Below are 72,089 nucleotides of genomic sequence, written 5' to 3'. Positions count from 1 at the left end.
AACTGAGCACTTCTGCATCTTACAGTTCTCACTTACGTAATAACCCTTTTCCCGATGGTCTTAACCTTGAATGTGGCACATGAGTCCTACTGTATAGGACCGATTATCTGTGTCACAAACTTCAATGTCCCAGTGCACACTGTTACATATATCTAAAACCCTGACTGTCCCGTTCTTCACCCTAAAAATTCATTTTTCTAAGTTCCCACAATTGTATGTGGGCACTCCTTGTTGGTTTTCCTGCCTGTGCGTTCATGACACATATCCTTTCCTGTTATTCTTCAAATTGCATTATTAGGAAGTGTATGTTATGCTTACCAGGTATAGCTTTCCTTTAGATCATGAACAGTATTTGATCTTTATTTAATTGATGCCTACAAATGTCATAATAGGCACACAATAAATATTTATTAGGCAAATAAGAGACAATTGAAAAATAGATGGATGAGAAGTGTCATGTATCCCAGTCCTTACTATATGGGCTAGAAGAAATTGAAACATCATCAGTTTCCAATCACAAATGACTAATAATTCATTGTTCAGTATTTTTTAAAAAATATTTACTGTTACTCATATGTACTTTATTCAGAGTTTAGTGTCTATTCCTTCAATTCTTTGAAGTAAAATAAAATCTGGTCATTTCAGTTTAAATAGCTGTAAGTAATATATTTAAAATCATTGTTAAATAAGATAATCCACAAATCTAGCTCTAATGTACAACGAGCTCAAAGTATGTTCTTAGTGATGTCATGATATCAATTTCTTTAAACCAAAAAGTTAGATATTTTAATTTCTTAATGTGTTAACTAAACTTAGGTATTTTTCCTTAGGAATAAAATGTGAACATCCACCTTACTTTTAATATTCTATAAAACACACACCCACAGAACATTAAAAAACAAAGAGCATTGGTCTTCTCTTTGGCACCTCTTGAGTTACTCAAACAAAATATGCCAAAGCCTCGAAGAAAGTCCCTAATAGCTTCAAGAGTAATGCCTGGTTTATTGATTAAAACTAAACATGGTGAATTTAGACCATTAAAATAGATATATTATTTTACCATCAAATAACAGTTTCAAGTTTAATTTAAGAAAATGTATGTGTGCACATGTATCTTTAATTCCAGAAAATCAACTCCCTAAGTCTCATTCAAATGGCAATGTAGTAGGTAGTGTGTTTGCTATCTAATGAATACTGAATACTAAGTAAAATATTATCAACCCTTTTAAAGATGAAGCAAGATTTGTATTGATAGAACACAAAAGTAGAGTAAATGAATATTCAGTAGCCTTACAAAAATGATTGGTTTTCCAATTGCATTTAAAATGGCAATTGGAATCAATAGTCTGCCATTTTAGAGGACATGCTCTATTTCATAAATACAGAGCATAATAATTAAAAATGCTGTTGTCAATAGGCTAGAGGTTAATTGCAAGTACAGCCAGAAGGCCAGTGCTGACTGGGGAGTGTTTAAAATGAAGAGGGTGAGTATAGGAAACATTTCTGTGTCTGTGAGATGCTGTGGAATCAATCTGACACTGAGCTGGGGGCTGTAGGAACCACGTTCCACAAATGCTGAGAACAACCTCCAAAATGATATTTAGAAGCTATCAGCATCCAATCATTCAAAGCTCAAAATTTTCACAAAATGATGATTTATTTTTACTTCAGTTATGTGAATTTTCACTATCTGCCAATGCCTCCTGAAGTCAGATGACTTGAAGTTAGGCAGATACTTTGACATTCTTAAATAGTCATATTTCCATGTAAATATGTATATAAATTGGCTAAACTGAGTATCACCTAAAGTGATATTTTACTATCACATATTTTTTAAAGTTTGCAAAGGGAAACTGAAAATAAAAATAGTATTGATTTGTTATTACAAGATTGAACATATTGATTTTATTTTTATAAGTTCTTAATTATTTACACATACTTACTAATATTTGAAAACCAAGTAATAAATTCATATAAAATAGTGTAAGAATACAGAGGGAATAGTAAATTCTATTTCTCACCCTCCCAGTTTAAGTAGTATCAGTTTTTGATATATGTCCAGTACATTGCTCCTCATGCCTGTGAACATTTGAAAATATATGCACATATCTTCTTTGCCTAATATACATTGATTTTGACTTAATTCAAGTATGATTGGACTAGAGCTATGGCTTATCCAGGAAAGTCCAAGCTTAAAAATATCCTAGACATACATGATAGAAAAAGACTGCTGATCCCCTTTGCTCTTGCATACATGCTGCAACATGTACACACACACACACACACACACACACACACACACACACACACGCAAATAAATAGTTATAAAGTTAAAGAGAGAAAACAATACTTGTTTAATTAATTTTTCTTGATGACATTGAGGCAAATATAGATTTAAGAAATGGTCAGTATAAACATAACCATTACATTCAAAATTTCCTCCCCCTCATCTCTCTCTCTCTCCCTGCCCACCCCGTGAGTGTGTGTGTGTGTGTGTGTGTGTGTGTGTGTGTGTGCATTAGAACTATGAGCACATGATCTACTCACTTGTGGTGGAAAGATGACTTAGCAGGCAGGAGCACATGCTGGTCTTGCAGAGAATGAAGAACATTTCCAGTATCCACAGGGAAGCCCATAATTACCTGTATCTCGAGTTCTAAGTGACCTGAAATTTCTTACTGGTTTCTTGGGTACCAGAGATACATGGGTTACCAGTACCTACATGCAGATAATTTTTTTAAAAGATCTACCTACTTAAGAAATGTAATCTATATAAGCCACCATTTTAAATGTAAGCTCTATACAATGTTGTACATCCGTAGAACCTACTTCGTAGAATTTAACTTACATCTCTCTAATGCCATTGTCTTGAGCTCCTGGTATGTATCATTCCACTCTCAGTTCTCAAGTTCAGCTACTTTGTCTGCTGTGAGCTCAAGACACGGATGATATACTGGACCTAGTTGATTTCATGTTTTATACAATGTTCTCAAAGTTCTTCTACATCATGGCAAATACAGAATTTCTTTCATTAGGCTTGATTAATGTTCCATTTTATGTATATAATACATGTGCTTCATTCACTTACCTCTCAAACAATAAATGGATTTCTCATATCTTTACCCCTTTAAGTAATGTTTAACATCATTTCAAGTAATGTAATTAATGTAAGCATTAATAGTATTTACACTACATTTAAATAATGTGTACATGAGCATAATATAGCAAAGGCAGAAAAATTTCAACTCTTTTTGAATATCCCTGGATTGACACTTCTTGATTGCATCATAATTTCATTCTTAATTTTTGAAGAAACGAGTTAGATAATTAGAAGAATTAAAATTGCACAGAATAATTTTCTGACCAAAGGAAATTTAACATTTGTAAAAAACAAACAAACAAACAAACCTTCTAAGTCACACATTTATAAATTTTAGATGTCACTATGGAAATTGTTACAGGTTTTAGAAATAAATGATAATGGAAATACAATATATTAAAGTTGATGAAGTTGAATAAAGTAATTGTTCAGTGCCTTATATCTACCTATATCTATGTACCTATTAAAAGAAAAAGGCTTTATGTAATTATTTGATGTTGTTCTAAACACATACACAGAGATGGTGTTGTTTGTTCTTTTTTTTTTTTTTTTTGGAATGAATGCTGAATGCCTAGTCTTTTTTTTTTAATTTAAGGTTTGAATTTTATTTTGCAGCAGTCAACTTGAATAAAAAATGCTAATGACATACAGTTCATAGTGGATTTCTGATACTCAGCTCTACTAAAGTTAACATGGATCAAGCCTGAAGAGACCTAGAGCAGACAGTCAGTTGGATACATTGATACCCTTAACCTTTTTTAAGTTACAAGCATGAATAATTTATTTTATTTTATTTTATTTTATTTTATGTTTTTATTAGATATATTTCTTTCCTTACAATTCAAATGTTATTCCCTTTCCCGGTTTCCAGTCCATAAGCCCCCGTCTGCTCCCCCTCCCTCATACGGGTATTACCCCCATCTACACCCCCTTACCGCCCACCCCCGAAATTCCACTGCACTTGGGATCCAACCTTGGCAGGACCAAGGGCTTCCCCATCCACTGGTGCTCCAACAAGGCTATTCTCTGTTACATATGCAGTTGGAGCTCTGGGTTAGTCCATGTATGGTCTTTGGGTAGTGGTTTAGTCCTCCGAAACTCCGGTTGGTTGACATTGTTGTTTTTATGGGGTTACAAGCTCCTTCAGTTCTTTTAATCTTTCCTCCAATTCCCCCAAACATGGCCTGTTTTCAGTTTCGTGGTTTACTGCTAGCATTGACCTCTGTATTGGACATGCTCTGGATTTGTCTCTCAGGAGAGATCTATATCCGGTCCCTTTCAGCATGTATTTTCTAGCTGTTGTTCTTAATGTAAGAACAAATAATAGAAATACACTATTAACCCAAACATAATCAAGGACATTATTCTTATTTATGTAAAAGAACATTACAGATATAATTTTTAAATAAAATTTGAAATTATTAGAGTGTTTGTATTTGAAACTGTAATTAACTAGATGTGGGAAAGATATTATCTAAGTTTAATCTTTAAATATAATCATGTAGCTAAGAGAACATTTACATTACACTGCTATTTGTTCACAAAAAACAATAGCAGAACCAAAATCCATTGAAAGAAAACATAATGAACCAACTTAATCGAAATATAAAGTTAGGAATGACACAATGCATTAAAGCAAAAGAAGCTAAAGATTATAAAAAGTATATAACACTTGACAGCAGAACTGTAAATATTTGATATGCCTAGCAAGATTACAATTAATTTTAAAGCATTGAAATAATGTAATTTAAAAAAGCATTATTTAAAGAAGCAAATCAGAACACACAAAACCAGCTTTACTGTTAATTGGTAAATATCATTGAAAACAAGGCTTAAAAATATTTTCATCCATAATATTGGCAATGAATTGTGAGGATCAATATCATCTTGCCAACAATGCCTGGCTAAGGGTCTCTGTATACACTAGTCAAATGTTAATTGTGTCTACAAAATGGAAGCTCTCTCAAGGTTGGAAGTCCTGAGTCCCTGACTTCAAGAGGGTTGAGGACAAGCTTTCAGCCCTAAAGTCATGCAAGTTAGTCCCGACCCTCAAGAAATAGAAGCTAATTACTTCAGGCTTCAAAAACCACAGAATTATGGATCTAGTTACTCATGCCAGAGGGCCATTGTTCTGGGCTGTGGGTGCCAGTGGCCCTACCTGTTCTACTCGCCATTACAGTCCCTGACTTTAGGGGAAAGGGCCTTCAGATTCTAACAGCAGCTAGCAATAGACTCCTGAGCTTAAGACACTGGATCCCTCTGCTCTTCTCCTTTGAAAGGTTTCTGGGATTCTTCCAGTGATTGAGGGTGCGATGGCCAACTTACTTTCCAAGTTGACATGCCTTGGTAGAGGAAATCTCAATTGATGAATGGCCTCCATCAGGCTGACATGTATATATCTGTAGAGCATTTTTCTTGAATGATGATTGATGTCGAAAGGACTAGCCCATTGTGGGTAGGACCACTCCTGGGCAGATGGTCCTGAATATTATAAGAAAGTAGGCTGGGCAAGCCTGAGAATCGAGGCAGTAAGCAGTGTACCTCTATGTTCTCTGCTTCTGTTCCTCTCTCCAGGATCCTACCTTGAGTTTCAGATAATAGACTGTAAAGTGTACACCACCTTCGGTTAAGGTGTTTATCTCAACAATAAAAAGCAAACTAGGACAGAGGGTTAGTAGTCATTGTTGTTTGCAGTGGCTTGCTTTATCAGTACTTCATAATTTCTTTTCATCTTCTCTTCCCTAAGTAACTGTTCTGGGCTACTGGAAACTCATCAGCTACTCCTTGATGCTACTGCAGCCAGTGTTTTTGCTGCCTTTTCATTGCGTTAGCACCCTAGCCTGTTCTACCTATTCATGGGACACACCACATGTAGACAATAAGACTGTTCAAAGAAGTTCTACCAGGCCCTAACTTTGCAACACTAGAGATGATACAGATGAAAGATTTAATTAGTAACTCAAAAGGAATGAAAATACCTCTTCTATTCAGAAAAGGGTGTGTCCTCCTTATGCATAGCTTCTATCTCTACCAATCAAAGCTGACGTTTTGTACAGAGGATCTAATGTCTCACATATGCCTCAATTGTAATCCTTGAACATGGTCCAGGCTCTCATCTTAAAATAGGAGCAGTTTGTCGTACTCCATCGCTGGCCTGAGACTAGCTATAAGATGGGTGATACCGCCTAGAGCAACCATGGGAAGGGTAATTTAGAGTACACTAAGGCTCATCAAGGCCAGAGTTCCTCTGACACACTGCAAGTTGTGTAGAACCATCGAAATTGGGTTCAGTCTCCTTCCAGAGCGTACCTTGCTTCACTCATCCTTGTACATGGAATGGATCCATTTCCTTGAACATTTGTGAAATGTTCAAAGCAACTGGCCTTACACGATCGCAGTCTCCCCAGTAATTGAAGAAGGAGCCACCGGGTTGATAGCTTCCCATGAAGGGTAGCTGGCGACAAGAGAGAGATTCTGACATCTGTCAAAAAGGAAACAAATGGCCATCTCCCAACTTATTTGAGAAAGAAAAATATAGGGTAATTACAATAAACAGTTATAATAAATTAGCATTCTAAACAGCATCTAAAAGTGCTATTAATCCAAGTCAACTAGGCAGAGTAGGGCTGAGTCCCTATGGACTGGAATGTATTAGTGTTGGCAAATAGGATATGTATCTTTTTGAAGATATCCACCTAGAAAATAAACATTATAAATGTCATTTAGGGCAAAATAAAAAAAGGTTGCAAAAACAAAAAGAACCGGACTTTGAGTTCTTAGAAATTAAAACCTCTGATTTGTCAGACACAGCAGTCAAGAATGCGGCAGCCACAGAAAACACAGAGAAGGGGGAAAACAGCAAATCAAGAGTAGGTCAAACTTGACCTCGATAGGAGCTGTTTAGAAATAATGAAGCCTGGGGACCTAGCATGCAGGAGAAAATTGCTTCAACTTCCCCAGCAGGGCACTAAAACTGCTGGCTGCAGTGTAAAGGAATCTCATGGTATGCCAGGGCCTGTCGTTTACTGTTCCCACAGGGAAACCTCCATGAAGCATTTTCTTCGTATTACAAAAGGTAACGAATCCTGGAATCTGTCCTCTGAGTGGCGAGGCAGACTACATCACAATCTCTGCTTGCCATGTTATTTTGAAGTCTTGGTTTCACCTTTTAGAGAACTGGGATATTGTCTGTTATAAGAAGACCAAGAAAGCAGCAAATATGAACGGTGCAGTGCCTGAGATGATGGAAGCAGGCAGCAGAAGTTAGCCCGCATCTCCTCCCAATGCCTGGGGAAAAAATCACACTAAACATCGACGATGCTGCGAAGCTCCTGGTACAGAGTTCAGTAAGCCAATTAGTAAACCTTTGAACCTCACACCAGCTAATTAGAACTGTGTGATAAATTATCAGGAAAGAAATAGTTTCTTAAATTGCATAGAATTTATCAATCTAATCAAAGGAAGGGAGAAAACAGTTAAAAAAATAATATTGCTTTCTTGGCATTGATATTCATTCTCGCTGCAGCTGAAGGAGCCTCAGGAGATTTAATTCCTGTATTTTATCTGCAGATGCAGAGGCAACACAATGAGAGGACTTTGAAAAGCTTCTCTCATTCCAAATGCTTCCTAGACGTAACAGGTGGCATCTCTCACCCCTGACCCTTCTAATGAGAAGGGAGTAGAAAGAGCAGAGATGCTTCACTCTGGAGTCACGTGACTCAAAGCGAGAACTGTCTATAAAAGGCCATCTTTGAGGCTAGAGAGAAGGCTGAGTAAACAGCTGGCAGTGCAGGCATAAAGGTGTGCTTTCCAAACTGCAGCACCCACACAGAAAACTAGGTGTGGTAGCGACTTTGTAATTGTAGCACCCTGGAGACAGAGACAAGATGATCCCTGGGCCTCATTGACTTGCCAGTCTACAGAATAATTGAATGCAAGCTCAACTTTTAAGGTAGACTCAGAACTTAAAGTAGACTTAGTAGTCGAGCAGGATGGCTCAGTGGGTAAGGTACCTTGCCTAAAAGGCTCATAACTTGAATTATATCATTTGGTTCCACATGGTAGAAAGAGAGACAAATTTGACTGTGGTCCTATAATCTCTACACATGAATTGGTGCATGTGTGCGTTTTTTGTGAGTGCACACACAATGAATGAGTGAATGAATGAATAAATAAACAACTTTAATCAGTAATTTTTTAAAGTGGAAGAAGAGTTGAAAAAGTCACAAGACATCACTTCTGGCCCCAAAGATGCACACATGTTACCACACAACTGTACACGCATGAATAGATCGGCATGTATGCACTGTATTCTAAAAATAAATTGAATAAAATTCAAAGCCCTTCACTGGTGGGGAAATATCAAATTTTGCTTGTGTTCCCCCCACAGAAAAGGAGTTAGAGTCCATATTTTCTGGGTGACATAAATGTTAAACAGAGAACAGCACGAAGGGGAGGAGTAAAAGAGGAAGATGATACCAAACTGCGTTTTCTGAAGTTCAACCCTTGCTGAAGAGATAACGTGAAGAAATCATCATATGAATAATTCATGTAGGGAGATAGAACCCTTGAAATCTTTATTCTAGCCGAACCCATGCAGTTCTAGCAGCATGAACAAGACGAGCAGAATTAATTCAGACCTTCAACACCAACGCAATTAACTAAGCACCACGGAGCATCTCCAGCTCTTGGCAAATGCATCCAATCAAATGTGCATCTGGGTTCAGGCTGACACTGTGACTTTTCAAAGTTGTGATATGCAATAAAATGATTGCTGTTTGAAAGCGCTCATACAGAAATTCTTTAGACACTAGCAGATACTCCAAACATATCTTCAAACCACTAAAACGAGGTAACTGTCATTGACAAGATAAAGTTTAATCCCGTGGGAAAGTTCTGGAATGTACTGTTAAGCATACCATAGAGTTATTCTATATGAAGGATGAGATGGTTTATGGGTGTTAGCTTCTGAATGTGGAGTCAGAGCACAAGATAGAATCGGGCAGGCTACAGTAGACAACCTTATTGCAGCTGCTGTATACTTTTATACATGAATGTAGCAAAGTAATGATCCAAGCAATTTTGTTTGAGTTCAGAGAAATATGGTCAAGAAAAAACCATACCAACAAAATTTCCCAGAACATTCTTAGGACCGACTACTATGAACACAGTTGCTGGGCGGAGACAATAGAATGTAGTTGGGAAAGCACTAAAGCAAGATAGAAGGCCATACCCAGATTTAGAGTCCATGACCACATTGCGTTCTATAGCTATAACCTGATATCCAACCAAAAATAAGCATGTCTTATAAATGGAATATAAATGTTTGTCACAGGAGACATGAAATTATGTCCAAAAACAATCCAGGGAATGAAATTCACTTGATGCAAAAGGTCTTCTGCCTTTTTTTCCTGGACCTATTTCACAGTTCCCCAAGGCATTGTTTACCATGCTTCCTTTATTGACTGTGTTCAGACAATGGGTCGAGGCCTGCTGAGGGAGGTCTATTCTCCAGCTCATTTTAAACTAGTGAATCTTGAGAGGAACATGCCTGAAGGCTTTTTTCTCCCCTTGGCCCATGGTTCTTTCTCTTCCTGATTTTAGTTCCAATAAGTTTACCTACAATTATAATTAGATCGAGATATGGCAGTAAACACTATGAGGATCGTGTGATCTAGGAAAACCAGGGCTGTAGAGTGAGTTAGAGGTTAACATGGGCCACAAAGTAAAATCTTTGTCAAAATATAGAGTCCAAAAATCTTTCACAATAATTTTTGCATAGTTTTAAATTAAAAAATCTTGTTCTTCTAGCTTATTTTTAATAGGTTTTATAAATCATTAATAAAAATAGCAAAATCACCAGCCTTACCTAACTGGAAAGACTTTAATTTTGCACTAAACCTTTTGGCCCTGTTCTTACTACTTTGAATTAGGGAAGAATTAAAATCCAATTGTTGTATTTATAAACACCTATGACTTGAAACCAATTTAGTTTTTTCATCGTTTCTTTCTGTGTGGCTTCACTGTGTGCAGACTTGTGGAGGAGTGCAAAGGACACAGGGTTTTCTGAAGTTGGATTTCTGCTCAGACTCTCTCTGGTGCTGAGACGTCTGGAAACTCTGTTTTTAACACTTCAGCACTTCAGCGTCTTCCATCATCTTACAGAGAAGGAAAATAGCATTGTACTTACAGTGTTGGAATGAATATGAATACTATTGAATTGTTAAATATAAAGCACTTGCAATAGCATCTGATATATATATATCCTTAATAATGGATAAAACATTATTATTTTATATATTGTAGCATAAAATATACAGATGATACAAAGGTCTAAATTTGCCAAATGACTGTGAAGAGATCTCAGTATGTTAAAACTCCTGGCTGAGTATTCATACCAGCATAAAACTGTTTATGAAATCATATCTTCCTCATGGTGGAATATTCTCTGAACTTAATTGTGCTACAATTGGAGCATTGCTGTCATAAGCAAGAAGTATTGAACTGAGAGTGAACTGCATAGATTTAAAACTATAGATGATAAAAGCCTTCTACATCAGCATTTACTGCTCATGTAAATGTCATCTTCAGACTCCATCTAGGTCCAAGAACTATGTCCCCAAATTTCAATAAGTAATCTCCCTCATTTTTGATTGCTCAAGATCTTTATTTTAAACTCTAAGATTGAAGGCTGACACAGATACAAGCAGGCAAACAGGTTTACAGTTTAATGCATTTAAGCAAAAATCTTTTTAGAGCTCAGATTCTCTAATACAATTCCAAATTGCAATTCAAGTTTGAACAGAGAAGGGAAAAGGAGCTGTTTTAAAAACCAATTCCAAAACATTCAATGATAACATATGAAGACTCAGGAGCCAGATGCTGTGATGAAAGCCAGGTAGCTCAGAAAGGAAGAGAAATTACCAGCTGATATTCCCCCTCAACTCACGTCCCAAAAGGAAAAACCTCTTTTCCTTCTCCACATTGTTTTATAGACCCTTCCAAACTTAATTAATGCATTCCTTCCTACTTCCTGTATGTCTCTCTATCTATCCTCCTGAGTTCCTCTCTATGTTTTTTTCTTATGTTCACACCCTGTCAAATGGTTACTTGCTCCACCTCTTGACTTATGGTTGATTTTTATTAAATCTTGTTTCTTCTAAACAGAAAACTCTGAATTAAAGGTGGGTTAGAAACAAAAAGGACCATAGAAAGAATCAACAGAACCAAAGGTTCTTTGAGAAAATCAACAAGATAGATAAACCCTTAGCTAGACTAATGAGAGGACCCAAAGAGTGTGTCCAAATTAACAAAATCAGAAATGAAAAGGGAGACATAACTACAGATTCAGAGGAAATTCAAAAAATCATCAGATCTTACTATAAAAGCCTATATTCAACAAAACTTGAAAATCTGCAGGAAGAGGCCTACAGCAGAGTCAAGTCACTCTCAGAAACAGCAAGGCAAGCAAACACCAGAGACAACCCAATGGCTAGAGGCAAGCACAGGAACCTAAGCAACAGAAACCAAGACTACTTGACATCATCAGAGCCCAGTTCCCCCACCAAAGAAAATACTTGATATCCAAACACACCAGAAAGCAAGATTTAGATTTAAAAATCACATTTTTTGATAATGATGAGGACTTTAAGAAAGACATAAAGAACTCCCTTAGAGAAATGCAGGAAAACACAAGTAAACAAGTAGAAATCCTTAGAGAGGAAAGATATACAGGAAAATACATCCAAACAGATGAACGAATTGAAAATGGAAATAGAAACAATAAAGAAAGCACAAAAGGAGACGACCCTGAATAAAGAAAACTAAAGGAAAAGACAAGGAGCCATAAATACAAGCATCACCAACAGAATACAAGAGATAGAAGAGAGAATCTCAGGGGCAGAAGATACCATAGAAAACATTGACACAACTGTCAAAGGTAATGAAAAATGCAAAAAATTCCTAGTCAAAAACATACACAAAATCCAGGACACAATGGGAAGATCAAACTTAAGGATATCAGGTATAGAAGAAAGTGAAGACTCCCAACATAAAAGGTCAGTGAATATATTCATCAAAATTTTAGAAGAAACCTTCCCTAACCTAAAGAAAGAGATGCCCATAAACATACAAGAAGCCTACAGAACTCCAAATAGACTGGACCAGAAGAGAAATTCCTCCTGTCACATAGAAGTTAAAATAACAAATGCACAAAACAAAGAAAGAATATTAAAAACAGTAAGGGAAAAAGATCAAATGACATATAAAGGCAGACCTATAAGAATTACACCAGACTTCTCACCAGAGACTGTGAAAGCCAGAAGATCCTGGACATATGTCATACAAACCCTAAGAGAACACAAATGTCAGCCCAAGATACTGTATCAAGCAAAACTTTCAATTAACATATATGGAGAAACCAAGATATTCCATGACAAAACCAAATTTATGCAATATCTTTCTACAAATCCAGCCCTACAAAGGATAATATATTGAAAATTCCAACACAAGGAGAAAAACTACTCCGTACAGAAAACAAGAATATAATTTCCCTGCAATGAAACTAAAAGAGGGATGAACAAACATAATTCCACCTCTAACAAAGAAAATAACAGAAATCAACAATCACTATTCCTTAATATCTCTCAACATCAATGGACTCAATTCCCCAATAAAAAGACAAAGATTTACAGAATGGATGCGTAAAGAGGACCCAGCCTATTGCTACATTCAGGAAACACACCTCAGAGACAAAAACAGACAATAACTCAGAGTAAATGGCTGGAAAGCAATTTTCCAAGCAAACTGCCCAAAGAAATAAACTTGAGTTGTCATTCTAATATCAAATCAAAATGACTTTCAACCAAAAGTCATTAAAAAGATAAGGAGGGCCACTTCATATTCATCAAAGGAAAAATCCACCAAGATGAACTCTCAATCCTAAATATATATGCTCCAAATGCAAGGGCACCTACATTCATAAAAGAAACCTTACTAAAGCTCAAAGCACATATTGCACCTCACATGATAATAGTAGGAGATTTCAACAACCCACTCTCATCAATGGACAGATCATGGAAACTCAAATTAAACAGAGATGTAGAGAAACCAACAGAAGTTATGAAGCAAATGGGTTTAACAGATATTTGTAGAACATTTCCTCCTAAAACAAAAGAATATACCTTCTCAGCACCTCATGGAACCTTCTCCAAAATTGACCATATAATCGGTCATAAAACAGGCCTCAACAGATACAGGAAGATAAAAATTATCCCATGCATCTTATCAGATCACCACGCACTAAGACTGGTCTTCAATAACAATAATGAAAGCCCACATATACATGGAAGTTGAACAATGCTCTACTCAATGACAACTTAGTCAAGGAAGAAATAAAGAAAGAAATTAAAGACTTCTTAGAATTTAATGAAAATGAAGATGCAACATTCTCAAACTTCTGGGGCACAATGAAAGCTGTGCTAAGAGGAAAACTCATAGCTCTGAGTGCCTGCAAAAAGAAACAAGAGAGAACATATGTCAGCAGCTTGACAGCACACCTCAGAGCTCTAGAACAAAAAGAAATAAATAAACACAAGAAGAGTAGAAGGCAGGAAATAATCAAACTCAGAACTGAAATCAACCAAGTAGAAATGAAAAGAACTATAAAAATAATCAACAAAACCTGAAGCTGGTTCTTTGAGAAAACCAACAAGACAGATTAAACCCTCAGCCAAACTAACCACAGGTCACAGAGAGTGCATCCAAATTAACAAAATCAGAAATGAAAAGGGAGACATAACAACAGAATCTGAGGAAATTAAAAAAAAAATCAGATCCTCCTGCAAAAGCCTATATTCAACAAAACTGGAAAATCTGGAGGAAATGGACAATTTTCTAGACAGATACCAGGTACCAAAGTTAAATCAGGAACAAATAAACCATCTAAACAACCCCATAACTCCTAAAGAAATAGTAGCAGCCATTAAAAGTCGCCCAACCAAAAAGAGCCCAGGTCCAGACAGGTTTAGTGCAGAATTCTATCAGACCTTCATAGAAGACCTCATACCAATACTGGCCAAACTATTCCACAAAATTGAAACAGACGGAGTGCTACCGAATTTCTTCTATGAAGCCACAATTACTCTTATACCTAAACCACACAAAGACCCAACAAAGAAAGAGACCTTCAGACCAATTTCCCTTATGAATATCGACACAAAAATACTCAATAAAATACATGCAAATCGAATCCAAGAGCACATCAAAACAATCATCCATTATGATCGAGTAGGCTTCATCCCAGGTATGCAGGGATGGTTTAAATATATGGAAAATCATCAACATAATCCACTATATAAACAAACTCAAAGGTAAGAACCACATTGTCATTTCATTAGATGCTGAGAATGTATTTGACAAAATTCAACACCCCTTCATGACAAAAGTCCTGGAAAGATCAGGAATTCAAGGTCCATATCTAAACATAGTGAAAGCAATATACAGCAAACCAGTAGCTAACAGCAAACTAAATTGGAGAGAAACTTGAATTCCTTGAACTAAAATCAGGGAGTAGACAAGGCCGCCCACTCTCTCCCTACTTATTCAATATAGTTCTCGAAGTCCTAGCCAGAGCAATCAGACAACAAACGGAGATCAAAGGAATACAGATTGGAAAGGAAGAAGTCAAAATATCACTATTTGCAGATGATATGATAGTATACTTAAGTGACCCCAAAATTTCCACTACAGAACTACAAAAGCTGATAAACAATTTCAGAAAAGTGGCTGGGTATAAAATTAACTCAAATAAATCAGTAGCCTTCCTCTACTCAAAGGATAAATAGGTTGAGAAAGAAATTAAGGAAATGACATCCTTCACAATAGTTCCAAATAATATAAAATATCTTGGTGTGACTTTAACCAAGCAAGTGAAAGATCTGTATGACAAGAACTTCAATTGTATGAAAAAAGAAATTGAGGAAGATCTCAGAGATGGAAAGATCTTCCATGTTCATGGATTAGCAGTATTAAGATAGTAAACATGGCCATTTTGCTGAAAGCAATCTACAGATTCAATGCAATCCCCATCAAAATTCCTACTCAATTCTTTATTGAGATAGAAAGAGCAATTTGCAAATTTATTTGAAATAACAAAATACCTAGTATAGCGAAAACTATACTCAACAATAAAATAACTTCTTAGGGAATCACCATCTCTGACTTCATGCAGTGTTACAGAACAATAGTCATAAAAACTGTATGGTATTGGTACAGAGACAGGCACATAGATCAGTGGAACAGAATTGAAGACCCAGAAATGAACCCACACACCTATAGTCACTTGATCTTTGACAAAGGAGCTAAAACCATCCCATGGAAGAAAGATAGCATTTTTAACAAATGGTGCTGGTTCAACTAGAGGTCAGTATGTAAAAGAATGCAAATCAATCCATTCTTATCACCATGTACAAAGCTTAAGTCCAAGTGGATCAAGGACCTCCACATCAAACCAGATACCCTCACACTAAAAGAAGAAAAAGTGGGGAAGAGTCTCAAACACATGGGCACTGGAGAAAATTTCCTGAACAAAACACTAATGGCTTATGCTCTAAGATCAAGAATCGACAAATGGGACCTCATAAAACTGCAAAGCTTTTCATAAAGCAAAACACACTGTCATTAGGACAAAAGGGCAACCAACAGATTGGGAAAAGATCTTTACCAATCCTACATTAGATAGAGGGCTAATATCCAAAATATACAAAGAACTCTAGAAGTTAGACTTCAGGGAGACAAATAACCCTAATAAAAGTGGGGTACAGAGCTAAACAAAACATTCTCAGCTGATGATTATTGAATGGCCAAAAAACACCTAAAGAAATGTTCCACATCTTTAGTCATCAGGGAAATGCAAATCTAAACAACCCCGAGATTCCACCTCACACCAGTCAGAATGGCTAAGATAAAAAACTCAGGTGACTGCGGATGCTGGCGAGGATGTGGAGAAAGAAGAACACTTCTCCATTGTTGGTGGGATTGCAAACTCGTACAACCACTCTGGAAATCAGTCTGGAGGTTCCTCAGAAAATTGGACATTCCACTACCTGAGGACTCAGTTATACCTCTCCTGGGCATATACCCAAAAGATGCTCCAACATATAAGAAAGACACATGCTCCACTGTGTTCATAGCAGCCTTATTTATAATAGCCCAAAGCTGGAAAGAAGCCAGATGCCCTTTAACAGAGGAATGGATTCAAAAAATGTGGTACATCTACACAATGGAGTACTACTCAGCTACCAAAAACAATGACTTAAGGAAACTCATAGGCAAATGGATGGAACTAGAAAATACCATCCTGAGTGAGGTAACCCAATCACAGAAAAACACACATGGCATGCACTCATTGATAAGTGGATATTAGACAAAAAGCTCGATTTACCCAAGATGCAATCCACAAACCACAGGAAGCTCAAGAAGAAGGGTGACCAAAATGCGGATGCTCCCACTCCTTCTTAAAAGGGGGTAAAAAAATATCCATAGGAGGGGATATGGAAGCAAAGTTTAGATCAGCGATTCAAGGAATGGCCATTCAGAGCCTGACCCACATGTGGCCCATATATATACAGCCACCAAAACTAGATAAGATTGATGAAGCTAATAAATGCATGCTGAAAGGGACCGGATATAGATTTCTTCTGAGAAACACATCCAGAGCATGTCCAATACAGGGGTCATGGCTAGCAGCAAAACACCGAACTGAGAATAGGACCCCCTTAGGGGGAATTATGAGTATTGAAAGAGTTAAAGAGCTTGCAACCTGATAAAAAACAACAATGTCAACCAGCCAGAGCTTCTAGGGACTAAACCACTATCGAAAGACTATTGATGAACTGACCCAGGGCTCCAACTGCATATGTTGCTGAGGATGGCCATGTTGGGGCACCAGGGGAAGGGGAAGCCCTTGGTCATGCCAAGGTTGGACCACCAGTGCAGAGTAATATGGGGGGAGCAATAATGGGATATATAGGCGGAATACCTGTATGGGGGAGTAGGAGTCAAGGGAATGTGGGCTTATGGACAGGAAACTGGGAAGGAGAATAACATTTGAAATGTAAGTAAAGAAATATATCTAATAAAAAATTTAAAAAAAATGTGAAGGCAAAAAAAGAAATAAATAAAAACTAAAGGCGTGTTCCAAAGCTTAGCCACACCACAACTAGAAACAAGTTTTTCCAGCACACAAACTCACAGTGTGATCAAATATCCTGCAACATGTTTGGATTAAAGGTGTGTGGTATGGCCATGCCACCCCACAACTAGAGAAAAGATTTACTAGTTTATAATTTAGGGTTCACAGTGTGATCAAATATTCTGTAACAAAAAAGAAAACACTTGGAGAAGGTTAGAGATGCAAATATATAAAAATGACACCCTGACTTTCACTACAGGATTTGTTACATGTGATAATTAATCATGGTTTTCTTGGAGTTCCTGTAGAAATTTTTATCTCCTCTTTCCTATCTTTAAGTTTCATAGCCATTTGCATTTAAAAGGAGACAAAATAGTAACACAAGTAAAAAGATAGCAGTATGAATTAGGTCATTTAATACTAAATCATTAATTAATGAAAACAAAACAAAACACCAAATTTTTTTTCATAACACAGAAGACATGCTCTAAAAACCTAGTCAGTCTCTAGTCCTGTTTTGATCTTATCATTTCTCCTGTGTTCAAGAAAGTCTACAAAATGGATGAAAATATTGCTAGCAACTGTGCTTCTCATTAGCCTAATATGAATGGTCAAGAGGCAAACATTTGATTTTACATTTTCTGCTAAATACAATCATTTCTCCCAAATAACTTCTGTAGCCTTTAGTTGTCTTTCACTTGAAATAGCTTAAAGATGAAATAAATTGCGAATTTTAGATTTAATAGACCTTTTACTTAAATCAAGTTCTAAGGTTTTTTTTTTTGGCAAGTTTAAAACTTATTATTTATGACTAATTTGAGGATCAGACGGGAAAATATTTTTTTTCTTCTTCAATGTGCGCACTTATTAGCATTAGGAAAATCTGAGGTCTATTACCATGACTAAATCTTCCTGGGGTATGAGATCCGGTTTATGATTCTCAACCATGGTGAAAGGCAACAAAAACTAAACCCTGTAAAAAAAACAAGTTAGTCACACTTAAAAATAAATAAGTCCAGGAAAGAAAATGCTTCCCTGTAAGCAAGACACAGATGTTGGAGATTTGAAGTCATGGCTGCTATACTGACATACACTTGGACCAGCCACCATCACCACTATCTATAGTTGGTCACAGAAGGGAGAGAATCACATAGAGCCCTACCCTTTGCAACTAAACTATTGGGTACTGTCAGTTGTCTATCCACTGCTGAACTCTCCAGGATCTAACAGACAGCTCCAAAGCCATAAATATGCTGACGGCCTGTTTAAATTAACACACACACACACACCACTCACGCACACACAATTGATAGAAAGGTATTCTTAATAGACACAAGAATTAGTGAGGGTGAAAGAGAAATGAATGCGTTTGTCAAGGGCAGAATTAATTAATAATAATAATAATTTAAATTACCTCTTTTACTGAATCCCTGACTTGTCATTCTCTCTGATCACTGTTCTGCTCTTTCCCTCTTTAAGAATGATTTTCTTCAAAAATTTCTAGAAACAGGAGACAGAGCATGTTTGATTTTGTTATAGTTGTTCAAAGTCCTAGTATTGCTTGGAACATCGTGGAAGGTGTTGGAATCTTCATGAAGTGGGGCTTTGCAGAGAGCAAGTCCTTGAAAGATGTGCTAAAGCCTACTCCCCTCTATTGTTCTATACTTCTGAGGTGAGCTTGTGCCCCCACCATGCAGTTCCTTCACAGCTGAAAGGCAACAAAATCAATGTGAACATGAACTGAAATTTCTAAAACCCTGAGATGAAGTAAATCTTTTCCCTTATTAAGTTAGATATAACAAGTATTTCATCACCATTATGAGAACTGAATGTCCCAATTTTTCTGGATCATTTCCTTTAACACAACAGTTTTCAAGCATCTTTGAAAACAAATGACAAGAGGAATGTTAATTAAGAGACTCCAAAATACAATCACACGTTCAAGGAGATGACTCAGTGGGTAGAAATAAGTAGTGCACACTAATGAAAACCTAAGTTCAGATCTCCTGCATTCAAACAAAAGGCCACATATGGTTATGTGTGCTTTTATAGTCTAACACTGTAAGTGAGAAAAGGACATCCCTGGGGGTTGCTGGCCAGCAGACTAGCTCCAGGTTCAACAAGAGGTCCTGTCACCAGGGAATGTGGCAATGGGTGATAGGGCAGAGCACCTAACACATTGATTTGTTTTTTTTGTGTGTGCACACATGGTGCACACATCACATGTGCTCATCCTATAAATAGGAATAATTACTTCTGATATTCTATAACATGGTACAGTAATAACAATTTACAATAGTGTATGATACTTTACAAAACAACTGGAAGATTCCAAAGATTTGCAGCACACAGAAGTGACTGGTTTTGAGACAATGGAAGTGTTCATACTCAATGGTTCCTTGCACATTTTATATATGTATATAATATAATAATACTTACCTATAAATACATATAAAATATTAATTAAAATGTGTTTAAACTCAATAATAAGCTTGGGTTTCTGTCTTATCTTCTTGTTTTGTCTTATTTTGTTTTTCTTTCTTCCTTCTCCATGCCTTTATTTAACATCTTTTGAAAAACCAAAGTTTTGGATATGATAGAGACACATTTTACAGGAGACTTTTATTCTATAATTAACTAATCTGAAACTTGCCTCTACAGTGTTCATTTATCCATAAAAACTGAAATCTTCTGACTGTTCAGATTTAGAATATTCATCTATACAACCTTTAGAGTCCCATTAAAAGTCTCCTATTAAAAGAAACTGGAAAAATATATATAATTATCAAATACAACAGTCATCAACTGTGCCAGAATATATACTCATTAGGATGTAAGGCATCATGTTAAATTCTTTTCTTGTAACTTTCTATAATATTCTATATATGCAAGTCAAGCCAGAGATTTGCATCCTCAAGTGATTCTTCTATTCAAATTTCTCTTAGTTGCTAATAAGATTTGTCAAACAACTTTAAGTACTGTGAGGTTTGAATAAGAATGGCCCCCATAGACTCATGTATTTAAATGTTTAGTCGTCAGGGTGTGGCACTACTTGAGAAGGATTAGGAGGTGTGGCAACCTTGCTGGAAGAAGGATGTCACTAGGAGTTGGCTTTGAGGTTGCAAAAGTCTAAGGCCCAGCATCTTTCTCTTCCTACTTCCTGTGGATCTAGATTCAGAACTCCCAGGTACTTTTCTCCTGCACCATATCTGACTGTGTGACACCATGTTCTCTGCCCTGGTGATAATGAACTAAATTTCTGAAATTGTATGTAAGCCCCATAAAAAATTATATTTTTCAGTCATCTTTTGATAGATGAAGTCAGTCTTTGGAGGCTCTTAGCAATTGCAAAATGAGGTGTTGACAATAAAGATCACGAAAATAGTTTTAGCCAAAGATTAATGTAATGTTATTTTTCTTTCTCGACATTTCTTCATTGATTTAAGCAACTAGGTATAAAAAAGTGGGTGTTGGCAAAAATTTATAAGAATTAAAAGAAAGAGACTTAAAATGCACACACACACACACACACACACACACACACACACACACACACACACACATCAATAGTGTTGTTTCTTTTCCAAGCCAGAAGCCACTGAAATGCCTCTCATTTTTGTCAAAAGTTATTAAAACCAATTTAAAAAGTCATCTATGATTCTTTCCACATGTGAATAAATGGATAAAACCCTAAACTATCAATAGTAACTTCTTTCTTGGAGTTATAGGTTTTGGAAAACTTTTGAAAGACTAGAGAATGAGTAGATATGTTAACATATTTTAACTGATTTTTCACAATCAGAAAAATATAATCAATCTTGGAATTCTTGAAATAGTCATTTAATGAAATCTCCTAAAATATATATTCTCATGTAAGGCCCAATTCCCGCACATAAAGTATTCAGCTTCCTGAATTTAACATGAGTTATTTACACTGCTATTTATTTTATTTAACTTTTAGTTCCCCCACATAAATGTCAAAGCTTCACCTTTTCCTGTCTAAACCAAATGTACCACTAAAATCCAGATCACTGGTGTCTATGGATATATTCTTCACAGTCTTATCAGAAATGCTTTGATATCCTCACTGAAAAATCAAGATGTATTATTTTCATTTACTCCAATAAATGATAAAAAATGTTTAGACAGTTATTTTTACCAGTTGTTTTAAAAGCAAGTTAATGAATAAATGTGTTGTATTAGATCATTTATCATACAAATTAATATATCTTACTAGTAAAAATTCTAATGACTAGAAATGCCCCAAATCAATAGTCAAAATTGAATCATATTTGACTTTAAACACATTGCATTATTTATTAAATTATTTCCTAAATATAGCCTTATACTAGTGAGGAAAATTAATTGTTTCAACTACTTATTCCATTTCTTTCTGAGATGGTGGACACTTTTCCACATTGCAATGTGCTATTAGCAACACTTCGTGAAAATACTTTCCCTCCAAAGTCAGGTTTGTGATCTGTCACATCTATGGCCTGAAGGCATGCATTACACATCAGGTCTGAGAAGAGGCTCACTACTTCCATCCCCTTACCTGATTCCTAGAGAGAGATGGACAACAAATAAACTGGGATAATTTCAATGTGTGTGCACATCATTCAAATTAGGTGTCATGTTATTGCAACTACTCGATGAATACAAGAAGTTATATGAACATCAAAAAGAATATTTATTATTATTTTTAATGGTGTGATATAAAATCAGATCAACATAGAATATTGTTTCCCATTATCAAGACAAACTTCAAACACAGACAGCTTCTTAATTTCACCAATCAATCAATGCATCTTGGGAGCTTTTAATCCACAGCCATCCTTAAGGATAGATAGCTAAAAGTGAAGGAATGATGGATATGAGTAGTCTTATTGAGACACTATTCCAAATAGAAACTATAATCTTCCAAATATTTTCCTATTGTGGGGAAAAAAACACTGGGTTAGTACAAGTCACCATACATAGATTTCTATTATTCATGACCAAAGGCAATATTGATTATAGCAAGACATCATTATAACTGTCTAAAATGTTCATATCCTTAATATATTTTCATTGAAATGTGAACGATTTTATAACAGAAAATCTCATGGACAGAAAAAAGGAAGGTGAAGAAAAGTAAAAAGAGAATAGAATCAAAGAGGAAAAAGACAGAAGAGAGAAAGGAGATTTTTAAAAAAGAATTAGGTAGGGAATACCAAGAAATGCAATTCCTGGATGACAGGCAAATTGTTTTATTTAGATAAAGAATCTACCACACTGTTTTCTCACAGACAAAAAAAGCAGGCCATGTAAGCATCCATTTAAAAGGGAAGGTTTTTAAATAATTCAATAGGGGTGATACTAGATCATCTGTCTGAGCCTACAATTCTTTCTCCTAGAGGAGCTTTTTCTATGACCAACATACTTTGCTAGTGACAATCATGCCTGCTTTTTCCTAAAGATTTTATCTATTTTCTCTAGCTATACACAAAAGTATTTTTAGTCTTTTCTTTATATCCAAAAATCTCTCAAATACCATCTTATTAATTTCCTTCAACAGTTCTATTTCTCTTGTTCCCCCCTTTTCCCCTCGCCTCTATGAAAATGCTCTCTCACCCACCCACTCACTCCTACCTCAGCAGCCTTGTATTCCCCTATCCTGGATCATCAAGACTCCACAGGACAAAGGGGCTCCCCTCCAAGTGATGCCAGATAAAACAGTCCTCTGTTACATATTCAGTAGGAACCATGGGTACCCAGGGTATTCTTTGGTTGGTGGTTTAGTCCCTGGGGGTCTGATTGGTTGACATTGTTGTTCTTCCTAGGAGATTGCAAACTGCTTCAGCTCCTACAGTTCTTGCCCTAACTTCTCCATTTGGGTCCCCACACTTAGTCCAATACATCCCCATCTGTATTGGTTCAGCTCTGGCAGAGCCTCTCGGGGAACAGCTATACCGGGCTCCTGTCAGTAAGCACTTCTTTGCATCAGCAGTTGTGTCTGGGTTTGGTGTCAGCAGATGGGTTTGTCAGGCTCGGGATGGCCTTTACTTCAGTTTCTGCACCACTCTTTGTCCCTGTATTTCCTTTTGACAGGAGGAATTCTGGATTAATATTTTTGAGGTGGGTTGGTGACCCATCCCTCAACTGGGGGCCATACATACTCACTGGATTTGGTCTCTACAGGTTCTATCTCCCCATTGTTGGGTATTCCAGCTAAAGTCGTCACTATTGGGTTCTGGGAACTTCTTGGGTTCCTGGTATCTGGAACTTTTCAGTGGCTATCCTTAGTTCCCCTTCCCCTACTGTCACATACCTAGTTTCAAATTCCTAACCCTCTATACTTCTCCCCCATTTCCTCCCTTATCTAACTGACTCTGTTTTCTCTCTCCCTCCTCTCTCCCTCCTACATCATTCTCTCCCTCTACTTCCCAGAGATTATTTTCTTCCCCCTATTGAGTAGTAGTACTGTAGCATCCACACTATGGTGTAATCTTTCTTCTAGATAGCATTTTCAACAAAGGGTGCTGGTTCAACTGGCAGTCAGCATGTAGAAGAATACAAATCGATCCATTCTTATCGCCTTGCACAAAGCTCAAGTCCAAAAGGATCAAGGACCTCCACATCAAGCCAGACACACTCAAACTAATAAAAGAAAATGTGGGGAAGAGCCTTGAACACATGGGCACAGGGAAAAATTTCACAGAACAGCAATGGCTTGTGCTCTAAGATCAAGAATTGACAAATCGGACCTCATAAAATTCCAAAGTTTCTGTAAGGCAAAGGACACTGTCATTGGGACAAAATGACAACCAATAGATTTGGAAAATTTTTTTTTACCAATCCTATATCAGATAGGGGGATAATATCCAATATATACAAAAAAACTAAAGAAGTTAAACTCCAGAGAATCATATAGCCCTATTAAAAAATGGGGTACAATATAGAAGGGGAGGGGAAGGGGCTAGGGGGATGTTGACCTGGAAACCGGGAAGGGGAATAACAATCAAAATGTAAATAAGAAATACTCAAGTTAATAAAGATAAAAAAATTTAAAAAATGGGGTACAGAGCTAAACAAAGAATTGTGCACACTAACCCTCATGCATACACACAGGGGCATGTGCACACACACATACACACACAAATACATACATGCATGCACACATATGTGTACCTACATGTGCATACACACATGCATACACACAGACATATACACAAATGCACCCATATGTGCATACACATGCAACCCAAGTGTAAGCTCAAGAAAAAGAAAGAATTAGTTAAAACATTACTTGGTTTTCTAGCCTTAGTGGCATCTAATGGCGGCCAAGCTGTTAGAATTCTGCTAGGCTTCCCAAAGGGGTCCTGAAATAGTCTAACTGACATTTAATCCTCTCTGGTTCCCTGTCTTCTTTATTCTTGCAGTAGGTTTTTCAGATCATGAAGCAACCTTAAGTATGGATGAATTCAACATATAGAAAGTTAATTGAAAAAAAAAAAAGATATATCTTAGAAGATATTCTTCAGACCCATGAGACATTAGTGAAAAGAAAAAGAGTCCTTCTATAAATAAAATAAGGATGCTAAAAATGGAAAAATTAAGAAATACATTTTACCTCCAAACCACATGATCTTCATTATCCCTGTATTGTTAGAATAAGCCCCGTGTGAACCCAGTAAGTCAACATCCTCAGAACCGGTCTCTAAACGATTTATAATATGGTGGCGAATCTAAGACTAATTCACTATCATCATACTGGCTACCTAAGAGAAGAATTTATCTTTTTGGTTTAAGGTTTCTCGGTTCAAATTTTTGCCTAGGAAATAGGATGACAGACATAAAAGTGCGAATGTGCCTCGGTTGTTGGGTGGAATTTAACGTAAGTTGAAATAAAAGAGATTACATCATTGGCCATAGAGAATGGAAGGGAAGCCTGGGCAGGGCTGAAGACCCAGAGCGCATCCGACACATTTGGAGGGGTCAGTCTTGCAATTATCTCTCATAACAGCAACTTTATATAAAATGTAGTCTAAAGTGATGAAAGAAATAAAAAGGCACTTGAAAATAAACAACTTAATTTCATAGCAAAACTACAAAAACAAGAGAAATTCAACTCTTCAATATACTTTCATGCTACGGGAGATATTTCAGAAACAACCTCTCAATAGCAACACGCTTGACTCTGGCTGTTACAGCAGTCGCCCTCTCGGAAAATGATAAAAGTATTCCGGGAAATGTCTAAATTCCTAACGCCTCATATTTTCACACCAACTTACTTAATAATTCCAAATAACACCTTTAATTTCTAATTACTTTCATTGATATGAGTGCAGAGATACAAAAATCCCAAAACTTTTATTCACTCTTACGTGCAATATTTTCCTGTTACTTAATCAGGATTTTCCATAATGATTTAATATTAATATTATCACTTTCAAGTCCTAATCACAAGAAGCATGGCAGTATAACGGATCAGTAATGACCTCAGACCCTTAGCAGTTTTGGCATACCCTTATAAACACACTCCTTTCATCTCTTATCAACTAATAATGTACATGTTTGGTCAAATTAAATCTAAATTAAAATAGAATGCTAGGATGATCATATAGACATATGTCTGGGTAGGAGGTATCCAGGAAGGGTCCATTCTACTCTACAGTTTAGACTCTTGGCAGAAAAATGTCTGATAAAAACGAACTGAACAAACAGGCTAGAGGGGTTTCTGATATGAAGACCAACAGTAAACACTTATGGATATCATGATTTAAAAGGTAATAGGAATGGCTAACTACCAACTATTACAGCGGCGACTCACAAGGACGCATCTCTTTTCAAATGCAGGTTAATACGTGAACAAATTTAAATGTATTTTGTAATCTTTTTCATCATTATATAATTTCTCTACCTTTGGAATCTGTCCTGGTTTGCTTTCCGTTGCTCTTATGAATCATGACAAGAGCAACTTGAGGGAAGAAAGTGTTCATTTGAACTTATAGGGTAAAGTCTGTGATGGAGAATGTCAAGGCAATAACTCAGGGTAGCAATCTGGAAGCAGCAACTGAAGGACAGTCCGTGTAGATGGAGGATCACTGCCAACTGGCTCATAGCTTCCCGTGCTCAGCTTGTTTCCTTACACAACCCAAGACTATTTTCCCAGGGATGGCACTGCCCACAGTGGACTGCAGTCTCCCACATCAGTCATTAGCCATGATACTGTCTTGTAGATGTGCTCACAGGCCAGTTAGGTAGTTTCTTCCTAGGTGATTATAGTTTGTGCTGAGTTGACAAAATACTGTCATAGATTCCTCACTCTGATGACTAGAATCTGTGGAAAGGTTATCCTTAATTATGTATGCTACAGCAAGCACAGCTATCAATCAACTACATTTATTTACATTAAAGGAGTTCTGAGCAAAGCACTAATAATATATATTGGCTTGTATATATTATAAACCACAAAGGTCTTCTGATGTAAAGAGGGCTTAACTAATTTTTATTACTAAAAAATCTATTATCCATTTTTAAATATTGATAATTTCTAAACTGGGAAGCTATGCCCACCCCCAAAAATAAAAATTGTATTGTAGTTATCAGATTGGATATTTGTATTTTAATAACAATGACATTTCCCCAACATCCTTATTCTTACAACCATATTCAGCTTGTAGTTAGTCATTAAATCAGCACAAACTGCTTATATAATATTTGTTTATAGTAAAGATTCCTCTTGAAGAAAAACAGCCTACTTCTTAAGAGAGATCATAAAATAGGACAAGCCCCTGGTCCTGTGAAGGCTCTTTTCTCCAGTGTAGGAGAATACACTGAGGTCGAGTGGATGGGTGGGAGGGGGAGCATCCTGATAGAAGCAAGAGAGGGGGTATGGAAGAAGGGGAATGGGGATAACATTTGAAATGTAATACATAAACTATCCAATAAAGAGAGTGATCACATAGGCAGCTGACTATTAGGAGTGACATAGTGGAAGTTCCATCTAATAGACCTCCAACATTAGCAGTCTTCTAGATGCTATGCTAAGTACAAGAACAAACTCTTGAGTTGTGTATTGGAAATATTTAATATTATAAAGTTTAAGGCAAATTTGTACAGTTACAAAGCTCTTAGACTCTTAGCAATTTTAGTTTATTTTTAATCATTGTAGTAAAATATTCTAATTACTTTTTCATATTTGCTCTTTTATTTATAGATATATTTTCCTCTATGTTAAAAAATAATTAAATATTCCTTATTTTCACACTTCCCTGAGCCACAAATCTTGATTCTGCACCTCAGACGTGTAAATTGTCACTGTCTTAATGTCTTAAATATTATTGAATTTTATAACTGTATAAATCAAAATTAGCTATGAGCTTTTGAAATAGTTAAAATTTGAAATTTTTATGTATATTTGTAAATACTCATTAACAGATTAAATTTATTTTTAAATTATACTTATATTTGTAGACTAAAAGTTTTTTTGGAAGTTTTAATTTGTATCTTAAACATATTAATGAAAGCAAATATTGAAATGCAGAGATGATTTAGAACTAGAGCTGTGCACTGCTCCTATGTTTGGTTCTCAGAACCCATGTCAAATGGATGACATCTATCTGTGTGTGTAATCCTAATTCCAGGAAATTAGAGACGCCTTCTGGCTTTCTGTTCATATATTTTTATATGTAGATATTTACATAAATAAAAATTAAAATTAAAATATTTTAGAAGAGAAAGTAACTAATAGTGAAGAGAACCCATAGGAAGAACAATATCATCCAACCAGATGGCCGAGAGCTCCCAGGGACTAAACCACCAGCCAAGAGTGCACATGAAGAGACCATGGCTCCAGTTGTATATGTAGCCTTGTTAGGCAGCAGTGGGAGGAGAGGCCCTTGGTCCTGTGAAGGCTTGATGCCCCAGTGTAGGGGAATGCCAGAGCAGGGAGGCGGCAATGAGTGGGTGGGTAGGGGAGTACCCTCACAGAAGCAGGGGGAGGGAGGATGGGATAGGGAGTTTCTGGAGGGGAAACCTGAAAAGGGGAAACATTTGAAATGTAAATAAACAAACTATACAATGAAAGAAGACAAAAATACATGTTACTTAATCTCTTAAAACTGTATTTATAAAAAGACTGGTAAAGAAGATTAAATAATCACTTAACATACAAAATACTATAAATTATTTTTAGGAAATAAAAGCTAATCTGTTTTAGATGTTTCTAGCAGGCTGGTCATTTAAAAGACAGTAAGTTCAAAGATATTACTGATTAAATTAATATATTCACATTTCCAAAATTTAGTTTGATGTGTTTGTAATTTTAAGTTAGCAATAAATGGTTGACACAAATAATTATATATATATATACATATATATATGAATTGAGAGCCTTAAGAAAAGTATTAAAAGAATTGCTTTCTCTTAACAAGTACATTTATTTTAAGAACTTCTCCTTGTAGACATATTTTCTACTCAACACTTTAACATTTTTTGCATTGTATTCATTGTATATATGTGTGGGCATGCATGCCAAAGGGAATGTGTGGAGGTGAGAAGCCAACTAGTGAGAGTTGGTTTTTTCCTTCTCCCATGTGAGGTCTGAAGACAGGCTACTGAATAGAGTCAAAAATAAGTTTACATCTGCAAATAAATTGATCCAGGTTTCCTCTTCAATTGTCTGAGGTAAAGGGGATAATCTATGCAGATATGCTATGAAAATCATTCAGTTATTCAATTGACCTACTTGCACTTAAACATGTCTGCACAGCAAGATAATTGTACAGGGTACAGAGGTTACAGAATGGCATTGGACTGAACCCAGTTCAGACTTACTGGGGAGTGACATAAGAGTTTAGAAGTGTTTGGAAAGTTACTCCCTTCTACAATAATTTTCTTTAATTCTGTCTAGATAAATGTATAGAGCTTAGGTTAAAAATGAAAATACAATCTTTTTATAATCCTTAAAGGATTAAACTGAATTTAAAGTATTGATCAGCAAAACAATCTATTGGGAAGCTTCAGGGAAGGTCATCAGTATAGAAAACAAGGCACTAAAGAAAGTTTATACTTTGGGGCAAAAAAGAACCAATATACAGAATGCAGAATTGTCAGAACTGAGCGAGCAACAACTAGGGTTCTTAATGGATACTTAAATGTTTTCGCCTTACCTCTGTGAGGATCACCTCACTTCCAGCATAGAGCTAATGAGAAACATCCTTCAGAGGCCCGTGATTAGCTCCACCACGTGGGAGGAAGAGGACTGATGGAGAGAATCACCCCTACCCCTCCACCCTGAGCTTCAGAACAGCCTTTATCAAGTGGGAATGTAATTCATCACCATAATCATCTCTTAAGAGGCTGTCAGCACAGAAAATGCTGTCCTCCCCTTGTCCTGAAATGGGAGCTATACAGTTCAATAAGATCTCAAGCAGATTTGTATGTACAGCAAAATCTGAGAAACACTACTCAGAAGGGAACCAAAAATTGGTGACTAATTACTTCTTTCAAGATCACTGGTCAATTCAACATGAGCCTAAAATGTAATTAAAACCACTCTTTCTCTTCCATTGCGTATGAGCCAACTAAGACTATCAATATAAAGGCTCCCTGTATTGTCATCCTGTGGACTGGCAGGGCCATACCAATATAATCACCCAACATAGATAGGTAACTTTCTGTGCTATTCGCTTATACTGAGAGAGGTGATAATGGTGGCCTGAACAGAGTACTCTTTGTAATTTTAATGTGGTAAGGCCTTCGAGTGGTAATATTACTTTTATAAACATCTCCTAAGGAAATATCGTAATCTGACACAAATGAGAATGTTTCTCTTTTTAGAGAAATAATAGTTAATAGAGCGTTCTCTCTAGAGATGGTAAAAATGCTATTAATATATTATATGAATCACATGAATAAATATGTTGCTCTATTAATTAGACACTGTTTCTTGCTTCTAAATAGAAATATTATCCTATTAATGTTTAATGCTCTATGAAAGAAATAACTCAACAACTAAACTGCTTAATTTCTCCTTTCTTTTTGCTTGCAAGTCTTAAGTAGGTTTCTGCAAGTTAACATAAAAGATCATGTCAGAACTACTTATTTCCCGGGGAGTTAGCAACAGATAATAAATGCACTTGTAAGAAAGTTTGAAACTCTGTAATTGTCTTTAATAAATTGTTGCTGCTCCCTTGTTGTACACGAGGCACGTTCATTAAAGAAAGACTCATATGGAAGGCTCAGAAATCAATCTAACTACATGCTCCTAAATCAATACTGCCCAGTAGACTGTGCTTCACACAGCAAACACCCACACACTGTATGGTAATGACTTTGGGGCCCATTATTAAGCAGCCTTTCTCCTTTAAAGAGAGATTGGTCTGGAAACTTTCAAGTAGAGATGGGTTTCTAGAATACCTTTTTATTGAAATTCTGTGCTTTATGTAAAGCTAGAAATGAAAAAACATAAATCATTTTCTACTTATAAAAATGTAATAAGAATGGAGGTTGTATTACACTTTGAAAGCTACGGTAGACATGAAAATGTTTTATGTTAACTGCAAAATGAGAATTATAAAAAAATAAAAGATACAACCTCTATTCACTGGTCAGATAACAGCTTTCAACTACTAACTGAAAATTATTATTGGATAATTCTGAAATTATAATCACATTTTAAATTTATTTTTAAACTATGTTATTTTTCTTTTGCTTACCAAGAAAAACCATCTTTGATGCTAAAATTGTTCATTTTGTATTAAAATTAATAAATTAAATTAACAAACCAATGAAAATATCTAAAGAACTTTCAGGAAAATATAATTTTTGAAGATGGTTTAAATCAGAAACATGCTGATAAATAACTGATAAAATATAGACATCATTCGAAAAGATAAATGCATTATTTATAATTAAACAGTTTGTAATTCTTAGGACTATTTATAGTAACTGTAACAGCAATATTAAGAATGTAAGTTATAATAAAGATTGGTAATTTCAAAGTTAGCCAGATCTTATGATGATAGTTTCTAACAATTGCCCAATTTTCCGGTACAAATCCTCACAAAAAGGATACTTTCCAATTCTGTTTCATAAACTGAATATTCCTAGAAAGTTTTAAGTACACAGTATAACTATTGAATGTCAAAATTTCAGATCTTAAATAACTAATGAGAAGCAATACTTAAATATAAAACCTAATAAGCCCTCTATAGCATTCAGCAGAACTGACTAAGAACAAAGAAAATATTGCTAAAAATCAGATTCTAGACTACAACATAACTGGAAATAATCGAGATAACTCTGATATCACTTGCAGAGTGGGGGTGAGTACATTGATTTTATAACCACCCAGTGTTTACCATCACCGTGCTACTCAGGAGCAGATATGGAGGAGAGTGATAAGGTTGTAACCGCCCAGACATGTAAGAACCTGATGTTTCTGCTCCATTGCTAAGCTCAAAAGGATTTTAAGCTCAACATCGTTCACTTCTAGAGCTTCCATTGATAATTCTAGGTGCTACCAACGGAAAGGAAATAATTTAAGAAATTCTATCCCAAAATTATGGTGTATATATTGGAGGTATTCTTCCTACAATAACTAACTGACTCCTTTGAGAGTGGAGTTGCTGATTTACCTTCAACTATTTATAATTTTTTATTTATGGGACTCAATTTTTATTAGATATTTTATGTATTTACATTTCAAATGTTATTCATTTTCCAGTTCTCCACTCTCCCCTCCCCACCTGCTTCTATGAGGATGTTCCCCCTCCCACCCATCCACTCCCACCTCAACACCCCTACACTGGGGAAATGAGCCTTCACAGGACCAAGGGCTTCTCCTACTGTTGATGCCGGACAATGTCATCCTCTGCTACATATGGCTAGAGCCATGGCCATTAAATTATGCGAAAAGAATTTACAACTCATCTAAAATTCATCTAAATTTCAGTTTCCCTTCTCTTTATAGTTACAAAGTGATGGCTGAATGATGTTAGAGTACAAGGAAGTTTGGGAGTTGGCTCAGGACACATAACAAGCACATGAGAAATACACCTTTTGTCTCTTTGATCTGTCCACTGCCATTATTTCTAGTGAACCTGGACAGAGAAGATAGTCCCATTTTCCCCACACAAAACTATTAGCCACAGTATACCACTTTTATATATCACTGATTGCAAATTAGATGGTGACCAGATATGAATCACCAGTGTAAGAAACTTGATATCTATTTCTCTATGTTCAGTCCTTTAAAGTTTGGTTTAGGTCACATAGCCATTAATTTCTGTGAAAGTACTTATCTGGACCCTAATAGAGTGCAGATTTAAACTGGTCAAGATTGCTAATAAATATATTAATCTTTTAAAATTACATTTAGCTTTGAATCACTTTTGCTTTGAAGATTTATTATTTACATTTGTATGTTTGAATGTGTGATGAGCGTATGTGTGTGCATGTGTATGCGTGCATATCCAGAAGCGTATCCCCTGAAACTATAGTTTCAGATGATTGTGAGCCTTTGACATGGGCCATGAGAGCAGAAGTAGAGTCTTCTGGAAAACAATGTATTAGTCACTTTTCTGTTGTCATAAGACAGAATGAATAAGACAACTTGTAGCAGAAGGAGTTTGCTTTATGCTTATAGTTCCAAAGAGCTAAAAACCCATGATCATTATGGTTGGGGGCATGACAGCAAGAAGGCAGTCATGGTGTTGGAGTAGTAGCTGAGAGCTCACATCTTAAGACACAAATGTGAGGCAGAGTAAGAAAGACTAGGAATGGTGTAGGATCTTGAAACCTCAAAGTTGGTTCCCAATGATGCACCTTGCTCGACAAGTGCACACCTACTCATCGTTCTCAAATAATCCACCACCTGTGGACCAGATATTGAAATATCTGTTGTGATGAGGGCAATTCTCATTCAACCATGTACAAGCAAGCATTCTTAGTCACTGACCCATCGGAGTTCAACTATGTATCACCTCTACAAACAACTGTACTTGTTGAAGGAGATATAATTTGAAAGTTCAAAAATATAGAATTAATATTTGAATTACTTTTTCTCTTGCCTTAATAAAGTATCCTGACAAAAGCAACTTAAAGACTTGGAACTTTATTTTAGATCCTGAGTTGAGGTACATTGTGGGAAAATGGTATAATGGCAGGATTTTGAAACAACTGGTCATATTGTATCCCCCAGAAAGGAAGAAGGAGGAGACGAAAGACTATTTCTGCTAGCTTTTTCTTTTTGATGCAATCCAGAAGTCAGGCCCAAGCAATGATATAACTCTCCTTTACCATTCTTCTCAAAACAGCTAGTAAATAAAGATAATCCCGCACAGCCATGCCTAGAAATTAACCTGATATAAATAATTTCTCATTGTTATACTTGGAGGCTAGTCTGCTAGGTGAATTCAGGTCCTGCCAAGTTGACAATTGGTTTAATCATTATATTTGTTTAAGGCTTTTAGACCGCATACATTAAATATGTTTTAAAGTGCTACTTAGTAATAATTAATAGCAACTTTTTATTAAAAATAAGTACTCATCCAAATTATAGAATAACTTCAGTTAATATTCATAGAGTTGAAATTCAATATGCAACAATACTCATTAGTATAGAATTAAAGAAAGAAAAATGTTAAAACTTCTTTGAATTATAGAATTAATTTTTGAAATGTATTGTGTTTGAAAATACTCTCTGACAACATAAAGTACCCTCCAAACTAAGTATGAATTTCAACTGGAAATTAAACATTGGAAATTAGCTTCAAAATTTTTGGTAGATGTTCTAAGAATAGTAGAAAAATAAAAATAGTAACATAGCACTTTACTTCCTGACAAGATACCAAAATGTTCCTCTCATAGGTCAAAGAACAGAAAATGCTTATAATTCTATACTCTATTCATGTTTGGGTTATTATTTCTATTTTTGTGGTTGAGGAAATAAGTCAACTGTAGGTTTGGTTTAAGGTAAAGGGAGAGTTCAAGTGTGAAGTTAAATCTGCAAATTTCTATTCGGAGCAAAGAATGTTGAAATGAAATATCAACTAAAAGCAATTTTTTTCAAACTAAGACCTTTTGTAAAACCAGCTCTAGGTAGATATGTCAAGGTTCTCTAACTCTCCCCTTAGGAAACATGTGTGAGTAGAGGGACTCATAGGAATCAGAAAACTTACATATTTATGGTTGAAATTTTTACACACTAATGTCAAAAACAATAAAATACACACAGTGTAAAGCCCAAGCTTTCGCATACCCCTCTCCCAGTGGAATTACATGAATAAACAATTTTCCTAACGACTGTGTATAATGGCAGATGGAGTGTTGTCGTTAACCAGGAAGCTCTCCCAAGCCTCAGTTGCTTCAGTTTCGTTGGGATTCACTCACATGGAGAATGAAATACCTGCTACAACTGACTCTTGATGGCGATCAGAAGCATGAAATAGCCATGTTAGCATCATCCATCTGATCAAACGTCTCCATGTGCCTTGAAACTACAGGAATAGACAAGGGAGGGGGTTCACTATAAACCAAATCGTAAACACATAAATTGGCTAACTAAACTGAAATTCTGTGTTTGTAAATTTTGGACATGAGCATACTTCTATTAAGCACATTTCAAAGACACCAAGGATTTCATTCCTTAGCTTTTCTCGGTAATGCGTGAGGTTCGAATGATGGGGCCAAACTATGCTAATCACAGTATGGCATAAAATGAAAAGTAGTCACATAAGGGCAAGTCAGATGGTTCAAGCCAAAAAACAAATGAAAACAAAACAAACACAAAACATCAACAGCACAGCTAAAAATCCATGATAAGAGCTGTATTCTACCAATTTCCTAAACATTTGAGGAATAATTTTTTGATAATAAAATGAATCACAATAATGTCTACCCAAAACCTAAAATTTTCTCATCACCAAGCTAAGCTTCCAGACCTCATGGAAGATGTACTTTTATTAAACCCTTTCTTGATGAGCAGCTCACACACACATTATAAAAACAAAATTTTACTTTATGCTATTTATTATAGAATGTATCTCCTGTATGGCAGCTTAATTTTTATTCTGAATAATAGAATATCTAAACATAGATGCACCAAAATATGTCTATATTAAATATGGAATATAGATAAGCTTAGCTGGAAGGTATTGAGGACATGGAAAGTATAGATGCCTTAAATTTATAGATGGTAAGGTTAAGACAATAATAATTTAATTTCCTATGTGTTGACCCATAAATACATTGTGGATGCAAGGAAGATGCTATATGGAGTTGAACAACTTCAGCACTATGTAACTGACCTGTTACAGTTGCATATGGTTAAAGTTCTCAACTTAGCATTTCACAAATATGCACATACCAATTAAGTCACCTCTATAAATATGGCAAAGATTTACCTTGCACTCAAAACATTCTTCTATGACCCTTAGTAACACATTTCTCAGTCTTATGCCACTCAAGCAGATTAGTGTGCCACTGCACAACAGGAATCAAAATGCCTTTTCATAATTTTATATGAGTACAGTCATAACATATAAACTTTATTTCTATCTGCTTTCATTCATAAGCATTCTAAGATCCATACTGCTTTGCATGTGTAAACATTTAATCACTGAGTAGTGTTGCTGTTTATGAATATTATATGTATATATGTATATATATATATATATATATGTTGTTCAGTGTCTTGGACATTTTTGCTTAATTCCAGGTTTTGAGTATAATAAACAAAGCTGTTATAACATTTGGGTGAAAGTCATTGTGTAGACATATGTTCATTTTTCTTTTAGCTTTTTCTACACCATGTAGTGGAAATAAGCACATTTTAAAGAAAAAATAACAATAATTTTCCAGAATCATTGAGTAATCATGTGTTCAGTGCACAGTGCTACAGCTGTAATGCCTTGTCACCGGAACCAAAGTTTGGTGGGTAGGCTTTAAGGTGGCCTTTCCACTGGGTGTCTAGGCATAGATATTAATATACTAATGTGAATTGCTCTAAAATTAAAATGCCAAAAATCTTTAGTGTTTACCACCATCCAAAGATGTTAAGTGTTTACAGTTTTCTCATATTTAATTTAAGCTCTTTGTATATTTAGTTTTATGTAGTAAAGCAATATATTTTAAATATAACTTATCAATCAAATAAACAATACATATAATGGACTCCAAGTCCATTTCTTTTATATTCTTTTTTTTTACAATTTTAATCATTTTTTATTAACTTGAGTATTTCTTATATATTCTTAACAATCTCTTTTTAAAACCAAACATTGTTGATTTTAATGAAGTCCAGTTTCTCTTTTTTTCTGATTTTTGATGGGTTGTCTCTGATTAAAAAAAAGTGCCATGTTAAAATAATTCATAAAGATTTTCAGTGTTTTTATCTATTAGAGTTGAAGGTCATTTTATTTTTGTTCATAAAGACTATAGTTTTTTTTTTTTTGAGAACCATTTGTTCAGGGATTATATCCTTATAAAAATTAGTTTTCATACTCACCACCTCCACCAGCCCACTCCACACCCAGACTTCCTACTCCATCCTCCAGGGTCTAGCCTGTAGAGTGCCCCAACCTCCTCATTCAAGCCTTTTCCACAATCTACCAGGTTCATCCTGGCATCCCTCACCAGTGCCCCAGCCGGGTATGACCTTCCCTACCTGCACTCAAAGAACTCTAAATTTGAGCCAGTATTCTCCCTGTCTGTCCACCATATCACAGGATTCTCTCACTTCATATCCAACTGTTGCCCTCATACCTATTTACCTCTGCATTTCCAGTATGGAAAAGCAAGCATATCCTGTGTACCGGCCCACTCCCCTTTGCCCACCTGACTGCTTTCTACCCCAGCCATTGCAGTGTTCTGCTTCAGTCATTGCAGCCTCTAGACTCACCTTGCCCACATCTTCTCTTCTATCTCAAACAGTTCCACACATAATAAACTCAAAACTAACAAAGTCCACATACCAAGAACTCATCACATAAATAACAATATGAAAGATCAAGCCAGTGTCTTCTTTCCAAAACCTAACAATGCTGTAGAAATGTTTACCAAAGAGAATTAACAACATGAACTACATGACACAAAAATTAAAAGAAATCCAAGAAGTTTATGGAAGATACGATTTTTTAAGTTATTTCTTAGCCATTTTTATTTCTTCTATTGAGAACTCTATGTTTAGATTCCTAGACAAATTTAAAGGGTTTATTTGTTTACTTGACTTTTTGTCTTTGGGGTCCTCTGTATTCTGGATATAATCTTTTGTTTAATGTGTTTCCAGAAAAAAAACTGTTTCTCAATATTTACATTTTATTTTTCAATTGACCAATTGTTTCCACAGCTAGCCAGCTTCTAGGGACTAGTGAAATCATAGATCTTAGAAGAGTATCTATTCTTGCCATTTTGCTGGACCAGCATAGTTTCTTAACTACATTCTCAATCTTCTCCTTAAACACACAGGTAAATGTAGCTCTCATCCCTCATTGAAGAAACTTCTCTCTATAGCAAATAAAAACCAGTTACAGAAAACCAAAACTGAAAATATACAAAGACCAATCGACTGTAGAGAGTCCAGTCCCAGTGAATAATTCTGTTTTTGTTTTTGTTTTTGTTTTGTTTGTTTTTTTTTTTTGTTTTTGAGTTGAGGGCCGAACCCAGGGCCTTGAGCTTGCTAGGCAAGCGCTCTACCACTGAGCTAAATCCCCAACCCCAGTGAATAATTCTAAACCACACCTCCAGAATCTATGCCTAGCAAGGGTCATAGAAGAGGGAAGAAAGACTGAGATGCAGAATACCAGGAAATTTGTAGTGAAACTATCTCTTAGAAATGGCTGCACAAACAAGACTTGAGACAACACCAATATACATACTAATGCAGAAGAGGTAAAGTCCCATGGGACCCCCAACCTTAGACAAAGAAGACAGGCAACTGCTGAGAGAGAAAAATTTAGCTTTTCCCATAGGTTAGACACATGATTGATTAATCAACATAAATTTGCCAGCCCTGAAATTATGTATATGGCACCAACAAAAAGAAAACAATAATAAAAGAAAAAGTGGTTACCAATTTGAGAATAGAGGGCAATGGGTGGATTAAAAGAACGGGATATGGGGGTTGGGGATTTAGCTCAGTGGTAGAGCACTTGCCTAGGAAGCGCAAGGCCCTGGGTTCGGTCCCCAGCTCTGAAAAAAAAAGAACAAAAAAAAAAAAAGAATGGGATATGGGAGAGGATGGAGGATAAAAAGAAAGGGAAGGAAGAAGATGATGCAATTATATTTTAAAGCAAAATCATATTTTCAAAATTAAAGGATAGAAAGGAGATAATATATTGATAAGTTAATAGTGAATAATAATTTTTGAAAAATGATAGCTGAAAATGTTATTTATCATAATCCTTATTCTTTCTCAAAGACAGCTTCCAAAACTACTAATAAAAACTAAAGAAAATCACTCCAGAAAGAGTGAATGATTCATGAATTAATAACAATGGTGTTTAAGGCCAGTCTTTGTGACTCACCTGACATTCAGTTTGATAAACAACATGGGTTTTACTCCAAATTTGTAAGCATAAAAGCAATCGAAAGAAAAATTAAAAGCATTACTTGCTGGTTGACGTTTGCCAAGGACCAGACTCAATTTGAAGAGGAGTTCTGAGAGAAGGGTTGTCTGGGAGCAGAGAAAAGAACAACTCCAAGTCAAATCCTAGATCCAAAGTGATGACCTATGTTATGCTTGATACAGCTTTCCAGTCTGCTTTTCTCTGTGTTTTTGCTTTCTCTCTGGAGGTTTCTCTGTCTATATTTTGCTTGCTTGTTATCTAAGAGATCTCTCTGTCCATGTCCTTCTTGCGTGTGTGTGTGTGTGTGTATGTGTGTGTTCGTGTGTGTGTGTGTGTGTGTTCGTGTGTGTGTGTGTGTGTGTGTGTTCGTGTGTCTGTCTGTCTGTCTGTCAATTGTTTAAGCAGTTGTCTCTTTTTAATCCTAAAAATTCTCTGGATAGCTCTTCTCCTGCAGAGCACAGGTTCAGTCTATTATTTTACATATCAATCCAGTTATCTACTTCAATTCTTAAGAGACAACAAGCATACATTTTTTAACATTGCAAAAGAATTCAGAGATCTGTTTGCCTTTGTTAAGCATAAACTATAAACTTATTGGGTGGGAACCTGCCCTAAAATTAACATTTCTACCACACCAGGGCATTACTATACTCTGTTCTAAGCTGATCTTGAGCTTAAAAATCTGTCTGTCTGTATTTTTCTGACAAGCTGGCTCATAACGTAGTTGCGTTTGTTCACTTAGATCCATAAATCCCCTCATGATTCATATTGCATCCTTATATTTTGCATGATTGAGAAATTATATGTATTTCGAACTCATACCTCTAGAGTTCTTTCCCACAGGGCTATCCTAAAGGTCCCAGCATTCACCATTTGCAGAGATAGTCACACCCTCAACTCCTGGAATCATGCTGTTTTTAATTCTTGTGAAGTCATTAATGTTAACAAAGAGAACATTCCTCAAAGGAATGTGAAAATATGTACACTGTTACCCAAACAAGGCTTATGTCCATAGCAGCAATAAACACTAGTAGAGGCTCACACCAGAACCCTATCCCAGAGGCAGGAACCATGTCATTCTGTTTCTACCAGGGCAATACTGAACTTGGCATCTCAAATAGAAAGAGGAGAAAGAAATTGGGGGGAGTGAGCAAGCAATCTGGAGACCCATCTCAACTGTACCTAGGCCTTCAACTTAGATCCAATATTTGACTTCAAGTCATTCTTTTCACCACTCCCAGACACCCCTTTCTCTCAGAACCCTGCTCCAAGCTGGCCCTTGGCAGATGTTTATATCACTATAGCTACAAACTGGAGGGAAGGGTATGCGGGGAGGAGGTATGAGATGTGGAACAGCCAGGGGTGGTTGGTAAGGGGTAGACTGGGAGGGGAATAAAATTTGAAATGTAAAAATAAAGAAATAAAAAAATTTGAGCATGAAAAAATTTTATGCAAAGTAAAATATTTTCTTTGGCTAGTTTGGTCACAATTAGAAGGATACCTTCAATAGTAGTAGTTCTTGAGTGCACTACTCATCCATATTTACTACTAAGTCAAGGCTAATCCCACAAAAATATTGATATTAATGGAGCCAATAAATAATTGATAGAGAAAATCCAAACACTTTAATCACAACAGAACATAATCCAGAAAAATGGTAATTAAAACTACTCTTTTACATTAACATTTTACATTTCTGCAGGATTGATTCAATTTGAAGTCAAGAACCTTTTGAAAACTGTTAAAAAATGTTTCTTTTTTTCTGTTTTTTAATTGGATTTTTAAATTTACATTTCAAATGATATTCCCATTCTGGTTTTCAATCCCTAAGCCCCCTATCTCATACTTCTCCCCTTCTTCTATAAGGATGTTCCCCCTCCCCAACCAACTCACTTTCCGCCTCCCTTCTCCTCCCAATGGTGCCCAAAAAGGCCATCCTCTGCTACATGTGCAGCTGGAGCCATAGGTCTGTCCATGTGTACTCTTTGGGTAGTGGTTTAGTCCCTGGGAGCTCTGGTGGTTTGGTATTGGTGTTCCCAGGGGGTTTCAAGCCCCTTCGGCTCCTGAAATCCTTTCTCTAACTCCTCCAATGGGGATCTCATTCTCAGTTCAATGGTTTGCTGCTACTTTTACCTCTGTATTTGTCATGCTCTGGCTGTGTCTCTCAGGAGACAGCTATATCAGGCTCCTGTCAGCAGGCTCCGTCATCAATATTACCTAGTTTTGGTGACTGTATATATATGGAATTGATCCCCAGGTAGGGCAGGTTCTGAATGGCCATTTCTTCAGTCTCAGCTCCAAACTTTGTCTCAATATCTCCTATAAATATTTGTTCCCTCTTTTAAGAAGGACTCAATCTTCAACACTTTGGTTGTCCTTCTGCTTGAGCTTCATATGGCCAGTGGATTGTGTCTTAGATAAACTGAGCATTTGGGATAATATCCACTTATCAGTGAGAACATACCAAGTGTGGGTTTTTTTTGTGATTGGGATACCTCACTCAGGATGATATTTTCTAGTTCCATCCATCTGCCTATGAATTTCATGAATTCATTGTTTTCAATAGCTGAATAGTACTCCATTGTGTAGATGTACCACATTTTCTGTATCTATTAGTCTGTTGAAGGGCATCTTTCCAGCTTCTGGCTACTAAAAGTATGGCTACTATGAACATAGTGGGGCATGTGTCTTTGTTGTATGTTGGAGCATCTTTTAGATATATGCTCAGTGGAGGTATACCTGGGTCTTCAGGTAGTACAATGTCTAATTTTCTGAGGAACCTCCAGACTGATATCCAGAGTGGTTGTACTAGTTTGAAAACTCACCAACAATGGAGGAGTGTTCCTTTTTCTCCACATCCTTGCCAGTATCTGTTGTCCCCTGAGTTTTTGATCTTAGACATTCTGACTGTTGTGAGAGGGAATCTCACAGATGTTTTAATTTGCATTTCCCTGATGAATAAGGATGTTGAACATTTCTTTAGGTACTTCTCAGACATTTGATATTATTCAGTTGAGAATTCTTTTTTTAGTTTTGTCTCCAGGATTTAATAGGGCTATTTGATTCTCCGCAGCCTAACTTCTGGAGTTCTTTGTATATATTTGGTATAAGCTCTATATCAGATGTAAGATTGGTAGAGATCTTTTCCCAATCTGTTGGTGGCCATTTTGCCCTAACAACAGTGTCTTTTTCCTTACAGAAGCGTTGCAGTTTTATGAGGTCCCATTTGTCAATTCTTGATCTTAGAGCATAAGCTATTGGAGTTTTGTTCAGGAAAATTTCCCTAGTGCCCAAGTGTTTGAGACTCTTCTCCACTTTTTCTTCTATTAGTTTGAGTGTATCTGGTTTGATGTGGAGGTCTTTGATTCAATTAGACTTAAGCTTTGTACATGACAACAAAAATGGATCAACTTGCATTCTTCTACATGCTGTCCAGTTGAACCAGCACCATTTTTTGAAAATGCTCTTTTTTCCACGGGATGGTTTTAGCTCCTTTGTCAAAGATCAAGTGACCACAGTTGCATGGGTTCATTTCTGGGTCTTCAATTCTATTCCATTGATCTACCTGCCTGTCTACCTGCAATGCAGTTTTAGTCACTATTGTTCTGTAATACTGCTTGAGGTCAGGGATGGTGATTCCCCCAGAAGTTCTTTTATTGTTAAGGATAGTTTTCACTATCCTGGGTATTTTGTTACTCCAAATAAATTTGCAAATTGCTATTTCTAACTCTATGAAGAATTGAATTAAAATCTTGATGGGGATTGTGTTGAATCTGTAGATTGCTTTTGGCAAAGTGACCATTTTTATTATATTATCCTCTCAATCCAGGAGCCTGGAAGATCTTTCCATTTTCTGAGATGTTCAATTTTCATAAGGGAAATTGGTCTAAAGTTCTTTTTCTTCCTCTTACATAATAATTAAAACACCAAATGCACGAAACAAATAAAGACTATTAAAAGAACTAAGGGAAAAAGGTCAAGTAACATATAAGTGCAGACCTATAAAAATCATACCAGACTTTTCAACAGAGACTATGAAAGCAAGAAGATCCAGGACACAATGAGAAGATCAGACCTAAGACTAATATGTATAGAAGAATGTGAAGACTACCAGTAAATATATTTAACAAAATTATAGAAGAAAACTTCTGCAACCCAAAGAAAGAGATGCCCATAAACATACAAGAAGCCTACAGAACTCAAAATAGATTGGACCAGAAGAGAAATTCCTCCCCTCACATAATAGTTAAAACACCAAATGCACAAAACAAAGAAAGAATATTAAAAGCAGTAAGGGAAAAAGGTCAAGCAACATATAAAGGCAGACCTATAAGAATTACACCACACGTCTCACCAGAGGCTATGAAAGCCAGACATCCTGGACAGATGTCATACAGACCCTAAGAGAACACAAATGCCAGCCCAAGTTACTGTATCCAGCAAAACTCTCAATTAACGTAGATGGAGAATGTGCAATATTCCAGGAAAAAACCAAATGTACACAGTATCTTTCTACAAATCCAGCCCTACAAAAGAAAATAGATGGAAAACTCCAACACAAGAAGAGAAACTACACCATACTGAAAGCAAGAATATAATTTCCTTGCAATGAAACTAAAAGAGAGACAAACAAACATAATTCCACCTCTAACAACAAAAATAACAGAAAGTGGCAATCACTATTCCTTAATATCTCTCAACATCAATAGACTCAATTCCCCAATAAAAAGACATAGACTAACAGACTGGATACGTAAAGAGGACCGAGTATTTTACTGCATCCAGGAAACATACTTCAGAGATAAAGACAGACACTACCTCAGAGTAAAAGGCTGGAAAACAACTTTTCAAGCAAATGGCCCAAAGAAACAAGCTGGAGTTGCCATTCTAATATCAAATAAAATTGACTTTCAACAAAAAGTCATTAAAAAGATAAGGAACAAACTCAGGTGACAGCAGATGCTGACGAGAAAGAGGAACACTCCTCCATTGTTGGTGGGATTGCAGACTGGTAAAACCATTCTGGAAATCAGTCTGGAGGTTCCTCAGAAAATTGGACATTGAACTACCTGAGGACCCAGTTATACCTCTCTTTGGCATATACCCAAAAGATGCCCCAACATATAACAAAGACACGTGCTCCACTATGTTCATCGCAGCCTTATTTATAATAGCCAGAAGCTGGAAAGAACGCAGATGCCCTTCAACAGAGGAATGGATACAGAAAATGTGGTACATCTACACAATGGAATATTACTCAGCTATCACAAACAATGACTTTATGAAAATCATAGGCAAATGGATGGAACTGGAAAATATCATCCTGAGTGAGCTAACCCAATCACAGAAAAACACACATGGTGTGCACTCATTGATAAGTGGATATTAGCCCAAATGCTTGAATTACCCTAGATGCACAGAACACATGAAACTCAAGGATGACCAAACTGTGAATGCTTCACTCCCTCTTTAAAAGGGGAACAAGAATTCCCTTGGGAGGTAATAGGGAAGCAAAATTTAGAACAGAGGCAGAAGGAACACCCACTCAGAGCCTGCCCCACATGTGGCCCATACATATACAGTCACCAAACTAGATAATATGGCTGAAACAAAGAAGTGCAGGCTGACAGGAATGGGATGTAGATCTCTCCTGAGAGACACAGCCAGAATACAGCAAATACAGAGGCGAATGCCAGCAGCAAACCATTGCACTGAGAATCGGACCCCCATTGGAGGAATTAGAGAAAGAACTGGAAGAGCTTGAAGGGACTTGAGACCCCATATGAACAACAATGCCAAGCAATCAGAGCTTCCAGGGACTAAGCCACTACCTAAAGACTATACATGGACTGACCCTGGACTCTGACCTCATAGGTTGCAATGAATATCCTAGTAAGAGCACCAGTGGAAGGGGAAGCCCTGGGTCCTGCTAAGACTGAACCCCCAGTGAACTAGTCTACGGGGGGAGGGCGGCAATGGGGGGAGGGTTGGGAGGGGAACACCCATAAGGAAAGGGAGGGGGGAGGGGGATGTTTGCCCGGAAACCGGGAAAGGGAATAACACTTGAAATGTATATAAGAAATACTCAAGTTAATAAAGATGGAGAAAAAATTTTTAAAAAAAGATAAGGAATGACACTTCATATTCATCAAAGGGAAAACCACCAAGATGAACTCTCTATCCTAAGTATCTATGCTCTAAATGCAAGGGCACCTACAGTCATAAAAGAAACCTTACTAAAATGTAAAGTACACATTGTACCTCACACAATAATAGTAGGAGATTTCAACATCCCACTCTCTCATCAATGGACAGATCATGGAAACAAAAATTAAAGAGAGATATAGAGAAACTAACAGAAGTTATGAACCAAGTGGATTTAACAGATATTTATAGAACATTCCATCCTAAATCAAAAAGGTATCTGTTCTTCTCAGCACCTCATGGAACCTTCTCCAAAATTGACCATATAATCAGTCACAAAACAGGCCTCATCAGGTACAGGAAGATAGAAATAATCCCATGCATCCTATCAGATCACCACGCACTAAGACTAGTCTTCAATAACAACAATAATTAGAGAAAGCCCACATATATATATGGAAGTTGATCAACGCTCTACTCAGTGACAACTTGGTCAAGGAAGAAATAAAAAAAGAAATTAAAGACTTCTTAGAATTTAATGAAAATGAAGATACAACATTCCCAGACTTATGGGACACAATGAAACGGTACTGAGAGGAAAACTCAGAGCTCTGAGTGCCTTTAAGAAGAAACAGATCCTACCTTAAAAATTTAACAACACATTTGGATGCTGTAGAACAAAAAGTAGCAAACACATTTAAGAGGAGTGGACAGCAGGAAATAACCAATCTCATGGCTGCAATCATACCATTGAAGTCAAGGAAATCTATAGAAAAAGTCTACAAAACTAAGAGCTGGTTCTCTGAGAAAAATCAACAAGATAGACAAACCCTTAGCCAAACTAACAAGGGCACAGAGACGGTATCCAAATGATCAAAATCTGAACTAAAAAGTGAGACATAATAACAGAAACAGGAAATTCAAAAAAATCTTCAGGTCCTATTACAAAAACCTATACTCAACAAAACTGGAAAATTAAAATTCCAACTCAGCTCTTCACAGAAATAGGAATTCTAAATTTTATCTGAATAACAAAAAGCCCAGGTTATGGAAAACAATTCTAAACTATAAGAGAACCTCTGGAGGAAATCAACATCCCTGACCTCAGACTGTCCTACAGAACAATAGTGATAATAAATCCACATGGTATTGTAATAGAGACAGACAGGTAGATCAATGGAATAGAATTGAAGACCCATAAATAAACTCACATCTATGTTTACTTTATCTTTGACATAGAATCCAAAGCCATACAGTGGATAAAAGAAAGGATTTTCGACAAACAGTGCTGGTCTAACTGATCTAACTGGAGGTCTGCATGTAGAAGAATGCAAATTGATCCATTCTTTTTTTAATTTTTCTTTTATTAACTTGAGTATTTCTTATATACATTTCGAGTGTTATTCCCTTTCCCAGTTTCCGGGCAAACATCCCCCTGCCCCCTCCCCTTCTTTATGGGAGTTCCCCTCCCCATCCTCCCCCCCTTGCCACCCTCCCCCCAACAATCTAGTTCAGTCTTAGCAGGACCCAGGGCTTCCCCTTCCACTGGTGCTCTTACTAGGATATTCATTGCTACCTATGAGGTCAGAGTCCAGGGTCAGTCCATGTATAGTCTTTAGGTAGTGGCTTAGTCCCTGGAAGCTCTGGTTGCTTGGCATTGTTGTACATATGGGGTCTCGAGCCCCTTCAAGCTCTTCCAGTTCTTTCTCTGATTCCTTCAACGGGGGTCCTATTCTCAATTCAGTGGTTTGCTGCTGGCATACGCCTCTGTGTTTGCTGCATTCTGGCTGTGTCTCTCGGGAGAGATCTACATCCGGCTCCTGTCGGCCTGCACTTCTTTGCTTCATCCATCTTGTCTAATTGGATGGCTGTATATGCATGGGCCACATGTGGGGCAGGCTCTGAATGGGTGTTCCTTCTGTCTCTGTTTTAATCTTTGCCTCTCTCTTCCCTGCCAAGGGTATTCTTGTTCCCCTTTTAAAGAAGGAGTGAAGCATTCACATTTTGATCATCCGTCTTGAGTTTCATTTGTTCTAGGCATCTAGGGTAATTCAAGCATTTGGGCTAATAGCCACTTATCAATGAGTGCATACCATGTGTGTTTTTCTGTGATTGGGTTACCTCACTCAGGATGATATTTTCCAGTTCCAACCATTTGCCTACGAATTTCATAAAGTCATTGTTTGTGATAACTGAGTAATATTCCATTGTGTAGATGTACCACATTTTCTGTATCCATTCCTCTGTTGAAGGGCATCTGGGTTCTTTCCAGCTTCTGGCTATTATAAATAAGGCTGCGATGAACATAGTGGAGCACGTGTCTTTTTTATATGTTGGGGCATGTTGTGGGTATATGCCCAAGAGAGGTATAGCTGGATCCTCAGGCAGTTCAATGTCCACTTTTCTGAGGAACCTCCAGACTGATTTCCAATGGAGGAGTGTTCCTCTTTCTCTGCATCCTCCCCAGCATCTGCTGTCACTTGAGTTTTTGATCTTAGCCATTCTCACTGGTGTGAGGTGAAATCTCAGGGTTGTTTTGATTTCCATTTCCCTTATGACTAAAGATGTTGAACATTTCTTTAGGTGTTTCTCGGTCATTCGGCATTCCTCAGCTGTGAATTCTTTGTTTAGCTCTGAACCCCGTTTTTTAATAGGGTTATTTGTCTCCCTGCGGTCTAACTTCTTGAGTTCTTTGTATATTTTGGATATAAGGCCTCTATCTGTTGTAGGATTGGTAAAGATCTTTTCCCAATCTGTTGGTTGCCGTTTTGTCCTAACCACAGTGTCCTTTGCCTTACAGAAGCTTTGCAGTTTTATGAGATCCCATTTGTCGATTCTTGATCTTAGAGCATAAGCCATTGGTGTTTTGTTCAGGAAATAATTTCCAGTGCCCATATGTTCCAGATGCTTCCCTAGTTTTTCTTCTATTAGTTTGAGTGTGTCTGGTTTGATGTGGAGGTCTTGATCCACTTGGACCTAAGCTTTGTACAGGGTGATAAGCATGGATCGATCTGCATTCTTCTACATGTTGCTCTCCAGTTGAACCAGCACCATTTGCTGAAAATGCTATCTTTTTTCCATTGGATGGTTTTGGCTCCTTTGTCAAAAATCAAGTGACCATAGGTGTGTGGGTTCATTTCTGGGTCTTCAATTCTGTTCCATTGGTCTATCTGTCTGTCTCTGTACCAATACCATGCAGTTTTTATCACTATTGCTCTGTAATACTGCTTGAGTTCAGGGATAGTGATTCCCCCTGAAGTCCTTTTATTGTTGAGGATAGTTTTAACTATCCTGGGTTTTTTGTTATTCCAGATGAATTTGCAAATTGTTCTGTCTAACTCTTTGAAGAATTGGATTGGTATTTTGATGGGGATTGCATTGAATCTGTAGATCGCTTTTGGTAAAATGGCCATTTTTACTATATTAATCCTGCCAATCCATGAGCATGGGAGATCTTTCCATCTTCTGAGGATTTCTTCAATTTCTTTCTTCAGAGTCTTGAAGTTCTTATTGTACAAATATTTACTTGCTTGGTTAAAGTCACACCGAGGTACTGTATATTATTTGGGTCTGTTATGAAGGGTGTCGTTTCCCTAATTTCTTTCTCGGCTTGTTTCTCTTTTGTGTAGAGGAAGGCTACTGATTTATTTGAGTTAATTTTATACCCAGCCACTTTGCTCAAGTTGTTTATCAGCTTTAGTAGTTCTCTGGTGGAACTTTTGGGATCACTTAAATATGCTATCATATCATCTGCAAATAGTGATATCTTGAGTTCTTCTTTTCCGATCTGTATCCCCTTGACCTCATTTTGTTGTCTGATTGCTCTGGTTAGAACTTCAAGAACTATATTGAATAAGTAGGGAGAGAGTGGGCAGCCTTGTCTAGTCCCTGATTTTAGTGGGATTGCTTCAAGTTTCTCTCCATTTAGTTTAATGTTAGCAACTGGTTTGCTGTATATGGCTTTTACCATATTTAGGTATGGGCCTTGAATTCCTATTCTTTCCAGGACTTTTATCATGAAGGGGTGTTGAATTTTGTCAAATGCTTTCTCAGCATCTAATGAAATGATCATGTGGTTTTGTTCTTTCAGTTTGTTTACATAATGGATCACGTTGATGGTTTTCCGTATATTAAACCATCCCTGCATGCCTGGGATGAAGCCTACTTGATCATGGTGGATGATTGTTTTGATGTGCTCTTGGATTCGGTTTGCCAGAATCTTATTGAGCATTTTTGCGTCGATATTCATAAGAGAAATTGGTCTGAAGTTCTCTTTCTTTGTTGGGTGTTTTAACCTCCTTTCTAGCCCACCACCTTCCAGAGGTATAGAAAAGAAAGGATAGGGGGGAAGTGAACCTGTTTAGAAAAGGTTCTTTGGAGCAAATTTCATCTGCACTGTCAGAAAATCAGCAGTTTAGTTCACAGGTCAGCAGTAGCAGCTTGGTCCACTAGCAAACACTTCATAGATAAACCAGCATTCCAGTTCAGTAGTGTAGGAATAGCAGTAGCAGTGGCATGACCAGGCAGGAACATCTAGGCCTCAACTGAATTGGCACGAATCAGCAGCAGGGGTCAGGTCCAAGTGGATCTCCAGGAGAATTTTTCAGTTTTGCCTCTCTCAGGGAAGCAAAGATTAGTGATGACTAGAGACCAATAAGTGTTTCATAGCTAGATCTACCAGCAAGCCCAGCCAAACTTTTTCCCAATCCACTGAGTCCAGTTAATACTCCATCCAAATATCACATGTCCTCCACAGGTCTTGCCTCATCATGTGTCTTGCCTCAGCATAGGAATCTGTTTCAGCTGATATCACTCTACAAATCAGCCTGAGTCCCAGGAAAGAGCATGAAGCCACAGAACACCACCAGATGTTATTTTGGTGCATTTCTCTCTAAGGAGATGTAAGGCAGACCAATTACTGCATGTTGTTAGCAGAGAATCCTTCATCATGTATCCTTTCATACGTTTGCTTTAGTAGAACATCCTTTTACCTGTGTCTGCTTCAGCAAAACATCCTTTTATGAGTCTGCCATAGTCTTTCACCTGTGTCCACTTCAGCGAAATGTTCCTTCATGTGTTTTCACAAGGAAAACACATCCAGCACTTTCCCAAGAATCCTTAAGGTTCCACTTCATCTAGCTGCACTTTGCATCTGACCTCCTGTATTATATATTATTAGGGAATTCAATTGTTAATTTGTCATCACTCATATGACTCAGAATATACCCCAGAGTATCAATTCTTTTTTTTTCATGTTTGTATTTCTTTTTTTCCATCTTTTTAAAAAAATTTATTAGATATATTTCTTTACTTACATTTCAAACGTTATTCCCCTTCCCAGTTTCCTGTCCATAAGCTCCCCATTCCCTCAGCTCCCCCTCCCCCATATGGGCATTCCCTCTATACATCCCCTTATTGCCCCCCCCCCATATTCAGAGCCTGACCCACATGTGGCCCATATATATATACAGCTGGATCCTCAGGTAGTGAAATGACCCCCTGCACTGGGGGTCTACCTTAGTAGTACCAAGGGCTTCCCCTTACACTGGTAACCCAACAAGTCTATTCTCTGCTACATAAGCAGTTGGAGCCCCGGGTCAGTCCATGTATAGTCTTTTGATAGTGGTTTAGTCCCTGGAAGCTCACGTTGGTTGGCATTGTTGTTTTTATGGGGCTCCTTCACCTCTTTCACTACTTCCTCTAATTCCCCCCAAGGGGGTCCTATTCTCAATTCAGTGGTTTGCTGCTAGCATTGACCTCTGTATTGGACATGTTCTGGATGTGTCTCTCAGAAGAGATCTATATCTGGTCCCTTTCAGCATGCATCTTTTAGCTTCATCAATCTTATCTAGTTTTGGTGGCTGTATATATATGGGCCACATGTGGGTCAGGCTCTGAATGGGCATTCCTTGAGTCGCTACTCTAAACTTTGCTTCCATATCCCCTCCTATGGATATTTTACCCCTTTTAAGAAGGACTAGAAGCATCCGCATTTTGGTCATCCTTCTTCTTGAGCTTCCTGTGGTCTGTGGATTGCATCTTGGGTAATTCAAGCTTTTTGTCTAATATCCACTTATCAATGAGTGCATACCAAGTGAGTTTTTCTGTGATTGAGTAACCTTACTCAGGATGATATTTTCTAGTTCATTCCATTTGCCTATGAATTTCATGAAGTCATTGTTTTTGATAGCTGAGTAGTACTCCATTGTGTAGATGTACCTCATTTTCTGTATCCATTCCTCTGTTGAAGGGTACCTGGCATCTTTCCAGCTTCTGGCTATTATAAATAAGGCTGCTATGAACATAGTGGAGCATGTGTCTTTGTTGTATGTTGGAGCAACTTTTGGGAATATGTCCAAGAGAGGTACAGCTGGGTCCTCAGGTAGTGGAATGTACAATTTTCTGACGAACCTCCAGGCTGATTTCCACAATGGTTGTACCAGTTTGCAATCCCACCAACAATGGAGAAGTGTTCCCCTTTCTCCACATCCTTGCCAGCATCTGCTGTCACCTCAATTTTTGATCTTAGCTATTCTGACTGCTGTGAGGTAGAATCTCAGGGTTGTTTTGATTTGCATTTCCCTGATGACTAAGGATGTTGAACATTTCATTAGGTGCTTTTTGGCCATTAGATAATCCTCAGCTGAGAATGTTTTGTTTAGCTCTGTACCCCATTTTTTTCTGTCTCAAAATCACCTACAATGCTTTGGTATACTACTAAAACCCACACTGAGACAATGTTTAATCACCTAGTTCATTCAAAAAGGTTCTCGTTTGTCTGTAGTTATGTTTGTAGTGATCATCAACTATTAGGTTTTAAAACCTTCACATCAGTTGGGCTTAATTTTACAATTGGAATTATAAATATTGTTTAGATTCCAGAGTAAATGTTGCTTTGATACTGTGTTGACTTAAGTTCAAATTAGTAAAACACAAGGAAAACCCTTTAATAGTATCTACTTAAACTAAGTATAAACATGTACTACATCTCAACAGTTGCACATTCAATGTACACTTAAGAATAGGAGAACACATATCCACTAATACATAACGTGGACAGTCCGGAGTAGTGTTACTCACAATTACTTCAACTACAAGCAATAAGCACCCTAAAAACAGTAGATGAACTATAGATCAGCAAGAATGAATTGATTTGAGTATACATAACAATATGAGTTAATCTCAGGAACATAATAGAGGTTTTGTGGTTTTATATTTGGTTTGGTTTGTTTATTTCACACTGTGGAACCTAAGATTCACTATTTTATGCATGTTAGTAGGTTCTCTATATCTGAGTATTAATACATCCCCAACACTTAGAAGCATAGAATTAAGAAAAAAATACTAACATGTATACTGAATGGATTATTACTGAATGGATACTACTACATAGATATGAAAAAATAGGAAGCCCATTCATGTGTTAGATGTCAGAGACCCAGATACATTTAAAAGACAAAAAATAAAAATAAAATAACAATAAAAATAAATAAAAATATTCAAAGAACTTTCAGTGGAAAAAATGCAGTGCTTTATGAGCTGGACACAGAATATGTTTGGTTTATTATGCTCACATGTATGGTTTAGGAAAAGCCACAGGGCAGTATACAAATGATGTCTGAGTTATGCTGTTTATATGTATTTTTTAAATTTACATATGTCCATTCAAAAGGAAAGGGTTTACCTCAAAGAGGATAAGAAATAAACATATGAGCAGGCATATTTAGGTTTCCCCAAATTCCATATTCTTTTTTATTGTATATTTTATTTATTTACATTTCAAATGTTATCCCCTTTTCTTGTTTCGCTCTGGAAATCCCCTATCTCATCCTCCCTCCTTCTGCTTCTATGAGGGTGCTCCCCAACCCACCCATCCACTCCTGTCTCCCTACCCTGACATTTTCCTACACTGGGGAATTGAGCCTTCACAGGACCAAGGGCCTTTCCTCCCATTGATGTCTGACAATGCCATCCTCTGTTACATATACAGCTGGAGCCATGGGTCCCTCCATGTGTACTCTGTAGTTGGTAGTTAAGTTCCTCGGAGATCTGGGGGGGTCTGATTGGTTGATATTGTTGTTATCCCTATATTCTAGTGTAGTGAGATTGACGAAGTTTTAATAGAAATAGGAAGTCATAAAATAAGGCACATTTCAAATACTTCAGTGGGTATAGCATGGAGGCTAGATACAGCAAGGCAGGCAAAATTCTCTAACAGCATCTAAGTCTTTCCCTTCATAGGATCTAGAAGCACATTCATACATTCCATTTGATTTCTCTAATGGTCACAAAAGATGTTAGGTATGTAAAGAGGAGGGTAATAAATGACTATAAATGAGATTAACATTGCCCCATAGTTATTTGGCTTTGGATCTTCAACATCCTACTCTCTAGAATTCACTGAAATTCTAATCAATCAATTAACCCATAAAGGTATAGCTTCATTCCAGGAATTTTTGTTCATACATTTTTTTAAGAACTAGGAAATGAGGGCAAATCACCTTTCACCTACAAAGTCAAATCTCTATCCAATGTTAGAATATATATGAATTACTATGTAAGTCACTGATTCACCTCAAGATGAATGGCACACTCAAGAACTGGTGGAAAGGAGTTTAAGGAAGAAACTACGTCCAGAAATCTAGACACAAAAGAATGAACCAAATTACACAAGATGATGACCCACCCAGGACCTGTCACAGTGAAGATGTTTTCCTGTCCACACAAATAAAATTCACAGAGCAAAAGAAGTCACCAAATGCAGCAAAACTGTGTAGCTCTAGAGATGAATACCCCAAAGGGCGCTGTGAATGACACCATAGCAAGGAAAAGGAAGAGAACACAAGTACTCTTCCCAGAATCCATCCGTACTACAACCGAGCCACAGGGAAGAAGAGGAGATACAACGCACTGGAGTAAGTATTCCACAGCACAGAAGTAGAGCAGAGCAGTGCAGAGAAATGGTCTGCAGAAGGAAACACTGAAAACCTGGCATAGGTACAGAGATATACACCCAGTATTTGCTAGGAACGTTTTCTATAAACTTAGCATGTGTCGCCTTAGGAAAGAAAACATGTTCTTTTCTTTTCACTGCAATCTTATTCACTATCATCAGCCTCTATTCTCTGAAACTGTCATTTGAATTCCTTATCAATTCGTGATGAGACTTTTTTTTAAAAGAGATAAAATTCTCTTTATGCTGAGATTAGGCTGTGGCTTGCTGTAAGTTACTGCACGTTGTGCAAACCCATGGTGCTTATCATACTGCTCCATTCCTGGAGTGACTCCATTTTACAAATAGCGTTTGACTTCACGTTGTGACTAGAGCCTAACTGTGCATGTGGGTGGGTACCTGAACAGTAACAGCTATATGGAACAACCCAAGTATTATGCTCATAAAAAACATATTTCTGGGAGTTCATGGGGTGTCACCTAATACATTTATCAGAAGGAGTTGAGACTATAGGTGTACATTGGCATGTTAATATGGCACCAAGTGAGACAGGACCAACAATTTATGGGACACATCACAACAAGGAAAGGTAAATCTGCTTTGGTGAACACAAGGTGGACGATAGGTGAACACAGCTATGTTAATGGCTGTAGTGCCTCCCCACTCCCAAGCTGTCTCCTGACCATCCAGTGTGTGCATAAAGGATAGGCAGAAAGCACCCATCCATTGTTGTGGCAGAGTCCCTACTGTTGCCAAGGCCCATTCAATGCCTTATTCATTGTCCATTTGTCCATTCTCCTGTTGGTCCACAGGGCCTGCCATTCACTTATCTGACAGTTTGTTCCCAAGACAATCCTGTGTTTCCACCTGTATCCTAGAAATCAGCTCTGCAGTTCCCTTCAGAGCTGTAATAGTCATCACTGTTTCATCTGCTTCTCCCATCTGTTTACTTCGGAAAACTTTTCTTTAATACTTATAATCATTTTGTAAACTACATGCTTATATCTGTGACAGTACATATAAGCATGTATATCTATTGTGTGATTGTGTGATAGCAACTATGATTGCGATAAAATAATTTGTATCCAGCATGGCTAGGGTTACCAATCTAGTAAACTGCTACCAAGGAAACCATGGCAAATTTATTGTTATTTACTAACAACTGACATTATGGAAGATGTGGTATGTACATCTTTGTTTATAGATGTTTATACACTGTGACATAAGTATGTTCATTTGGTGTATACTTGTGTACACGTGGAAGAGACTAATGTTGGGTATCATTCTCTATGTTCTCTGTTTTATTTATTTACTTACTTTGTTTTTGAGACAAGGGTCTCACACTAATTGGAATTCAACAATTCAGCAAGGGTCCCCTTGTCTTCACCTTCCCAAAGCTGAGATGACATGCCATCTTTTATTTGGGTTCTGCAATGCAAATTAAGGTCCTCCTACTTGCTTAGCAAGCACTTTACCCATTGAGCCATCTTCCCAGGCCAACTCATTATTTTATCTGCTTTTTAAAAAGTGTCTGATCATGGGCATATGCATTTAAACAGAGTGTTAGAATATATAAATGGCTATTATTGACTAAAATTAGTTTTAAAAGATTGCAAAATAAAAAGAGATTAAAATATAATCATTGTAATCTAAATTTTAATCAAATGTCTGTGAAGGGAATGAAACATAGTGAATTAAAACTATCTTTTGGATGTGGAAATCAAAGTTATATTTATTAGCACTAATTAGATTAAGCCTTTAATTAAATCTAAACCATTCATAATAGAAATTTTAAATATCATTAAAATTATATGCTACATATAATGACTTAAAAACTTCTAGTTTTGACAAATTTGCAGATCCCATGCCAACACAATTTTTGCTCCATATTCCACAACTTATTACAATGTTTTGAAAATGATAAATTTGAAAGTACTTTTACAATAAAATGTCCTACTTTTATCATGAAAAATAATAAATGACAATAGAATTATACTTAATTTATTCACAAGGAAATTTCCTCATAGTCTAAAGAGTAAAATGAGACTTCAGACCTCTACCCAATCAAACTTTACCCAGTAACAAGTCAGAAATACCGACTCTCATACATGACACAAGGAAACACGGCACTAACTTTCTAAGTAGAGATAACTCCATAAACTACAGGGGCATATCCAGTTTTGGAGCTTCTACTTTACCATGACAATTTGGGGTATAACATTTTAATAATCCCAATAATCAATGTAATAAAGGCATTGTGTGTGCATTAGGTAACATCACATATCAATACTAGGTAGCAGCTACTTGAATTTAAAATGTCTTTTACTTCAACGATCACTAACATTAATATGCAATGAAGAACTTGATCTTAATTTATTCATTTTCTCTCTGAAGCATCAGCATGCATCAATGTCACCATCTATAATCGTAAGTTATTTTTATCTCAATATATTGATGGTTAAGCAGCAGCTTCACACTTGTAATTGTTGATTCCTCCCAAACAAATATGTACAATCATGTTTGCTAAGCTAACGCTAACAGTCTTATCAACTAAACTCACAGACATCAGAACTCAGCATCATCATGGCTTTTTAGTTATTTCAAAGATGTGAGCAAGGAAGAGGCATGGGCAAAGCAAAAAAATAATAATAATCAAGACAACTTATGTTCTCCCTGAATTCCTTTCCTTACTTAAAAAAGGAAATCTGGATAAAAAGATACTACTCAGTAAAGGATGAGATGATTGGATAGTCTTCTTGAAAAATAAAATGGCAACATTGTAATTTTAATTTTCTTAAATCTTAGTTTTTGAGTTTGGTAGAGTCAGGTTAGTAACAGTGGTGACATGACCTAGTAGAGACAGTCATGCCTCAGCCTTGGCTCAAGTGAGTAAGAGGGACCAGTAAGAGCACCAGAAGAAGTTTTTGGCTATGTCTTTCTCAGGGATGTGAGACCCACGAGCATTGTACAGCTTGCTTGCTGTACCAGTAAGTCAAGTTCTGTCTCTGTCACTCCACAGAGTATCATTTATACCCTCTAAACATCATGTGTCTTCTAATTGTAGTATTTCTGACATCTACTTAATGGCTATAGCTTCAGTATTGTAACAAGCAAGAATCCCCAGAAAATTCTGAATAGATGACTTGGAAATAATCGATATTTTCCCCTTAAGATTACAGCTATTTATTGAACATCTTTATCTAGAAATCCCAGAAAGATTTGCATACCAACCCTAGACTATATCACTCAAACTATTGCAAAACAATACTAAGAGTCTTCAGCAAGTCTATTGTTCTTGCTTCTGTATCAGTTATTATTCTTAGTGGTGTAACAAAATGCCTGAGGGGATCAAGTTTAAACTTACTTATTTTTGTTCACTATTTCTTGGAGTTTCAGCTCATTGTGGTAGAAATGTCAAGAGATGATATCTGGGTTTACCATGGAAAAAGCATGAAGTAAAGGTACCTCACATCACAACAGGCCAGCACAATGAGGAAGACACCTAGAACTATGTATAACCTTCAAGGCCTATCCCCAGTGATAATACCCATCACCTTTCCCAAAACAGTGTTATATGCTATGTTCTCTAGATAGAGTTCTTAGTCAGATATCATAAATAGTTTTGTTCACCAGAAGAAATGACAACATTCAAAAAATAACTTATCTTTTCTTGATACATATTTTTCAGCTATTAAACACCCAGCCAAACTCATTTAGGTACAGCTTGCCTATAGACATTTCATATACCATGTCCTCCACCTTTTTTCTTTTCTCAGGAGAAGCTGCTCAATTAGGGAGATGGGAGTGGATCCTGAGGAATATGATTCAACTCTAAAGCTTGTTAAGTGTTCATTTGGGGGTAAAATAGGAAGATTATAAAGACAGAGGAGGGTGTGGTTTTTAATACTGAAAATAATAATAGGATAGACAGCCCATTCCAAAACGGAAATGTGGCTAACATGTTGCAACAGGTGCCAAACAAATGTGAAACTCACTAGGACAAGCAACCTTACATCGTGAAGCTTGAGAATATTTTCTTACTCTCTATCCTGCCCTGAAAGCATGGTGGGAATTAAACACATAGGTACCAGGAGAACTCCTCAGCATGTGGCTTTGCAAGCAGCAGATCTTGTGTGTTTGAGTTGCCTGACTGCAGCTTTCCCAAGGTAAATTGTTCATTCATGACTCTGCATTTCTATGGTCTTAGATATGAAGCCACACCCATATCTTCTCTAGACATTGCCCCAGTAAAAACTCCCACTTGTGTCCGAGTCTCATACATTCTATTCTTGCTTAACAATTCTTGTCCTCCATGTGCTTGCTGAATTAGAAGCATGTTGACCCCACCAAGGCTCACTGTTATACCCTTCGAAATAGCAACCGGAACCACAGATAGACTCACCAGACTCACTGTGGGGTAGCCAAAAGCCATTGTGTAAGAATGTGGGACCCTTTCATAGTTGTCATCTAAGACCATTGGAAAACACAGATCTGTACATCATGATTCATAACAATAGTAAATTAACAGTTCTGTATTAGCAACAAAAAAATTTATGGTTGGTATCACCACAACATAAGGAACTTTATTAAAGTGTCATATCATTAAGAAGGTTGAAAACTACTTTTGAACAAAGGTTGAGCCATGGTCTCCTCCACAGAAAATGTTCTGTCTCCAGTTGTTTCCACTGCATACTGAAAAGTCCCATCAAACAATTGTCGCATTGTTGTTTCCTATATTTAGAGATTTTAAGAAATTGTAAGAGTTATAGAAAAATGTCTATGAATGAACTTACTATGTTTTATATTGATTTTAGCAACACTACCATAACTTGTGAAGTATCATTTATTCTTAGTGATTCAGAATGTACTGAGTCAGGCCTTCTGTAAATAAAATGACTATGTTATACAACACATTTCCAGAAAATTTCAGAAGAGATTAATGAGCAAATTGGTGTAGTTTGCTATGTTAATACTGAGGGTCCAGATGGAACAAAAAGCCCAAATAAAAGAAAATGAAAAACAGAAGATGGTTAAATCTTGCCCAACTTTTCTTTTATTGACCATGAACATCAGAAGAGCAAATTCTATGAGCTTCGATTTCTAGAACTTAGACCAAAAGCCAGTTTCTTAGCTTGCAAGCCTGTTGAATATATGTACTCATATATTCTAGTATATAGATATGCACCATTGAAAGGAAGAATATCCACAATGACAAGATTGATTGTCATCTATGGCCCTGAGGGCATCTTCACTTTGCCTAGAACACTGTACCAGATGTGAAAATAAAAGATGAAAACTCCAAAAGTAATTTTAATAAATTAGATGGTTTATATGTGGCACAATACATTAATAAATTATTAGAAAGATAGACTGGAGATAAAAATAGACAGGAAAAAAATAAAAGTGTGATTGTTAATAATTGCCAAAAGAAACTAAGAAAGCATAATGATGAGGAAAGTAACTGGATAGATGGCTTGAGAGACCTAAACATGGTCAAAGAAAATGGAGTGGGTTATTAATAGAGTTATTAATGAAGACAAAGAGCATTTTAATGCTTACAAAAGGGCCACACTATGCAACCTTCTACAAGCAGATTTATTTTCACAGTTTGTTCGATTTTCTTAGTGTGGTAGAGCTCCTCAGCTTCAGGGACAGAAGGACTCTGCAAAGTTGAAGCAACATTCAATTGTGTGTACTGTATTTGGGGGAACTTTATAGTCTCAAACGTTTATATTTTATCTACAATACAAATGACCAATGCTACTTTTTAAAAGAGCAATCACATAAAACAGATTGTCAGAGATTGAAATTGCTTCCATTATGAACCCTTTTCAAACCTAGTAACTTTTAAATATGGAAAAGCATCCTAAAATAAAAGTTGGCCTCATGGTCTTACAAGAAAATTGTTTTTCTTTCTTTCTTACTTTTTTTTGGAACAGGGTCTCATCATGTATCCCATGGTGACAATAATATTTATTGAAATATTTACTGAACCTATATAAAATTTTCATGCTTTATCAAAGGTTCTAGTGACAAGCGTTCAGGGAGAATTGTGAAATTAATCCCATTATTTCCTTTGTTGCAGTACAGAGAAAGAAAATAGGTGTGCACGCAGGCTGCATAAATGCTCTGCCACTGCTTATGTACAATATGTTCTATAAATATTGTTAAGTATTCTCTCCTGTGTTTAAAGAAACGACATCTTTTTGTAATAGAACTGATCACATCCAAGTCCCTATTTAGAAATAGCGGTCATAGAAGCAAGATAATTAAACTAATAAAGTCCAGATACCTAAATAATTTGAATTTTTTTCAGTATCTACTTGGAAATAAATTGACCTTCTAGAACTAGTCCTGAAATACTTACGATTAGATGCCCAGCACTATTGTCTGTATGAAGAACAGTTCAATTACGTATACAAGCCAGCTGTCTGCATCACTGCGTCACTTGCTTTTTCCTTGAGGAAGTATTTGGAGTGAAGCTGCCTTTACTCACCTTACCTTGTCTGTTTCTTAGACAGGTTTAGAAGTTTCTAATCGCTCCCGTGCTTGATACCCTGGTTTCAGCTACACCAGCAACCGAATGCTGTCTCCAGGTGGCCAGGCTACCAAATCAATAATCTATGTTACATGTCTGAAATTTTACTGAAAGGAGTTACTATTATAGATTTGAAATTTATACAAATCCGCTTGACCATAATTCACAGTATTTGGTAATAGGTAAGCTAATTAAAAATAGCCTTCCATAACAAGGCCAATCTATTACATAGAAACCTGTATATCGCCTCTGTTGCATGGTTGAATTTTGTAAAAAGAGAAACCAAAGCGTCTCCTACATCATGTCGCCTCATTCATACATGATGCCCTCATACATTTGAAAAGAATTTCAAAAGCTGCTTCATGTTTTTTTTTTGATACACCAGTTTCTAGCAGTTCACACGAAGTCTCAGATACCTCAGAGTTTAACTCATCCTCTGTAAGAGAATTGAAAGGAGGATTACATGAAACCGTCAGCAGCTGTCTGGAAAGGAGTATTGCAACACCAATTTATAGCTTTCCCACTCGGAAACTCATGCGGAGTCTGGCTTCTCTGATGCAAAATTAACCAAGGAGAACAATACAGTTGTCACAAGCTAATTGTTAGTGGAAGAAAATGAAAAATAAGTGAACCAAGTCAACAAACATGGCCAATTCTATATAGTGAGTGGTGCCTGTCAATCTAGAGAAAGGAAGAAAGGGCAAAGGTGAAACTTTGCAGGATGCCTGGGATTTACCAAAGAAAAATGCGATCTTGCTTGTTGGGAGATAAGAGACAAACATGGATACTTCTGCACACAGTCCCATATAAAAATGTGACGGGAGAATATTCAAGGAAAAGATACAGCTTAAAGAAGCATATCTAAAGCAACAAAAGAATGCTTATGAAAGGATCTGGGGAAAAGAGACAAATGTGAATTTGGCATCTGCTTGTAGAGGAGAAGGAGAAAGGTTTATAGATCTAAAGGATCCCCACCTCAGACAGACAAGAAGGAAACTTTAGTGCAGAACATATATAGTGTGGCTAGGTTCTGATTACAGTTTACAGCAGCTTGAAGTTTGAACTCAAACTATAATTAAAGAAGCCCATGATTAGAAAAGTTATTGAAAGAGGTTCTTTTAGAAACCAAGGTAAAAATAATGACATTTCAGAAAGTTATTTTGACAATAAAAATGCATGCTGCTGAATTTAACATTAGGACACAGTAAAGGCAGGCATTATGGTGGCACAGTTGGACTCCTGCACTTATGTAGACATTTCTGCAGGAAAATAATAGAAAAGGACATGGGGATTAGAGAAAAATGAAGAGTTCTTCCTCAAAGTCCAAAATCTTTCCGAGAAATCAGTCTTCATGATTAGACTACAGAATAAAATAGGCTTAGAATGTGTAAATTTTACCATGTTTTAGGGTTTATTTGTTTTATTTATATGAGTACACTGTAGCTTTTCAGATGTCCACCAGAAGAGGACATCAGATCCCATTAGAGATGGCTGTGAGCCACCATGTGGTTGCTGGGAATTGAACTCAGGACCTCTGGAAGAGCAGTCAGTGCTCTTAACCGCTGAGCCATCGCTCCAGCACCAGATTTTACCATTGTTAAAACAGAAAATTAAAAATGGGGTTGTCAAGATGGCTGAGCTGTTAAGTGGCTCACCACCCTTAAAGGGGAACTGAGTTTGGTTAGCAGCATTCATCCTGGACTCCTCACAACTGCCTCAAGATCTAGGGGATATCTCACCTCCTCTGGCCTCGATAGACATCTACACGCACACGCACACACACATGCACGCACGTACGCATGCACGCACACACACACAAACCTCACACAATAACAATAGTAATTTTGAAATCAAAAGACAAATTAAAGCCAGATACAGTAATTCAAGCTGCTGTGGTTTACTGTGCATTATTGCTTTTGTTTGCTTCTCTAGATGATTTTTATTTTACTGGAAATTTCATGGCTGAGTTGAAGGTTTAATCCAGGTTTCTATGTTTGTGTTGTAGGTGCACTGAATGACATTCCCTGTCCTTAAAGTGAAAATTTTCCTCTGCATAGGCCTCGTCTAAGCTCTTCAGGAAACCAAAATATGATATAATCTTCATTAATTTGACCAACTATAGCACTGAATGTTTATAATTAATACCCAATACTGAACATGTCATGTCTGTTTGCTAATATTTTATTATGCTCTTTAGGAAGCAATATAAGTAATATACCCTTATCTCAGTTTTACATACAAAGAACGACTTACTTTCTTATTCAATGCAGAGTCTCAAATTCTCAAGAAAAATTTGAAGTCAATAAGCTTATATGTGCCTAGGAGCCTTTATGTAATCAATTTACTGTAGAAACTGTAAAAATCATAGACAAATGTTAGAAATGCATGGAAATGTAAAATGATCTAATAAAATTTATTTAATTAAATCTAATAAAATTATTGAAATTTGTGATTCAAAAACTTTTTTGAGCAATAAGAAATTAAATGAATTGTTTAAAAATACCTTTAATAGACTTAAGTTTTAACTTTATCTTAATATGTGAAAATAAAACAAATTTTTATTAGCTGTGACTTATCTAGGTATGGCTGTCATATTTTTCTCTTTACTATTGATATAATGAATTCAGAGTTAGCTCATATTGAACAAATATTGAAAGACGAAAAAGTATTCATTAACTTTAAAGCCAAGAATATTACCATTCCCAGAATATTTAACATAAACCACCAAAGATTAGCGAAGCAGCCAGGGGACAGGTGTGATTTAACAGCTCTGTTGATAGGAATTCTGGATGGAGGTAGTGACACACAGAAATGTCACCAGTGCCTTTGGCCATCCAACTTAATTTTGTGGCAATGCTCTTGTACATAATTTGTTTCTGTTTAAGGAATCCATGAATAAAGAGATGTTTTAGCAGTTAAGCACTTGCTCTTCCAGAGGGCAGAAGTTCCGTTGTTAACACACATGTGATAAGTCACAACGGTATGGGACTCAAGCTTCAAGGTCAATGACTCTTTCTTCAGGCATCCACAAGTGCCCATGTGTACATGTGCATGCATACACACATACACACATACCAATTAATAGCAAAAATAAATCTTTACAAAAATAACTCAATGCCAACGATTCCTTCTCATGCCTCCCAAAACATATGAGAAATAAAATATTTCAAATCATAATTTTGTAAGGTAAAATGGAACCTATGTGGGAGACAGATCTTTGGAATAGTTCCTCCCCTTTCCAATACCAGTTTTCACAGGATTTCATTCTCATGAGGAACATGTGTTCTGCCTGCTGCATCATGTTGGGTGCAAGAGTCAGAACTAACATCTCTTTCATCAGCTCTGGTGCTGCAAATTGAATTACTCCACAGATTTCAAGGTTGATGACAGCCCATGCCTTGTCTTATCAGGTGGTGATGACCCCTTTAATGCTATTTAACATGCACTGCCAGTAAATGCATAATCAGCTAAATCACACATCCTAATCTAATGTTTGTAGAAACTTCAGTAGAACTCCAGTATATATAATATTCAAACATTTTCTTTTGGTGTTACATGGATTTATGTACACATTTTGTTTAATTATATAGAAATATCAAAAGAGGGTAGCCTAAAAACACACATACATATTAGAGAAATACACATTTGAAAAATGTATGCCTGTATTCCCTTATATTTCAGAATACCTTGACCTAATTCTTCACCGAACTGACATTTTCTTTGCAGAAAAAGCTGTACTATGGATAACATAACCCACAGTTGTCTAAAAGCTTACACATTATTTCAGAAAAGTAGGCTAAATTCAGATAATCCACAATCTTAATATAGGATGAACTTCTAAATGAAATTACTATCTGGAGAAAGCTCTTGCGTGTATAATGTTACAATTTAGAGAAAAGGATAAAAAGTGCACTTAGTTAATAATCATGACCTCTGCCTTTTTTGCTCAGTCTCGAGAAAAATTCAGTTTCCAAAAATGCATCTTAAAATGCAAGCATACAAGAGAATTGCCTCTGAATAATTTTTCTTAATTTATCAAGAGTGAGAAACATTGTGTGGTTAAAAATAAGAGATTTTCTCCCCTCTGGGAAATAATATTTGTAAGTCATCTTCGAAACTCCCAGCTGGAAGTGAAATAGTCTTATTATCAAATTTAGTAAAGTACTGAGCAAGGCACAAGTGGCAATTTGCTGATCACAGGAAGAAGGATGGATTTGGCAGGGCTGGAAGAAGTAAACACTCCCTGAAGCTGAGGCTACTTCCACACTCCCAGTGACCATAATAGGCACTCACTACCTACTAATCACATCTCCAGAAACCTTTGTATTCCTCAGAATAGCAAATGAATAGTTGTCCAGATCTGCCCATGGCTGACACAGTTTATGACACTGTTAAGTAAGGGGAAAACCATGTCCTGCGAGTACAATTTTAGCTTCCATTCAAAATGCAAGATTTCTAAATCTTTCTCTTTTCTTCCTTCCCACTTTGAGCTTTAGACCTGTGGTCTAATGTTCTGAAAAACCTGCGTTCTGTTTTGTGAAAAGCAAGAGAGCTATTTTGTGTCGGTGTTGTTGTCACGCTTAACTTTCTGATACTTTCTCCCTGAGTTATTGATCCATCTTATGTTTTATACCCTTCAAATGCTATCTCCACTAAGCTTCCAGTTCCTCTGAATGGCACCAAACATAACGACATTTGCAAATAAGCCTTCAAACTGCTCTAAAATATAGAATGGTAGTGTGAACCAGAGACCCCAAGAAGAGCCAAAATTGTTTAAAGGACAGTGACCGAAAGTATGTGCTTGGTATGCACTGGTTTTTAATCCCTAAATGCCAATAATTTTCCTGAGAAGGTTTGTAATTGGTCTAGTTGAAAATGTACCAAATAATGAGTATGACACTTCTTAACACTAAGAACTTTAAGCCCAAGGTGGATCTGGAGAAATCAATGCTCGGAAAACGTATAATCCCCTAGCCATTTCTAAGAAGTTAGGTTGGGTTGTGAGTATAGTTGAGTATGAGAACTTCAAATGATCAGATCTTTAAATGATTTCACCTCCCTTTCGTCTTACCTCCCACCAGAGGTAGTGGGAAAGAAAGGATGGGGTTGGGGGAGTGGACCATTTTAGAATGGTTCTTTGAAGCAACTCCCATCCGTGTTGTCTGGAAATCAGCAGTTCACTTCACAGGTCAGCAGCAGCAGCCACATCCACTTGCAAACACGTCATGGATACACTAGCAGTCCAGTTCGGGAGTGTCAGGATAGCAAACACAAATCAGCAGCGACGGCACTACCTATCAGAGACAGCCAGGCTTCAGCCTCTGCACACACACATCAGGAGGGACCAGGAGGAATTCCAGGAGTTCTTGGCTGTGTCTCACTCAGTGAGGCTAGACCCACAAGCATTGCTCTGCTAGCTCTCTAAGCAAGCCTTCACCACTGTCCATTGAGTTCTATGTTCACCCTCCAAACATCACATGTCCTCAAAGTGTCTTGCCTCAGCACGTGCATCTGTGTCAGTTGACATCACTCTACCCCTCAGCCAGAGGCCAAGGAAACAACAGCGAGACGCTGGAGCACACTATCAGAAGTTTTTGGGGTTTTTTTTTTGTGTGTGTGTGTGTGTGCATTTTTTTCTATGGAATCCCAACAAATGCAGCTCAACCATGCAGTGTAAGGTAGATTAATACATGTGCGTTGTTAGCGAACTATCCTCCAAGTCCTTTCACATGCCTGCTTTAGCAGAACATCCTTTCTTCTGTGTCTGCTTCAGCTAAACATTCCTTCAGGAGTCTGCCTTAGTCTTTCACCTGTGTCCACCTAAGCTAAACGGTCCTTCACATGATTGCCCCAGCCAACTTTCCAAAGAACCCGTAAGTTTCCATTTCACTTTCATTACGTCCAGTATTACACTGTGTTATGTGCATGGTATGGGTATATATTAGCATTGGTTTGTGCACTTGTATGAAGTTGCATGTGGAGACTCAAGGTCAATATCAGTGACTTTTCCTGAGTATGCCACCTTTATTTCCTGAGATTGGATCTCCAACTGAACACAAAGTTCATAGATTAGGCCAGGCTAACTGACCCATAAGCTTCAGGGATCCACCTGTTCTCTCTTTCCTCCCCTGCCCATGGCATTCTGTTTACAGGAGCTGAGACCTTAGGATATAGATAGATAGGTAGATAGATAGATAGATAGATAGATAGATAGATAGATAGATAGATAGATAGATAGATAGATATAGACAGATAGAGATAGATATAATTACAAAATTTCCTCCTTCCTTTTTCTCCCTCTAAACCCTCCCATGTATGTCCCTCACTCCAGTGCTTTCTTTCAATTTTGGTGGTGGTGATGGTGGTGGTGGCATGTGTGAGGACACGTGTGGGTCTCTAAATATAGTTAGCGAACTGACTCTGTATATTCTATATGCAAGTTTTTCATACAAGTGAACACACCAAGGATAACATAAACCCATCACACATGCTTTCCTAGGAAGTAGTGCCCTCTGACTGTTTACGTAGGTTTTGTAGATTTAGACTCAGGTGTTCACATTTGGGTGGAACTTTACTCCATGAGCCACCTTTATCTTTTTAAGATTTATTTTATTTTTTGCAAGTATGTGATGTGATGTGATATGTGTGTGTGTGTGTGTGTGTGTGTGTGTGTGTGTGTGTGTGTGTGTGTGTACATGCATGTTTTGGTGTCTCTGGAAGCCAGAAGATGAAGCTAGACAACTTAGTTGGAGGTACAGATATTATTGAACCACCTAGTATGAGCGCTGGAACTGAACCCTAGACAGGGTAAAAACAGCAAGCACTCTGGACTATGGCTAGCCCCATGCCCAGCAAATTTTAAATAAATTAAATTAAACATTACTGTTTTAACATATTTTTGCTCACAATTATTATTATTATTAATGTTTTTATTGTTCACTAATATTTGCAAATGACACTTTGTACATTTAAAATTTGATATCATTTTTGGATTTCAATATGAGACTTATACTATGAAATGGAAAACATTTTTCTGTTTGATAAAAAATTATTCTAAAGCGTAGAACTGCTGTACTAAAAATGAGAATGAATTGCTTTCTAAATATGTTGAAATGACATTTGGAAAAGAGGCATAGGGAATAGAGGTCAACACTGACAACAGGAGGTGACCCACGCTTATCATCAAGTTATTCTTTGTAGCTATTTAACTGGGACGAATTCACTAAGGAAATGTTCCTTTCATAAGTATTGAATTTTCTCAGACCTCTCTTTTTTCAGATATTCAAATAACTTTATTTTTAAACTATTTCCCTTGTGGAGAAGGGTGTTGCCATATTGAGACAGTCTCACTAGTGAGACTGAGACCTCTTTTTCTGTAGCCTTTACTTAGTCTGAGTTGAATCCTACTGGTCGGTGTAATTTGGCTTGTACTGTTGGTTTCTTGCCACTGCATTTTACTTAGTGTTGTTCTTTTAGCTATGTTTATATATGCTTTGTCTTGGTTTCTATTTTTTAATATGCAGGAGAGTTCTGTTTAGGTAGTGGTGGTCAATGGCTACACAGCTGAGATTCCTAAATCCTCTACATCTTCTCCAAATTCTTGCTGCTAGGTCTGGTGATCTGCTAAAACCACAGCTCTTACATGTATTTGGTCTTCTTCCCTTTTCTTCTGCATATTTACTGTTTCTCAGCCAGTTCTCAGTGTTATTTTCAGCCTATTATTTAGGAGATCTGAGGGCTATTTGCCAAATCTTGGGATTCAATCAAAATTTAGGTTTTGGAGAGAAGGTCTTCACAACTTGAGTACACAGAGGTGAGTGCTTCTGACAGATGTTTCAGTCTCTACTGGTCAGACTGTTTAGCTTCAAAGACGGAGCTAAATGTATGGGCTCTGCTATCTTTGCAAACAGCTGTGAATTCTGACTCTAGGAACTGATCCCAAGACTGTCAAATAAGTAAAAAGAAGTCAATGATGTTTGATGTTGGTGCATAAAAAAATATGTCTCTGTTAATCTTTGTACCTAGATTTTGACTATTTTTCCAACAAAAAAGTTTTTGGCTTTGATTTCCCCAAACTGTGTTTTCTGAATATAAAGAACGTCTTAGTGACTACAGTTCAGCTATAACAGCCTTGAAAGAACAAAGAGGGAGATTAAAGGCCATGCAAATGGCAGGCCATTGTAGGGAATTTGAAGAACAGAGTTATGAATGCTAAGAATACGCCTAGTGTTTATTGGCATGTGTTTGAATAATGCTTGTTAATAGGGATAAAAAGAGGAAGAAAAAACAAACAGATGGTGACTTGAGCAAGGGGAACAGTAGCTATGGAAAGGAACTGAGGAAGTCAATAAAAATCAGGCACAAAGACTGCCCTCTGGGACAGCTAAGCCATCAACTGGAGTGACAGGAATGTCATTGAAGGGGACAATTTCTAGCCTAATAAGAACATGTAAAAAATGCCCTTTCAAGTTATTTAGTTTTCACTGTTACTTCATCTCAATTAATAAACGGTTTTGACATAACAACACATGCACAAATTTTTTAAATATTGAAGCACAATAGACGGTTCAATGTAACAAAAAAAACAAACAAAACAAAGCTTAAGTGTACAGTAAGTAAAAAAAACAGAAATTTCACTGAATATATTGTAACTACAGAACAGAATAATTAAAATTAGTGACAAATTCTATTAACTAATTTATCTTTCTATGTTCAGTCACATGACACAAATTATTAATATCAGTGATGGGTTATATAGCTGACAGTGGTCCCAGAAGGCTACTGTACAACTGAAAACTTTCTATTGACTAGTAAAGTTATAGTCATCATAATGCTGTAGGATAATGGATGGATATATATTTGCTTTCAGAACAAGAATAGAGACCACGTTTGAAGCTAAAGAAGAGAATTTATACAGCAAAGCACATAGTCTAGAAAGACTTCTGAGATACTGATGTCATGGAAATAAGAAACAAACAAGAAAGATGGTACTTTCCCCTCAAAATGGGGAGGGCACAAGCAGAAGTGTCACAAATATAAAAGCAAGTTTTGGCAAGGAATGGGGGGAATCAGTGCATGCATGAAAGGCTGAATTATGCACATAGATTAATTAGGCAAAGATTTCACAGTAAAACTTTGGTTCTTCACCACATTGAAGAGTTGGCAACTGTAGAAACAGCCCCCTCTCCTTCTATTAGGATCGTTTCCCTTCTACTGGAAGGCCTAGCCTAGCCTTACTATGAAGAAAGGTTCCAAGATCTATTGCAACTTTATTTGCTATGCTTGGTTGATATCTCTAGGAGGCCTGAAATTTTCTGAAGGGAAGCCAAGGAGAAGTAGATAGGGAGGGAAACAGTGGTGGGAAAGTCCTGGGAGGAGGGGAGGGAGCAGAAAGTGCGTTTGAAATACAATACATGAGAGAATAAAATAATTTTTAAAAATTTTTATTTACTTTTACACTCTAGATTTTATTCCCCTCCTATGGACCTCCCGGTCCACCCTCCAAATGTTCCACATCACATACCTCCTCCCCCTGTTCATGAGGATGTCCCCACCCCCTCCAACCCACCAGTCCTCTCCTGGGGCCTCCAGTCTCCTGAGAGTTAGGCTCCTCTTCTCTGACTGAACACAGAAACGGGAGTCCTCTGCTGAATATGTGTTGGAGGCCTCATCTTAGCTGGTGTATGCTGCTTGGTTGGTAATCCAATGCCTGAGAGATCTCAGGGATCCAGATTAATTGAGACTGCTGGTCCTCCTACAGGGTTGACCTCCTCCTCAGCTTCCTCCAGTTTTTCCTTAATTCAACAAAGGAGTCAGCAGCTTCTATTCATCGGTTGGGTACACATATCTGCATCTGACTCTTTCAGCTGCTTATTGGGTCTTTTGGAGGGCAGTCATGATAGGTCCCTTTTTGTGAGTGCCCCGTAGCCCCAGTAATGCAATTAAGTCATGGGGCCACCACCCGAGCTGGATCCCACTTTGTGTCTGTCTCTGGACCTTCTTTTCCTCAGTCTCCTCTCCATTTCCATCCTGCAGTTCTTTCAGACAGGAACAATTATGGGTCAGCGTTTTGACTGTGCGGTGGCAGCCTCATCCCTCACTTGATGCCCTGTCTTTCTGATAGAGGTGGGCTCAACAAGTTCCCTCTGTTCACTGTAGGGCATTTCATCTAAGTTCTGCCCCTTCAAGTCCTGAGTGTCTCTCATGTCCTAGGTCTCTGGTACCTTTAGAGGGTTCTCCCGACCTCCTTCCTCTGAAGTTACCTGGCCTGTTTCCATTCTTTCTGCTGCCCTCAGGGCATCAGTTCTTTCCCCTCACCCAATAACAAATCATGTTCCCCTCTTTCCCCACCCCCATCCTGTTTCCATCCTCTGTCCTTCCCTCCCTTCCCCCATGTGGTTGTTTTCTTCTCCTTCTCAAGTGGGACTGAGGCGTCCTCACTCAGGCCTTTCTCTTGGTGGACATTTGAGTTCTATGGATTGTATCTTGGGTATTCTGTACGGTTTTTGGGGGGGGGCGGTAATATCCACTTATTAGTCAGTACATACCTTGCATGTCCTTTTGGGTCTGAGTTACCTCACTTAGGATGATATTTTCTAGTTCTATCCATTTTCCTGCAAAACTCAGGATATCCTCACTCTTAGTAACTGAGTAGTACTCCATTGTGTAAATGAACCACATTTTATGTATTGATATTTCTGTCATAGGACATCTGGGTTGAGTCCAGCTTCTGGCTATTAGAAATAAAGCTGCTATGTATATAGTGGAACATGTGCCCCTGTGACATGGTGGGGCATCCCTTGGTATTTCTGTGTCTTTATGTAGGTCTATTTCCAATTTTCAGAGGAACCACCAAATTGATTTCCAGAGTGGTTGTACCAGTTTGCAATCCCACCAGCAATGGAGGAGTGTTCCTCTTTCTTCACATTCTGGCCAACATGTCTTGTCACCTGAAGTTTTAGTCCTAGCCATTCCAATTGTTGTAACATTTTCATGGTCGTTCTGATTCTATTTCATTCTATAACATTCTCAGGGTCATTCTGATTGTATTTCTCTGATCAATAAGGATTTTGACCATTTCTTTATGTGCTTCTCAGTCATTCAAGATTCTTCTGATGTGAACTCTTGGTTTAGTTCTATACCCCATTTTTTGATTGGGTTGTTTTTGGTGGTTAGCTTCTTGACTTCTTTATATATTTTGGATATTAACCTTCTATCAGATGTGGGGTTAGTGAAGATATTTTCCAAATCTGTAAGTTACCATTTGTCTTATTGACTATGTCCTTTGTCTTATAGAAGCTTTCCAGTTTCATGAGATCCCATTTATCAATTCTTGACCTTAGAGCATGAGTCATTGGAGTTCTCTTTAGGAAATTTCCCCTTATGCCAACGAGTTCAAGGCTCTTTCCCAGTTTCTCTTCTCTTAGACTCAGTGTGTCTGGTTTTATGTTGAGGTCCTTGATCCACTAGGACTTGAGCTCTGTACATAGTGACAAATAGGAATCTTTTTTCATTTTTCTATATACAAACAACCAGTTAGACCAGCACCATTTAGTAATTTTAAAAAGAGTTGACAAGTGACATGTAAAGTACAGGTCAAAGCTGGGAAA

The sequence above is a fragment of the Rattus norvegicus genome, chromosome 3, assembly GCF_021556685.1.
Source record: "Rattus norvegicus strain SHRSP/BbbUtx chromosome 3, alternate assembly SHRSP_T2T, whole genome shotgun sequence".
NCBI lineage: Eukaryota > Metazoa > Chordata > Mammalia > Rodentia > Muridae > Rattus > Rattus norvegicus.
Note: the sequence above shows the minus strand (reverse complement) of the source record.